At 38.4% G+C, this 72089-nt stretch overlaps 4 protein-coding genes across 7 annotated transcripts in view; 1 reads left to right on the forward strand and 3 right to left on the reverse strand.

Annotated features, from left to right (window-relative positions):
• Positions 1-23769: 23769 nt before the first annotated feature.
• LOC306854948 (macrophage-stimulating protein receptor-like) lies at positions 23770-53469 on the reverse strand (the record flags this gene model as incomplete). Its single annotated transcript, XM_079393264.1, has 21 exons — positions 23770-25791; positions 38306-38429; positions 41150-41286; positions 41374-41539; positions 42314-42423; positions 42665-42846; positions 43262-43342; positions 43991-44203; positions 44317-44409; positions 44539-44692; positions 44810-44956; positions 45070-45288; positions 45642-45741; positions 45828-46007; positions 46879-47015; positions 47129-47267; positions 48293-48453; positions 48744-48914; positions 49088-49210; positions 49284-49460; positions 52267-53469. The coding sequence occupies 21 exons, from the start codon at positions 53467-53469 to the stop codon at positions 25633-25635; spliced, it is 4176 nt and encodes a 1391-aa protein (XP_079249390.1). The 3' UTR covers positions 23770-25632.
• LOC306854950 (uncharacterized protein) lies at positions 25652-34402 on the reverse strand. 2 transcript variants are annotated; one of them, XM_079393266.1, is made up of 3 exons: positions 34285-34390; positions 33644-33985; positions 25652-33297 (listed from the first exon to the last, which is right to left on the reverse strand). In XM_079393266.1, exon 3 carries the CDS (start codon positions 31919-31921, stop codon positions 28121-28123), a length of 3801 nt encoding a protein of 1266 aa, XP_079249392.1. In that variant the 5' UTR covers positions 31922-33297; positions 33644-33985; positions 34285-34390; the 3' UTR covers positions 25652-28120. The 2 variants fall into 2 exon arrangements, with proteins under 2 accessions (XP_079249392.1, XP_079249391.1); XM_079393265.1 differs by having other exon boundaries at positions 25652-33985; positions 34285-34402.
• Positions 53470-64626: 11157 nt separating the features above from the next.
• The window catches only part of LOC306854951 (protein SAND-like), a 13308-nt gene continuing 5845 nt past the window's right edge, over positions 64627-72089 (reverse strand). The window contains exons 1-6 of one of the 2 annotated variants that reach the window (XM_079393267.1): positions 70929-71008; positions 70038-70308; positions 68804-69208; positions 67385-68150; positions 67140-67287; positions 64627-66831 (exon numbers count right to left, since the gene is read on the reverse strand). In XM_079393267.1, the coding sequence (XP_079249393.1) occupies positions 66691-66831; positions 67140-67287; positions 67385-68150; positions 68804-69208; positions 70038-70167 (1590 nt within the window). In that variant the 5' untranslated portion in view covers positions 70168-70308; positions 70929-71008 and the 3' untranslated portion in view covers positions 64627-66690. Of the gene's footprint in view, positions 66832-67139; positions 67288-67384; positions 68151-68803; positions 69209-70037; positions 70309-70928; positions 71009-72089 lie in introns of those variants that run through there. The other variant, XM_079393268.1, reaches the window with a different exon arrangement.
• Positions 71214-72089, forward strand: part of traip (TRAF-interacting protein) — a 4792-nt gene continuing 3916 nt past the window's right edge. Inside the window, exons 1-4 of one of the 2 annotated variants that reach the window (XM_079393269.1) lie at positions 71214-71382; positions 71494-71598; positions 71843-71900; positions 72000-72086. In XM_079393269.1, the coding sequence (XP_079249395.1) occupies positions 71501-71598; positions 71843-71900; positions 72000-72086 (243 nt within the window). In that variant the 5' untranslated portion in view covers positions 71214-71382; positions 71494-71500. The remainder of the gene's footprint in view (positions 71383-71493; positions 71599-71842; positions 71901-71999; positions 72087-72089) is intronic. The other variant, XM_079393270.1, reaches the window with a different exon arrangement.

Below are 72089 nucleotides of genomic sequence, written 5' to 3' on the forward strand. Positions count from 1 at the left end.
GGGGTCGCTCTTCAGCATGAATCATTCACCCGGCCAGGGGAGGGATGAATAATTCACAGGCCTTACTGGGATCCATTGGCTGTATAATCACTAGCATCCAATTCAAATTGCATAACATCCTCAGCCATGTTTATTATTCACTGGAAAATGCACAGGGTCAGTCTTCAACTTGCAGTCTTGCAGGAGACTTATACTTATGATGTTTCAAACTTGATTAAATGGAAATAAACTTACAGGCAGTGAACAAAAGGGATGTTCTTCAGAAAAACAGGCTATTTTCAGTAACCTCACAAGGATGGAAACCTCTACACTGTTCCTTAAAGGGATATGCTGTTCAAAAAATGAAAAAGAAAAAGAAAACTTAATTCCAAACCTGACATTTTACAGTATCATAATCCTTCTAGGTCACTTAGATCAGGCAGCCTTGGATTGCTCTGTTTGTAAATCTAGGTTAAAACATTGTGGAGACCGAGCTTTTGCGACAGTAGGCCCCAAACTCTGAAATAGCCTACCGGTATCGATCCGAATGGTTTCATCACTTTCCTTTCAAATCAAAACTTAAAACTCATTTTCTTAGAGTGGGTTTCTACTTTATTATTCTAGTGTTTTTGTTTGCTGTTTGAGAGACTGTAATTTGTATTTTTATTCGATGACAGCACTTTGGTCAACCCTGGGTTGTTTTTAAATGTGCTTTTAAAAAATGAATGAATGAATGAATGAATGAATGAATGAATGAATGAACAAAGTTAAGTAGTTGAAAAAAAAAAAACTCCTTAATTTGTCCTTCGTGGACAAAAATAGGCACCCATAGGAAATTAATGGGAAATATTCAAATTGAGAGCATTTTATTTTTTATTTGATAAATCAAACACAATGCAGATCATACATAAATGATGGGGTGAGCCTATACCTTAAACGTGAACCCTACTCGAGGGATGCTTAAGGGTCAAACTGAACTGAGCTGGACGATGACATCATTGAATCCAATAATGAAATGCCTTTAACTGAAAATTGAGTGTTTACATTATTGACACTATTTTCCTATTTTGATATTGGAAAGTTGCTTTGACACAATCTGTATTGTTAAAAGCGCTATATAAATAAAGGTGACTTGACTTGACTATACAACATTCTCAATGTTTCAAGCACTCACACATACACACACAGACACTGATGATTGGCTAATAGTTGTGTTTGTTTGACAGCCTACTTTCATCATAGATGGACACTGATATGATTTAGGTCAAAAACACATAAATACTCTCTACATATCAAATGATCAAGTGACCACATAATAAAAAGAGTTACTCACACTTGTGCTGCGACATGACTGTTGGATCTAATATGTGACCCTGGAGCACAAAACCAGTCTTAAGTCGCTGGGGTATATTTGTAGCAGTAGCCAAAAATACATTGTGTGGGTCAAAATTATCGATTTTTATTTTATGCCAAAAACAATTAGTATATTAAGTAAAGATCATGTTCCATGAAGATATTTAGTAAATTTTTTACCGTAAATATATAAAAACTTCCTTTTTAATTAGTAATATGCATTGCTAAGTATTTATTTTGGACAAATTTAAAGGCGATTTTCTCAATATTTCATTTTTTTTTTTTGCACCCTCAGATTCCAGATTTTCAAATAGTTGTATCTCGGCCAAATATTGTCAGATCCTAACAAAACATACATCTACATCATTTTTTTTTTTTTGGTTTTGTGGTCCAGGGTCACATATAGTCAGAACAGCATCATCATCTTTTAGTTTCAATCTTTCTGAAATTCCCATATCAAATTTTTCATTGTTAACAAATCTGTGGTTAAATGAACTGAACAAAGGACCTTTCTTACTGACGCAGTTTGGAACTTCATTAAAAATAAAGTTCATCCACTATTTCCTAATGTTAGGATCAAAAGGAAAGCAATGTAAAGACTGTGTTTTTCAACAACTTGGCACTGCACAGCGTCTTGTTGTCTCCGGAGCCATCTTTATCATTTTGTTTCTGCATAGACCTGTGTTCGCCTCTCTCGTTATTTAAACTACATGCATGAATCGGAAGGCGGAGCTAAACAGGCAGAGATGTAGAAGCAGGTGTTGATTTTCTTCTGCAGAGGTGGTGCTTATCCACACTATTACGCCATAGAGTGGCACAATCCACAATCTGTCGTTTTGGCAGACTGGCTTCAATATAAGCTGTTTTTAGACTAACGAGAAGAGTTCTGAAACTTCTTATAATGTACATCAAAATATCAAGGTAGTTATGTTTTTCAGTTCATGACCCCTTTAAGTCAATAAATAACTGAAAACAAAAGCCTAGATTTTACTTATATAAAACTGTTTGGCTATACTGTATGTTTTTATACCATCCTCCGATAGCAAACCACTTGCAATCAGTTTGGAAACTGTGATTGAGATAATCTAAGAACATTCTTTATATAAAAACTCACTGAAAATGTTTCTGCTGATCTTATACTTCTGGAATATCACAGCAAACCTGTATCCTTGTGTGCGTTTTGCATATTCATCCATCATCCTGTTTGGACTTTGCTGGATCAAGTTCTGAGAGATTTCTCACTTTCTCAAGTTCTCAGACTAGACTAACTGTTTGCCAATGCCTATTATATCGCTCTGACCACACCATTCAGATACACACACACACACACACAACAGCACACAGTCAGGCGAGGCGAAAAATTGCACTATATACGCCTCCTTATATTCCTGAAAAAAAAAGAAAAAAAAAAGGTTAAGCTTCATGACCCAACAAATCTTATATAATATAAACATTTCTGACAAAAAGTCTGAAGTTCAGTTTGTTCAAGTATACATTTTTTTACACATATTTTGCTCTTCATGCTGAATTTAATCCATTATTCGCTACATTTACAGCCTTCAAAGAAGCACAAGCAAGGCCATTTGATGTGGTTTGGAGGTGTTTCGCAAACACCACTCCAGTTGTGAATAATTCCATTTTTAATAAAAGTCAGTCACAAATGCATGTGTAAAGCAAACGCAGACCTGTTAATCTATAAACCGAAATTCTGGCTTTGCCTCTGGCAACCTACACATCCTCATTGTCAAAAAATCTGTTACCTAGGCAACAGGATCACGACAATAAGGCCATGCTAGGGTAGAAACAAACATAGTGATAGCAGAGAGTGGAGGCTGGATCGGTGAGACACATTTACGTAATCACAAACGCTTCTACTGTACTGATCCTCTGTGCCATCTCCACGGAAACACTCTGAAAAGCGCAGCTGCAGTTCCTTCTGTCCACTGCCGTGTACAAATCACAAATGGAACATTTGGAATTTTCTGTTGTCCCTGAGCATGAAACTAGACATTTTGTAGTTCTCAAAATAGACATTGTGGTGAATTGTACGTCAGCTGCTATTTCTGGTAATCAACAAGAGATCTGATGCAGTAAACTGTATTTTTGCATGCTTTCAAACAGTGTTATTATCATTAACTAAAACTAAAACCATGAGAAAACTATTTTCAGTACTGAAAAACTAAATAAAAATTAACTGAAAAAAAAACTACGTTTTATTCATTTTATTTCAGCTAGTATTTCTCAATGTGATTTAGCTGAACTTATTATTTTTTTCTTCAAAAACACACAAAAAAACAAACATAAATTAAAATGTCAAGAGAAAATATAAAATATATTTTTAAATATTAACAAAAACTATAATAATACATAACGATGCTAAAATAACACTGCTTTCAACAAGAGATAGATTTTCATATTCATGTCTGCCTCTAAACTGTACTTTCATGCAAGAAACAAAAGGAAAGCAATCAAAATATGCAATAATGCAGACAAGTAGATACTATTTTAATAATTTATTTATACATAATTTAAATAGTTGGGCATGATCTTTTATAATTACTTCTTAGAAAAAATATCAGTGAAAAAGCTGATCTACCAAATCAAATTCCTGTGGTGTAACCTGGAAATTATATGATAAAGAACTCCAATGTCAATAAATCATGTCAATAAAGTATTGAATAATGCAACCTTTTATGAAGGTTAGTTCAAAATATTTGTACATGACATGATCACATGACATGAGTTATGCTTTACTATTATAGCTCAATAATTACTGTATGTTAATAGTTTTATCTATTTGTTTCACCTAAGGAATTTTATAAGGATCATCTGAGACAAAGCTGATACTTAAATGATGCGTAACTGAGAACTCCATTAAGAGCTTTGAGCCTCTGAGTAATAAAAAAACAAATCTTCCTCTGGGTATAACAATGCCTTTCTAGTGCAACTGTAGTACTGAAGTGTTTAGAGAAGTGTTTATGTAATTAGCAATAGTCAGTCAGTTTTCATAAAAATCTTTTCAGGACCTGCAGTGTCTCTGATTAACCTTCCAATCTCAACACAGTCGAGCTGGAGAGACGGTGTGAACAGGACCGATTCAAATCCTTTGTGGGACTTTTATGGATGACCTACATTTCTCATGCCTAGAGGACAGCTTCCATTCAAAATCCAATTACAAGCAAACACTCCAATCATCCAGAGAGGACAGTGTATCACAAATTTCATGGATCTGAGTCTATCGTGGATGTCATATGCAGATTTGTCTTTTTAAAAATCAAAACGTGGCAAGATTTGAGAGACATGGTCGTGAATTGTAGCAAAGTTAAGTCAGGTGAGGTTAAGTCAGTTCACTCAGTGACCACAATGATAACGCCACATGGGCAGCTGTACAATATGAAAGTGATCCAAGAGTCAAGGTTTAGCTGTTTAGCATGATTCAATAAAACCTCAACGACATATATTCTGAGAAATGTTTGCAAGCTACATTTAAGCTACAAATATTTCACTATATAATACTAGATAAAGCAGCTAAGCAACTGCTAGTGAGATGAATGAGAATACTAACTTTCTCCAGGAACAATTTCTCCAAGAATAATTACATTTGAGTAATTTAAATAAAATCTAAGACCAAAATGTTTACCTATATATATATATATATTAATACAGAAACATATTTACACCAAAACAAATCAATACAAAAACAATTTCCCTGTGTTGTATTGGAAGCACAAGCAAAATAAAGGTTCATAATTCAATAGTTACCTTCAAGTCTTAAAAGCAGCTAAACTAATTTGCTAATTAGTTTCTATTTATGTAACATTTCTGAAACCAGCATGTGTTTTCTTGTATTATTGCCAGCTGGAATCAGATAATGTACAGATTCCAAACTTTATTTTTCTGATAATTTCAACATCACGCCACATCCCTGCATGCACAGAACAAGAGACAAGATATTCTGTGTAAGGCATTTCTAGTGCAAAATACTGCACCACACAGCTGTACATTAAACATAAAATAAGTTCTAGTTGGTTCCATCATTAGAATGTTCAGCATTTTGGTCACAGACTCCTTTAGACTATGAATCTATCCAGTCTGAGGATACCAAACATGGTTGTCGGTAAGTGTATGATGCCTAACGTTTTAAAATCTCTTCAGATTTTAAAAGTTGTGCAGTGTATTGCAGCCTTAAGCTTACTGAAATCTTCAACAATATGCGTCTGTTCCACTGCAGTTTCCTTCTGGAAATGCAAATCTCTCAACATAAATGAAATCTGTTATGCAGTGTCAGAAAAATTGCATATCACAATTTGTTTTCTCACAACAAAACATCCTCTAAAGTGATTTGGGCTCTCGCTGTGGTGAGTGGGGTCGAGGCTTGGAGTCAAGAGGGAGCATTTGTTGGGTTATTTTGGTGTTTATAGTGTATCATAAAGCCCTGGTGTGTAATTATTACCAAGGGCCGTATGAGTTATACATTACAGTTGTGAATTTCAAATTCCTGTTATTGGCTTCTATGTGCACTGTTGTTTTAATGACCTTTTGTGTCTGACTTCACCCTCTCTTTCTCTAACCCTTGTTCACTTTCACCCGGCGCCTCTCCAGATCACTCATCAAATAAAAACTTTTATGTCAGAAACTTTCCATCTCACAGCCAGCTAAAGTTTCCATCAGACAGCCTCAGCACTGTGTGGAATTCAATATTGGATTGAACATTCAGCTCTGAGAAGCAGACCGTATACCTCAAAAATAATGATCACCATTTCATTTTTAATAGTTCTTAGACAATATCTAGACGGGTGAGAAGACTCCATCATTGATTTAAACAAGCACTCTGTCTCTGTATGGGTGTAGATAACTGTAGCTATATATAAAATGGCTTTCTGCACTGCTGGCTAATGGCTTTACAAGCCTAAAATATTGGGCCATGTTTCAAATGGAGAGTAATTTCTGATGTTATTGTGTATAATTGGGAGAGGTGGTGGCTGGAGTCAGCACTAATACATTTGTTCCATCAATAGAAGCATTATGTTGCTGACAGAGAGACCCACACTTTTACAGACGCTTCTTTACACAGTAACTATACTGAAGTTCACAGGTCAACATGGAATTCTATTCTTAACTGCCAGAAAAATTGTACAAGGTTCATGGTACAAGAGCTTGGCACACTTAAAAGGACAACTTTCTCTTTTTCTTAGGGTCTACTTACTCCTAAATGTGCATATTAGTACTGGAATTGAACAAGCTTCATAACTGAACTTTGCAACAATGACACAGTTACTAAATTGCGCTGAAAAATTACACTATTATCTTCTGCAGAGCTGCTTTATAGATGAACATAAGCAATATTATTTGTTTTTAATAAACGTGAAGCTGCTTTGAAATTAATCTGAATCTGTACTTTATCCATATGCTATATGCAAGTATACAAGAACATAATGACATTTTAAAGAAAAATAGGAAGAAACGCAAGGATTTTCTGAAACCTAAAAGTTAATTTGCCTACAACAGCAGTCCTCAGCAGGTCATACATATTTTGTACACTCAAATAAATGCATAGTATTTTTAAGAATTTAAAAGTGTAAAATTGTTAACAAAATTATGAGCTAGTTTTCGTCCAGTGGTAAATGCCTTACTGTAAAGGTCTCTGTACACTGAGTCTGAAATTTTCGTATGCATTTTTTTTTCGTATTCATTATCCTAAAAAATTTGTCACGCACAGAAACCTTGCACACTGAGTCCGATGCGTATTAATTAATCCGTTGCGAAAATATTCGCAAAACAGTAGTCTACTAAACGGAGTCTTCAAGCCTTGAGGATGATTTTGTTGTCCTCTCGCTCCTTAAAAAAAGAAAAAGAAAGCAAATATTGGGTCCATCCAATCCTGAGATATAGAGTGGACGGAGAGTTCCCCCTCCTTAATAAGGAGCAGTGGGATTATCTCTGGCGAATGATCTATCTCTCAGAATGTCAGTGGCTCAGTTTGATGCTTTGCTAGCGATACTAGAGCCACATATTAAAAAGAAGGCCAACAATTTCTGTGAACTCAGTGTGCAAGGATCTTTACAGTGCTTTGTGCTGCGAGACGAAGTGGATGAACTTGACCAAAGCCACTAGAAGGCAAGCCTGCAACCACTAGCCGAAAAAGCAAAATGGCTAAAGCTAACGCTTCCGGTCTTGCAGTACGTGGGAAAGGAGACCAGAGGCCGTTTTTATTGGATGGATGTCAGAGGAGAGGCTTCACTACGCTGAATATCATTTAATGAATCGACAGCCTATCTGCTAATCTTCAGCATAAACAATAAACTTTTGGATTGAACTACTTTTAGAGTTTACCACGGAAAAAATACCATTTTATAAGGGAAGTCACTGACTTTTTGCGACAGGTAGGATTCAATTTACGGCACTTCTCATTCATGGTATCCATAAAGGCCGATTGTCATACAACTCGGACTCAAATTCAATGATGTCAATGCTGTAACATGATTGGTTATTAAGGGACACGAGATCCAAGTTGACTGTTATGCTTTCAAATTACTAATACTAATTACAAATTTGTATTACTTTGTAAGTAATACAGACCCTCTCATCTCCCTATATTAAGACAATCTCTTGTAAGTGATTATTAAGTATTTAGACAATCCGTTCGCTTGCACGGTGGCTCTGAACTGTCAAAACACCTCCCAAAATGCTTGCTACAGATGCGAAAAATGTAAAAAATCAAACCTGATCCAAATTTTTTTATGACGGATGAAAATTTCGGAGACAGTGTGTAAACGTGATTGACATAAAATGAGGTCATATTTATTTTTTAACGTACGAAAATTTCAGACAAAATTTTCGGACTTACTGTGCAATGACCTAAACTATGCTGTTTGCGTTGTTTTAAAAAGGGACAATATTAAATTATGTTCTGTGATTATCAGCATTAATGTATGTTGTCGATAGAGCCTATGCTGTACTGAATAAAAAACACTGATTTGATTTTTCCAATAAGCTTCAAATTTGTGAAGCTGTGCATTTCAGTTTTAACTGGGTACATCATGTACACATCTTGGTCTCTACTCATGTGGTCATTGGTCTCTGTGAACAAAACTACATACTGATGTTGGAGCAGATCCTTCCTTAGACATACAATTTCAATAACATGCCAACAAATGCTATGACCTTGCGACCTTGTTTACAGCACATTCCCGTTTATGGGAGGTGTGCAATCAAATATAGAGAGACAGAAACTGAGCAAAATACAGCATGATGGTGTCTATCTAGAAGACGGGTTGGGTTGATGGGTTACAGCAGCTCTCCATGTGAATGTCACACTGGATTTCTCATGAGTCCATGGCTGCCTTATAGATTTCGACACCAAGCCTCTATTCCGCATAAATTTGGATTCCCATCAGCCACAGCAGGAGTTTGGACTCTGTTCATCATAAATTGTAAACAAAAAGTGTTCCACACATAATGCTCATGAACTTAAGGAACTGGGTCAGATGTGATGAAAAGCTGTTCATCAGCTGTTCGGCCCTGTTTGTGTATAGAATGTCAGCATCATTGTGTTGTATGCATCTACATACTGTGTTGGCAATTTGAGTGCTTCTGGGTTCTCTCTATCCGATTATGCGGATTACACAGGTAGCACACGCATGAGTGTTGGCATCTGCTGGAGGTGCACTGCTTCAATGGCACAGCATGATCACAGCGCCTCCAATACAATATCTGCTATGACAAAAACACAAGCCACCGAATACAAAATACAGCAAAATCTATTACTTTAAATACAGTTAGCAACACATTTTGGTGTGAAATTATTCTAGAAAAAAAAGAATAAAAATTAATAAATGAATTATTTAGGGAAAAACCATCAGTTTACGTTTTATTAATGTGTTTAATTCAGTGTGTTGTGATTTTCTGTAATGATCTGTGACATTTAAAATACATTTTGGAAAGAAAAGTCTGAGTAAAAGTAAAAAAAGTAAATCTTAAATCATTTTTCTGTGCATATTGTAAAATATAACTTGAAAGCAACTTACAACAATAAAAATACATCTTTAATGAATATTAGGCACAATATTAAAATAAAATAATTGTTTTACAAAATTCTAAATCTTCATGCAAAACTTTTTATAAATGTTTCTATAATTAAATATTATTAAGCATATAAAACACAGAAAATAATTATTAAATTAAACTAAATTCAATGGAAAAATATGATGATTAATTATAATTTATAAATAACTCAAACATGGTTATTTGGATATGTAATATAATATAATTGTAGATTTTTAAATAATAAAAATTTAAATCAAAGACCTAAAAAAATATATATTTTTTTGTTGTTTTTTGTTTTTTTTAAGATGTAAAAGTAGCTTTGGAAGACAAAAACTCTAGCACAAACTGTAGCTGATTTATTACTTATTGTGAAAAATGCATGTACCTCTTTCCTTTGATTTCACAGATGCCAAAAGCCTTCATGTCCAGACTTTATGATGATTTATTCATTCTTTAAAAAATGGCTGTGTAAACACAATAGATCATAGTAACAGCAATACATTTTATAAAAAGCTGTCCTTACTAAAAGTACTGCCCAATATGCATATTCATAGACTGGCTTTGTTTATAGACAGATTCCTTTCAGTAAGTGCCATATACCCACCAGCCAGACTCTGAATTGGCAGCATAACAAACCAAATAAATCAGAGGCAATGGGAGATGAGGGAGGGTGACCAAGGGCACTTTGTAATGACTTCAACCAAAGCAAGAGGACTGACGACAGTTAGTGGCATGCTTCCTCACATTTCAGGGGTTTATATATGGGGAGGGTGACAGATACTAGATGGGATTCTCAGAGGGCAAAGGACTATTCAAGCTGGGATGAGATCTGCTGTCGTAATCCCATATGAAAGTTAGAAACAAGATTTATATTTCCAACTCACATCAGTTTATTTTCAGTGATGAAATCTGTATTTTGAAATATCCTTATCCAAAAAACTTTGCAGTCTGGTGACTGACCTACATTTTGAGCATTTCAAACAATGTGCACATAGCTGCAGCTTCTGAAAAAATATCATTTACTGATAACTTTATCACTGCTTTTAACATTTTTTGCTTGCACAAGAAACATTACTTGGCACAAGAAAACAAAACACTCTGCATTTCAATAGTAATACAGACCCATAGGATCTGCCCTGAGATGAACCCTGAATTCAGGCCAAAACTCAACACTTCTACAGCAAGTTCCTCTGATAATTAGTTTCATAACAATGTTAACAGGAGGAGAATGTGTTAAAGTGGATGGCTTGCAAATATGCTCTCTGTTACATGATTAATAGTGTTAAATTAATGAGCATGAAATAAATAAAAGTCAATTAAAATCATTCACATAAAAATCAAAGGGAGTGTTCTGAAATTCACATTGGGTGCTTCTCGATATCCCTCCTCGCTTCTCCATCTTATGACCCGGAAACTGATCGAGCTCAGCCATCTTGATTCTCTAATTGACATCTCAATTCTCTAATTGCACTGCGAGGAGGCGAGGAACAAGGAGTGAGGAGGCTTCCAGAGGAGCTATGAGTGAGGACACACAGGTGTATCCTGTCATAGAGTCACAGTCACTTCAGTCACCACAGTCATCAGCACCCACGTTCACAAGATCACAATCATCTGAGTTTTAATTCCCCGCACCTGCTGCAGCTAATCCTCGTCCGGTCTACTGTTCACATACCTGAACCAAGCCAGACACATATTTAATATCAATATTAAAGGAAAATATGCGAAGTGCTTGATTACAAAAATGTGCCTTAAATGTTTCCTGAGGTGAAACTTTTATGCTTTGGCAGCGCCATGAAAGATATTTAATCCTTATAGCTATTTTCACTGGGAAGAAAGGAGTATATTTTCAATCACGGCAGCAGTAATTCACTGAATGGTAGAAGAAAGTTTTAAAAGAATATTTCACCCAAAAAATGAAAGTTCGAGGACTCATAGTTTAGCTGGAAAAAAAAAAACAGGTTGAAGTTAGAACATCTTAATGATTGATGTTTCATAATCATGCAGCTTTCACAAGATGTTAATTGATGGTCTGGAGTGGTACTGATTATTTGTGGATTATTGTGATGTTTTTATCAGCTGTTTGGACTCTCATTCTGACGGCACCCATTCACTGCAGATGATCCATTGGTGAGCAAGTGATGTAATGCTAAATTTCTCCAAATCTGTCCCGATGAAAAAACAAACTCAGCTATCCATCTTGGATGGTCTGAATATGAGTACATTATCAACTAATTTTCATTTTTTGGGTGAACTATTCCTTTAAAATTAGCCATAAATCCACACACGCTGCCCCTGATTACTGTATGCTAGATTGCAATAGTCAACTGTATCACAACCAAGCATTCAAAACTGGCCTGCAAATTAAATTGTTGGGGTTTTTGCATAATTCCTTTAGTGAATTGTGTGCTAAAATAACACAGACAATGCAGACAATTAGAGATGCTATCATCAGCACAATTCATTCTTAATGAATTCCCCATTTTATGTCTTGCACATTTTAGTATTTCACTTTGTAAACACATTATGTAACATCATTTTGCTCATGTCAGCAAGACATAGAGAGATTATGAGCTACATTACCAAGTTATCGTTCAACAAACCTGCAGGGATTCGGGTACGAAACTCTGATTTGAATGCAAGTGGTTTTTCAGAACATTTCATTATATGCAAGACTCAGCAGACTTCTAATGAGCGACCGGAGTAACCACTGGAACAAAAGGACCCATACCCGCACTGACAGTACTTTATCCCCTTGGCATTATTGTTGAACAGAAGAGGAAGGTAATGTCAGAGCACAGGATGGCATATGAGAAAGCAGCACTTTTATTTGCATGTCATACAGCTAATCAGAACACCATGACATTTTGCTGCTGTCTGCATTCGTTTTTGCATTTTGCCGCAGGATAGGTAAACTGCTCACTTCCAGGACGAGTCCTTTTTAGGGTGTGCAAAATTGCATATTTTCGAAAATCAACTGCCTGAATGACTAGTTGACTACTCGGATTGTCTGTAGATTCTTGTTCACCTGACCTTAATAAAATGCATTTCTTAGGAGCCATTTCAATGGGAATTTGCATGATAGGAGAGTTTTGCACGTATGTGAAAAAACTCCCCATGCAGGTTTCACACAAATTCAGATTCATTGCATTGACCAGTAAAATGTTCAGTAAGTCATTCTGATAGCATGCTAACCACAGGACAAATTTTTTTATGAGTGAGACAAATCAATTAATAACACCACAGACTGCTTCAAATTCATTGCTCATACATGTTTGTGCTGTTGTTTTCCCTCTAAAGTGATGTCACTTCCTGGATGATGATGTCATTGAGGCCTTTAGTTAGGATACAGGAAAAATTGTTTTAAATAAAATAAATAAATAAATAAACCTAAAAATGTAATTTGTGACAATGTGATAAAATATTACTTTTATTGCATGCTTTTATTTTTATTTATTTAGACTCATTCATGAAATAAAAGAATGCAGACTGTTTAAAAATTCATAAGTGATGAGATTGGAGATGAGTGTGAAAGCTGTATAGCCTACTAAAGGCTTTTCACACTTGAAATATTTAACCCTGGGTCATTCTAAACCCAGGGTAAATAGAATGCAGGGTTATTTTGTCTTTTTCACAATGCTCATAATTTACGCGACACGAACTAAGTGCGCAAGACTGTTCCAGGTCTTAAACATGCCAAAGCGCAGTGCCCCTGAAGCACACTAAATCCACTCTTGAATATTGCATCCAGTTCACATCCGTGCTGACCAGCGCTGCTCCTGTCTTGCGGGCAGAAACGCAGTCCTGCTGGCGAACGATGCGATAGAGCGGGTCCCTCCAGCCGATATGAGGTCAGGGTTTTGCAGCCCGTACTTCATTGTACCCAAGAAAGGTGGTGGGTTACAACCAATCTTGGACCTGCGAGTTTTGAACCGGGCCCTTCACAAGCTGCCGTTCAAAATGTTGACTCAGAAATGCATTTTCGAATGCATCTATCCCCAAGATTGGTTTGCAAGGATCGACCTGAAGGACACGTATTTTCATGTCTCGATTCTCCCTCGGCACAGGCCGTTTCTTCGCTTCGCGTTACCAGGATTTGGATTCCGCAGCATCCCTGAAAAGGGCACACTTTCCCAGTGTTATCCAATAATCTTACTGTATGGGTAAAGAGGAGTAACAGTAAACAGTAATAGACTCTCTCCACGTAAGCCCTGTCCTATCTACCGCCCCAGTAGCCGCGGGGGGAATCAGGTGGCTTACTACGGGCACTGGAAGGGGCAGCATCCGTGGTGCATTGGTAGGGTTACGACGTGACTCGGAGTGACTGACTGAAAGGGAATATCTCGGTTACGTATGTAACCCTCTTTCCCTGAAAGGAGGGAACGGAGCCGTGATGTCCCGTTGCCACAGCCGCTGTACCACTGCGGGGCACCGGGTCACTGGCTCGGCTTCTCAGCGAAAACCTGAATATGCATTACACCTGCTGCCTACTTATGCTCTTGCCATGATGAGCAGCAGCTGGATGCAATTATCGCATGGCATTGGATGGTTTAGTTTACACTCGAAGTAGATTGGTCTCTCGAAGCAAGATTCCAATACGTGGCGTCTCCATTCCCTCCTTCAGGGAATGAGGGTAACATAGCCGAGATGTACCTTGGTGTTTAACTGCTGTGCAGTTTTTCTTTTTAATTTGTTAAAAAAAAAATTAAATAAAAATTGTAATAGGAATTATAATAAAAAAGAAACACGAGGAAGTCACATTATTATCATTCTTTTTATTTTTATTTAGAATTATTTTTATGTATGTAGGCTTATTGTGGGGGATTTTTATGTATGTAGGTTTCCGGATTTGGGTGCCCAAATGTTGACAAGTATGTTTGCATACCTACTGCAATAAACAGCTCGAAGTAACATGGCTGAGAACGAGAGAACCGGTGTTCAGTCGCACATATTGGAAGCCAAACAAACCGAAAGTGGTACGAAACAGAGTGATGTTACAGTCATACTGTGACAGCAATCAGTGTGGCTCAATGGACCAAGCCACGCGACCGACTGAACGGCGCCAGCTAATCTCACCAACGCAGCACTGATCAATTAAAATACTTTGATAACATATGCACACAAACACTATTAAAAAGTTAGCCAAGCACTATAATGACATTATATTCACAAAGTAGTCTGGAGTGAAATGGCTATTTGCTCAAAAATCATAAAATAAACAACACTCCCTTCTCCTGGAGGTGAAGCTGGATCACGAACAGTTGTAAAGATCCATCTTTCAGTAACAACTTTTTAGCAAAACCTGCCTTGAATTGTCCTTCATTCAGAAAGAAGTCAAATGATTTGTGCAAACAAACGCATTTAGGTAGATCGGGGGGCGCATTCTGTTCAAAACAAAAGTAATCCACTGCGTCTTTCTAGTGTACCCCTGCTCGGCGTCGAAACAAAGGCAGACTGATGACAGGACAGCTCACTAACCCTGCGTTCCATTCGGAAGGGCTCATCCCTAATCCCTTCAACGTGTTTTCCCTCTGGAGTGAGAGCTTTGAAGGGCTGAAGGGTGTAGGGGACCAAACAACTGTTTCTTGAAGTGCCCTTCTGCGTTATTATGTCATGCCCACACGGAGGTGCCGTCATCGTAGAAAGAATCAGCGCAAAGGATCATGGGGCCCGAAGTGTCCAACAGTTGTACCCTTCGAAATCCTTCATTCCGAAGGGCCAGTTTTGAGCACTTCGGTTTGGAATGACCCTTCAATATGGCGGCCATGATTGTTTTCACTCCAAAGTGCAGATAACCCCTGAAGTAAATATAAAGCATGTTTTCCAACAACTTTGCCCACGCAGGGGCGTAACGTCTGGTATGCAGGGTGGTGCATTTTATGTTTGTTATATTGCAGTTTTTGTTTTTTTAAGGAACGACCAAGCGGCCAGCGGGAGACAGTGAGTTGAGCATTATGTTTGATCAGTTTAGCCTTCTCAAATCAACACAACGACTTACCTAAAATAAAATCTATAGAAATAAAACACTTTGTGCATTTCACAGTATAAATTTAAACATTTAACCTAGATAAATGCGTGCTGTTAGGCGCATATCCAATCGTTTGTGCGGAGAGTGGATGCTGAATCGCACGTTGCAGGACATGGGAGGTGCTAGTGCAAGTACAGGACGTGCCCTGACAGTGTGCCAAATTTCTGGATTGCTTCTGAGAAGAATTGGTATGATGTTGAGGCCCGGTTGTTATTTGCTGCATTCAAGTACGACCTGCAAATACAAAGGAAAAAAAGAATAATGCATCAAAAATAAAATAAATAGATTGGAATTTAATGTATTACAAACTTCTTTTCAATAAACAGGAATCAATTTTCATATACATCATAGTGAATGAACTGATCTTGATGATTAGTAACACTGTAAATCAATTGCAAACATGGCGAAACCTGTAATTTATAGGAACACAGACTAAACAAACCTTCATATATTATGATGTTGTATCTATTTACAAGATTAAAGATAAAACACTTTTATTCCTTTAGCTTTTATATATATATATATATATATATATATATAGGCTATGTGTGTGTGGGGGGTGGGTGTCTGTGTGCATCATTACAGTCTGTTAAAAGTGTTCATATGTGTATCTCTTATTATCACAAGACTGCAATCATTAATCAGAAGACTTCCTGTTAATGAAGTATCTGGAAAAGATCTACTCTATGATCAATGCATTAAATTACATTAAATAAAGACAACAATAAATAAAACAAGCAAATGAAATGATAACTCACATGTATCTGGTCCACTGATGAAGCCATTTGTCAAGTCAAGTGAATTATGAATATAACAGGCGTCCAATACTGACTTCCGGAAAAGGGGAATAACCAATGACATTTGAGGAAACAATTAACACTTTCCACTCTGCGGGCTATTTTGGGGAATTCCGCCTGCATTTGGCCTACCCAAATTAAAAAGCTTCCCATACCCACATGCAGAGGTGTATATACAAAAGTTTGGTATCATTTTAAAGGAAACCTTTTGAAATTACATAAAACACTGTTGAAATTGATTAAAATTATTGTATATATTGTCTGTGTTATAATAAAGACAAAAAAAAAAGAGGGGCTCCTTTTTTTTTTTTTTGTAAACTGAAATTTGAAAGTGTATAACTCAGGCCCTGAGTGCCTCAGCTCCCTGCAAACAATTTTATTTGTTTCCAACACATGTCAGCAAGCACAGGAAAAAGGAAATTTGTTTCGATCATAATCTATGCAAGAGTTATTCTATTCCAACTGTAGGGAAGAATAATACCCTTTTTTATACAATTTCCGCCTACCCAAATTTTAAGTCTCCCCATACCAACATACAGTGGAATAAATGCAATATCTTGGTGTCATTTTAAAGACAACCCTTTGAAATTACATAAAAAACTGCTGTAAGTGATAAAAATTATTATATATGATGACTGTCCTAAGATGAACCATGTCAACACAAGGCGCTTTTAGTTTTTTTTGTTCCTGGCCCTGTGTGCTCTATCAAACTGCAGGTAGTTTTAAATGATACCAGCAGATGGCAGTAAACACTAGCCTAGAGTCTCACCTTTCTAACGATATGCATCTCATCTGGATAGGTCGATCCTTTCATATTTTCCCGAATTTTGGAATGTCATGACCTTCCTTTGTTGTGTTTTGGACAAACATGGCACAGCAAGGTATTACTCATGCACACAACCACTGAAAATGGGCACATTTTGTAGAGGAGAACCTAAGCTAAACGATGATATAGCTTCTTTAGCGATCTGTGCTAACAGCTGCAGCTCACGGAGCAAATATTCAATAATTTCTTTCGTATGTTTACAAAATACTAGTTTATACCTCATGATTCATTCGAAGACTGTTGGATAGGTGATTTTAATTCAATAAAAATAATGGTGGATCCTTATTGCTGGGAATGAGAGCTTTCATTTGATATATGACTTGCACATGTGTGACATATTTGAGCGATATGAAAAATATGACCACCAGGGAATGTACAAAATGGGGGGGTACACAGTGTAATTTACGTGTAAATAACTTTGTTACAGTAACATAAACAAGCTTTCAAATGGTACCACATATGGGGTTATTGGTCCAGACAGACCTTTAAAAATGAAAGGCAAACTTTGATTACGTCATTTTGGACCCGCCCGCGGGTCCGCAGAGTGGAAGAGGTTTTAAACCAGCAAGCCACGCCCCACGACTGACAAAAATAAAAGTGTTTGCAGGAGCAGGTGAGAGATGATTGAGCGTGAGCATGTGGGGAATGATCATGCGCGCGAGGGCTTGTATTGCGCAGCAGAGGACATGTCACGCGCTCGCCAGGGTTTGAAATGAGCTCGCGGGCTCCCGCCTAGGCTACCGGACTGTAATGTGCACAATGTAGACAGCATTCGAATGAAGTTAATCATGAATAAATTACATAAAGTACATAAAATAGAATAGACATACAAGAAAACATATTTATCCATCCCAAATCCATTAACTGATGCTTGATGCTTGACACTGATGCTTGCATACAGAACTACCACAGGCTCAGCACCCTCCTACTTCCACTCACTATTACGAACCTAAGTCTGAGATCTGCTAGTGAGCGATGCCTTGTGGTACCATCACAGAGAGGCTCAAAATCACTCTCCAGAACGTTCTCGTTCACCATTCCTGGCTGGTGGAATAATCTTCCCACCCCTCTCCGGAATGCTGGATCCCTGGCAATCTTCAAGCAACAACTGAAAACTCATCTCTTTCGGCAGTACTTGACTTCATCCTAAACTCAAAAAAAAAAACTCACTCTTTCCCTCTATCTTTCTCTCCCTCCCTTACCAGCTTGTACTTATGTGAACAATGACTGAGACTTGGTGTTACGAGCACTTCCTCTGTCTTATTGCCTCTTCAAGATGAATCGATTTTTGTATTCCCCAATTGTAAGTCACTTTGGATAAAAGTGTCTGCCAAATGACTAAATGTAAATGTAACTGATCGTCTTTTTCCATAACATTTGTTTATTATTATTATTGGTTATAGCCTACAGCCTACTGTAAATGCTGACAAAGCTTTGATTGTGCTATATGACTTGCAGGAATTTTTTACTGGAAGTGCAGTTTAAAGGTTGAATTTTATATATATTTAATTTTATTTCGGCTAATTAAGTGAAGTGACATACTGCCAAGTATGGTGACCCATACTCGGAATTCATGCTCTGCATTTAACCTATCCAACGTGCACACACACCGCAGTGAACACACACACACCGTGAACACACACCCGGAGCAGTGGGCAGCCATTTATGCTGCGGCACCCGGGGAGCAGTTGGGGGTTCGGTGCCTTGCTCAAGGGCACCTCAGTCGTGGTATTGAGGGTGGAGAGAGAGCTGGACATTCACTCCCCCCACCTACAATCCCTGCCGGCCCAAGACTCGAACCCGCAACCTTTGGATTACGAGTCCGACTCCCTAAGCATTAGGCCACAACTTCCCCATTATTAATATAATTATAATAATAGACTATTATAAATATAGCGTTTCGTTGAGGAATTAATCCCTTTCATTTGTAAATGCAAACACAACACGCTCATTGTCACATATGGGTGTAAATACAATCATAAAGTCAAAACTTCATTGGCATAAGCGCTTACAGTATTTGCAAAATATGGTAGCATATTAATAATAATTATACACAACGTTAATTAGGTAAAGCTCTACACAAATTGAAAGGGAAATACGCATATATAACAATAAATATAAAAATATATCCCTAACCAGTTAATATTATAATATTATTATTAGCCTACAGTTTTATAACAATAATATATAAATATTAAATAAAAAGTCACGATCAGTTAACAGATTTACAAGACTATGGGATGGAGATGTTTTATCCATCTCAGATAATTCCAGGTTGCTATGGTCAAGCAGGTTTGTGCAATTTATTTTGCATATGGGCCCGGGGCTGATTTGCTACGCCCCTTTTGCACGTTTGTATGGGGTTAACTATTTCAGGTGTTCAAGGCTTGGGAGAATGCAGCAAAATATCACAAAGCTAAAACTCTCTGTTTATAAGTTCTCTCTTTCATCCACTGCTCATAAGAAACCTCTTCAATCAAACAAAAATATTCTCTCCAGCATCTGATATGTAATTGAATTTCGGTGGTAAAAGATAAACTATGTGAGATGATGTTTTTGAAGGTGCACAGCTTGTTCATTTTACCTATGCTCCTGGAAATAGAAATCTATAAAATATATAAAAAAAAAACAAATAAATAAATTGACATCATTACTGGACTTATGAGAAGCATGCTGACGGGTTTATATAATATAATTCTTGACTGGTACAGAACCAATAGTACCCATGCAACTCCAGCTTCAGTTTGATGCCCACAAGAGCCCTTATCTCCCTCTGCAAACCCACAGGGGTCAGGTGTGTGTGTGTGTGTGTGTGTGTGTGTGTGTGTGAGGGGTACTTGACAGGTGGCAGCGCAGCCAGCTCCCCATATTAAATATGGATGTGAATGTGAAGAGCGAACTTGTTGGTGTGATATTGCAGCAAACTCATCACATAGGCAAGAGTACCACTGTTGTTTTCCCAGCAGTCATAGACTGTGTCAGTGGGGTCGAGAGAGAATATTGGTTATATGGGCTGCCTGTTTGATGGAAGGAACAACTCTGACATATTTTAAGATGATTAGAGCACACGGTAAACATCACACTACACATAATCACATGTTTTTGTGAGATTGTGTAGATTGTATTTGCAAAAGAGTGTGGCTTCTTTAGATCTGTACAAACAAACACCTTTTGGAAGAAAAAGAATAAGCATTTTTAGATATGACATCTGTGTGTTTATTAAGAGAATGGTTCTAACAAAAATGAAATTTGTGAATTATATAGTGTATGAGCTTTATGGAAGCATTTTATGATACTTCTATAGAGCTTTTCCTTTTGTAAAGCTTGAAATCTGTAGTCCCCATCCATTGCATGGAATGTAGACATAGACGTGTATAGAATTTTCTAATTTGTTCTTTTGTGTTCTGTGTTCTTGTGTTCTGGAATTACAGTAAAATCGGTTTGGACTCTCATTCCGACGGCACCCATTCACTGCAGAGGATCCATGGGTGAACAAGTGATGTAATGCTAAATTTCTCCAAATCTGTTGCGATGAAGAAACAAAATCATCTACATGGATGACCTGAGGGTGAGTACATTTTCAGCCAATTTTCTTTTTGGGCCCAACTATTCCTTTAAGTTAGAAATTATCTGCTTGTCTAATATCATTAGTTAAATGATGCGTCTAAACAAAGTGTTTTTGTGTTTAAAACTAAACCTTTAAGACCTGTGTAGGTGTTGACATTTGAAGTTTGGTATTGGTAATGGTCAATAGTCAGTTTGCAGCTATTTATATAGGCTACTGGAATGACGCTTCTGCTTTTAAGAACAGTAAAAACCCAGTTCTTTTAACCTTTCTAAGTTGTTGAATATTGGACAGAATACATAAACCTCAAGCCAGAAAACATCTTTTTGGCCAGGTGGTTCTGCTGTACGCCCTTTCCTTATGTCCTTGTATTTATAACTCGATCCAGTGAATGGCTGCAGAATTAATTTGGCACAAATGATCAAGCCAAGCTGCATCTGCAAATAATTGATGATCGTGCTTTTCTCAGAACTTAACACTAAATAAATAAATAAATACATGGCAAAGAAATTTAGATTTGCTTTCAAATAATTTTTACAATCTTGCCTATATTATCTTAAAGCTTCTGTTAAGAGAACGAACATTTATCCTACTAATATGAATTAGTGTTATTCTCAGGTCATTTGTAGCCTACTTGCAGTGTTGCCATAGATGGTGGTGATTTGGAAATATCTCTCTGCTGGTTTCCTCTGCTCTCCCTTTTGACCTATAAAAATGAGGTATTCCAGGGAACTGATTTAAAAACAGAAATCATACAAACCGTATAATATGCAGAAAATTGATAAGCATCCATAAAATATATTATATAACATTCTCGTGTATGTAAATACAGTATTTATATTTATACAAATGTACGGAACAATGTGCACATTTGTATATCTAAGTCTTCGACTTGTCTACGTATGTGACTAAGTCTTCTGCCTCTATATACTACTTTTTGTCTTTTTTAAATTCTACATTTAATTTTCTTCTTTTTTTTCTTAATTGTATATGTATGTAAGACGGAGGTGTATGTAAGCTACTGTAAACCGTAACAAATTCCTTGTATGTTTGTGCACATTTAGTGAATAAAGTCAATTTAGCATATAATTCTGATTCTGTAGGAAGAAACAAAAAGGAAGAGACTGAATTGTTTGAATGTATGAGTGAATAACAACTTGATTTTATAAATGCATTGAGGCGACATCTCTTGAGATGTTTTAACCAGTGAGCATACTCGTTATATAGCATCACAAAACAATTCTTTCCTTTGTATATTTATTGAAGCCAGATCTGTCAGATTTCAATCTGAAAAGAACCGAACTGCACTGATGACAGTGACAACAACTACAGTACCTGTGATATTTCACATTTCAATGTTATAAACACCCACACAAACACACATTAAAATGAAGTTTCCTCTTCTAAAACAACCCTTAGTAACCTCGAGAGATCTCCTCCTTTCCATCCACTCACACTAAATCCAGCAGACTGACCAAGACAATGATTTCCTGTCACTCCAGCTCTTCATCACACCCTAAGAGAGGTGCTAATGCCCCTCTAGATACTGATAAATCTGAGACTGCGATGAGTTCTAATGTCTTATTTCATCTCCAGCAATGACTGCTAGCCAAAAGCTTAAAGACACAGGATTTACCATATTTAAACTGATGGAAGCAAGTGCCTTATCTGGTGTCCCAAGACATTTTAGGTTTTTCTAATGTCTCTGCATTAAGAATGATATACAGTAGGGTTCAAAAGTCCACCAGATACTAAGAAATACAGAAATTCCTTACATAATATATGAAAATTACATACCCGTGTGAATAAATAATTTCACTACTTGCTACTAAATATTCATTGAGATTGATTTCACAGATTAGATTTTGCTCCATTAATGCATTCATGTAATATTCAGTAGTCATGACAAGCTACATCAGTCATATTGCTGCTTGGTGGTTGTCTACCAAATTCATGAATGTAATGTCAGACTTGGTGTCCAGAATTGTTCAGAAATGCTTGTCAATTGTCTTACTATATTTAGTTTTGGAAAGAAGAATCATTATATGTTGTATAATGATTATTTTAAGATTGAGAATAAGAAGTTTATTTCTGCTATTCAAATGTGTGTAGATTCCAATAAGATTCTCTGTAGATCTGCTTTGGGAGGTGATGCCAATCACTCTCACACAACAGGGCTTGACAATCAGATCGTCTTCTCTATAGTGTCCTCATGCATTGCAAATATAATAACTGCTACCAGTCTGTTTCTGAATCAGTTTTGTAATGTGATTGGCTGATGAATTTGACCATGTATGAGGTATATGTATGTGCTCTAAGTATTAATATTCAAAAAAGCATACTACCATACTATTATTATTTCTGTTTTGTATACTGGTTAAAATAAATATATATTCAATGTGTAGTGTGGAGTATTGTAAACACAGAACTTTAGGTAGTGCTGTGAGACAAAATATGGTTTGGTGATGATTTCCCAAAGGTTTATTCATTCCTAAGATTGTCTTGATTTATATCTAGATCACCATTGTAACATGCTTAAAAACCTGTTTGCAGCTGATTTTCAGGCAGGTCTTTGAAAATGTTTTCTAATTTGTTAGAGGAGGAAACTTCTGACTCATCCTGCAAGCGTGAGTCAAAAATGATGCTGAATCAATCCAAATTCAACATGTTTTTGCAGTCATTTTTGCCTATTGAATTGCTCATGTGACCGTAACTGTACTTGCACAGTTACGGTCACATTTATAGTGTTATATATATATATATATATATATATATATATATATATATATATATATATATATATATATATATATATGTATGTATGTATGTATGTATGTATGTATATATATATATATATACACACACACACACAGTGGGGCAAATAAGTATTTGATACACTGCCGATTTTTCAAGTTTTCCCACTTACAAAGAAAGGAGAGATCTGTAATTTTCATCGTAGATACACCTCAACTGTGAGAGACTGAATATTAAAAAAAATTCCAGAAAATCACATTGTATGATTTTTGAAGAATTAATTTCCATGTTATTGCATGAAATAAGTATTTGATACAATAGAAAAATAGAACTTAATATTTGGTACAGAAACCTTTGCTTACAATTACAGAGGTCAGCCGTTTCCTGTAGTTCTTGACCAGGTTTGCACACACTGCAGCAGGGATTTTGGCCCACTCTTCCATACAGGTCTACTCCAGAACTTTCAGGTTTTGGGGCTGTCGCTGGGCAACACAGAGTTTCAGCTCCCTCCATAAATTTTCTATTGGGTTCAGGTCTAGAGACTGGCTATGCCACTCCAGGACCTTGAACTGCTTCTTACGGTGCCACTCCTTAGTTGCCCTTGCTGTGTGTTTGGGGTCATTGTCATGCTGGAAGACCCAGCCACGACCCATCTTCAATGCTCTTACTGAGGGAAGGAGGTTGTTGCCCAAAATCTCACGATACATGGCCCCATCCATCCTCCCCTCAATACGGTGCAGTCGTCCTGTCCCCTTTGCAGAAAAGCACCCCCAAAGCATGATGTTTCCACCCCCATGCTTCACGGTTGGGATGGTGTTCTTGGGATTGTACTCATCCTTCTTCCGCCAAACACGGCGAGTGGAGTTTATACCAAAAAATTCTATTTTGGTCTCATCTGACCACATGACCTTCTCCCATGCCTCCTCTGGATCATCCAGATGGTCTTTGGCAAACTTCAGACGGGCCTGGACATGTGCTGGCTTGAGCAGGGGGACCTTGCGCACGCTGCAGGATTTTAATCTGTGGTCCCACAAACTGTGGTCCCAGCTCTCTTCAGGTCATTGACCAGGTCCTCCCGTGTAGTTTTAGGCTGATCCCTCACCTTTCTCAGGATCATTGACTCCACGAGGCGAGATCTTGCATGGAGCCCCAGTCCGAGGGAGATTGACAGTCATCTTGAATTTCTTCCATTTTCTAATAATTGCGCCAACAGTTGTTGCCTTCTCACCAATCTGTTTGCCTATTGTCCTGTAGCCCATCCCAGCCTTGTGTAGGTCTACAATTTTGTCCCTAGTGTCCTTAGACAGCTCTTTGGTCTTGCCCATAGTGGAGAGGTTGGAGTCTGATTGATTGAGTGTGTGAACAGGTGTCTTTTATACAGGTAACGAGTTCAAACAGGTGCAATTAATACGTAATTACAGGGTGGTGATGGCGCAGTGGATAAGACACATGCCTTTGGTGTGAGAGACCCGGGTTCGAATCCACTGTGAGACACCAATGTCTCACTTAACCCCCTAGTTGCTCCAGAGGCGTGCGACCTCTGACATATATAGCAATTGTAAGTCGCTTTGGATAAAAGCGTCAGCTAAATGAATAAATGTAAATGTAGGTAATTAATTGGGGATAGGAGGGCTTCTTAAAGACAAACTAACAGGTCTGTGAGAGCCAGAATTCTTGCTGGTTAGTAGGTGATCAAATACTTATTTCATGCAATAAAATGGAAGTTAATTATTTAAAAATCATACAATGTGATTTTCTAGATTTGGTTTTTTTTTTATATTCTGTCTCTCACAGTTGAGGTGTACCTACGATGAAAATTACAGATCTCTCCATCCTTTGTCAAGTCGCCTTTATTTATATAGCGCTTTTTACAATGTATATTGTGACAAAGCAACTGCACAATATCAAACAAGGTAAATAGTGTGTCAATAATGTAAAATGAAAAGATTTAAAAAAAAAAAAAAAAAAAAAAAAAGATTTTCAGTTAAAGGCATTTCATTATTGAATTCAGTGATGTCATCATCCAGCTCAATTCAGTTTAAATAGTGTCTTTGCAATCAGGTCGACGATATCGCTGGAAATGAAGTGTCCCCAACTAAGCAAGCCAGAGGCAACAGTGGCAAGGAACCAAAACTCCATTGGTGACAGAATGAAAAAAATGAATGAAAATGAAATGAAATGAAAAAAACCTTGGGAGAAACCAGGCTCAGTCGGGGGGCCAGTTCTCCTCTGGCCAAACGAACCAGCAGTTCAATTCCAAACTGCAGCAAAGTCAGATTGTAAGGGCTCAACTGGTTCCAGTGGTCTTTTCCGATGGCTGTCTAAGTGGCGGGGTCCTCACTGGGGATCTGTCTCTGGCACTCATCCAGGTGTCCGGCCTCCGCCGACGATCAGGGCCACATACATCATCTCCCGGCGCCGATCCACCATCTGATCCGGACACGGACTGAGAAACAGAATAGAAACAGACAAATATTAGCGTAGATGCCATTCTTCTTATGATGTAACGAGTAAATCATTTGTTATGGGGAGTGTTCCCGGTTCCGGTTGATCTAATTAATGCAGCCTAACAATCCTTTAACGGATTTGAATAATAGAAGTGTATTAGTGTGTTGTGTAAGCCAGGTTAAAGAAATGTGTCTTTAATCTAGATTTAAACTGACAGAGTGTGTCTGCCTCCCGAACAGTGTTAGGTAGATTGTTCCAGAGTTTGGGTGCTAAATAGGAAAAGGATCTGCCGCCCGCAGTCGATTTTAATATTCTAGGTATTATCAAATGACCAGAGTTTTGAGAACGCAGCAGACGTGGAGGACTATAATGTGATAAGAGCTCACTCAAGTACTGAGGAGCTAAGCCATTCAGGGCTTTATAAGTAATTAACAAGATTTTAAAATCTATACGATGTTTGAGCCAATGCAGTGTTGACAGAACCGGGCTAATATGGTCGTACTTCCTGGTTCTAGTAAGGACTCTAGCTGCTGCATTTTGGACCAACTGTAATTTGTTGATCATGCATGCAGAACAACCACCCAATAAAGCATTACAGTAGTCTAACCGTGAGGTCATAAACGCATGAATTAGTATTTCTGCATTTGACGTTGAGAGCATAGGTCGCAATTTAGATATGTTTTTGAGATGGAAATAACGCAGTTTTACAGATGCTAGAAACATGGCTTTCAAATGAAAGATTGCTATCAAACAGCACACCTAGGTTCCTAACAGATGAAGAGAAATTGACAGAGCAGCCGTCGAGTGTTAGATAGTTTTCTAGGTTATTACAGGTGGTGGGGGTTATTATTAGGTGGGGTTTTTAGGTCTGATAATTAACACCTCTGTTTTTTCCGAATTTAGCAGTAAGAAGTTACTCGTCATCCAGTTTTTTATATCGACTATGCATTCCCATTGTAAGTGGGAAAACTTGAAAAATCGGCAGTGTATCAAATACTTATTTGCCCCACTGTATATGAATGTATAGATAGATAGATAGATAGATAGATAGATAGATAGATAGATAGATATTCCCCTTCTATCTCCTCTAAGAAAAAGAAAGTAATTATTGATAGCTTCCATTAAACATGCAGGATGCATCTACAGGAGGGAAAGTTTTTTGGGTTTTTTTTTTTTACTGAGGAGCTGACAGAAGCTCCAGCAGAGTGAGTCTTGGTTTTTTCAGCCTTTACTTCTCCCAGTACCTGTATAACTTTTGTTTTGGAGTTCAGTAATGAGTGAGTCAGAGCAACACTGCTGGAACGGATCCCTATGGATATAACCCAAACCTGGACGCGTTTTCAAGCTCTCACACATGCTGGAACGTCTTTGATTCGCTCCTCCTGCCTCTCTGTCTTTCTCAGTTTGCTCTGGAGCGGTCTTTCTCTCGAACACAACCACCAAAACCAAATTTTTCTCTCTCCTCTTGTTTTTGACTCACTAGCCTCATTGATCTCTCTTTCTAACTCCAGCAACATAAATCTATCACGTCAGCTAATTTAATCAGAGTTGATTTCAAACTTGTACAATTAAAATTCATCATTAGAATGAAGCATGTATCATCACACAAGCAAAGCATGTGACAATGACTCAAATTGTTACCCATAAAATGATAACATTAACTTGGAACTTGATTTTGTCCTTTATTCCACTAGTGCAGAACTCACACTGTACACGTTTTGGTCATTGTTGTTGTTTACTTGTAGTTTAGAATTTGTATACATTTATACATGCATACGTGTATGTGTGTGGTCAAACTGTAAAACACAAAAGAGTTCACAATTAACATTTTGTAATATTTCACATATCACAATTAAGCATTATCACATGTGATATACGGATTTCTAGAACAATCTCTCGTGTCAAAGTGTTATACTTTCATTACTAACTAAATGCAACATATTGCACAAATATTTAAACAGCATAATAAACAACATATGTCTACACAAACAGCAAACACAAGCATATATATTAACCGTTTAGGCGCTAATCGCAAATAGCAATCTACATAGCAATACCTCAGAAACTATCTGTACCTAAAACAACAATTACTCACCACGCTGGGAATATAGTTTAAGTTATGAATTCAATCTGGAATTGTTATAGAAGTTCAGTAAGCTTCAACACGAGAACAACATGACCTTTTTTTTTTCTAACGATCACATGAGCCTACTGAAACAACGTTCTTAAAGGGGCAGCACCCAACATCCCGGCCCCCAATGACCCAAACAGGTCATTCAAACAAAGGAAGGGTGATGTCTGAATTAAGCTAATTTAACTGAGAAGAGTCAACTGGGAAGACTGGTTTCCAGGAGGCAGATTTTGTCTGCAGGACGTTTGAAGACTCCCGTCTGTGTTTTCACTTCCACAGTACGCACCAGTCCATCTGCACCTGGATAGACTTGAGTAATCAGACCTAACGGCCAATGATTGCGTGGTGTATTTTCATGCAGAATGATCACGAGATCTCCTATTTGAAGATTCCGCTTCGGTTGTAGCCATTTTTGGCGTTGTTGCAATGCAGGTAAATACTCCTTGAGCCATCTGCACCAGAAGACATCTGCAAGATATTGTACCTGGCGCCATCTGCGTCGGTAAAGGTCTTGTTTCACGAAGGCTCCTGGGGGTAGAGTTGGACCGGAACGGAGTAACAACAGATGATTTGGGGTGAGTGGTAGAGGATCTGATGGGTCGTCTGAGAGTTTAGTGATTGGTCTACCATTGACAATAGACTCAACACAACAAAACAGTGTGGTCAGACCCTCGTCATCTGGTGCCTGCTGCAATAGGACAGTGTTTAGAATGGAACGAACGGTGCGAATTTGTCGCTCCCAAACACCACCCATGTGGGAGGCGGCAGGTGGATTGAAGATCCATTTTACATTGTTCTGCAGCAGGTAATCGGAAATCTTTTGTTGATTCCATTCACTGATGGCTTTCCGCAACTCTCGTAACCCACCGACGAAATTAGTCCCATTATCCGATCGTATTTCCGCGGGTGGGCCTCTTCTAGCAATAAATCGCTGTAAGGCATTGATGAAGGAGTCTGTATCAAGGGTGTGCGCAACTTCCAAGTGGATGGCTCTCGTAGTGAGACATGTAAACAAACATCCGTACCTCTTGAGCTCACTACGTGCCTTCTTAACCAAGAATGGCCCGAAGTAGTCTATGCCTACACGAGTGAATGGAGGCTCACCTGGAGTCACTCTAGAATCAGGTAAGTCTGCCATTTGCTGGGTTTGTGGCTTAGCTCTTAACTTACGACACTGTAGACATGACTTGAGAGTTCGGTTGATGACAACACGTCCCTTTAGTATCCAGAAACGTTGACGAATTTCTGCAAGTACCCGCTCTGGACCTGCATGACCCAAGCGAAGATGGTAGTGACTGATAATCAGCTGGGTGACGTGATGATTGTTAGGTAGGATCACGGGATGTTTAGCCTCAAAGGGAATTGGGGCATTTGTTAGTCTGCCTCCCACACGGAGTTGGTTGTTTTCATCCTCAAAGGGTTTAAGCTTGAGAAGGGAACTGGGTTTGGCTTGAGAAGATCCAAAAGATGCCATTTGTATGTAGTTGAGAATGGCTAACTCTGCTTGTTGGAGCTCACAAACAGTGATGGGGTCAGAAAGATGCACACATGCTTTCTTACATAACAAAGCCTTGACACGCAACATGATAGCAGTAGCCCTTTTCAATCGATGCCAACTGGAGTATCGTTCCAGTAGTCTGTCCACTGCATTTTTCATCACGTGGTTTGGGTTTATGCTAGCTGCATAGACTTCTTTGGTTCGTTTGATCTCTGCTTCCTGTGGCAAATCATTTATGATAGGTTGAGCAGGCCAGTGTTCCTCCTCAAGTTGTAGAAAGTGCGGACCAGACACCCATTGTTTACTCAACAACATCTCTCCCATATTCATTCCTCGAGAGACATCATCCGCAGGGTTCGAAGCAGAGTCAATGTGTTTCCACTGGCATGGTTCTGAACGCTCATGTATTTTTGAAATACGGTTAGCGACGAACGTCTTGAAACGACAATGCTTGTTGTTGATGTACTGAAGTACGATAGTACTGTCTGTCCAAAAGAAAGTCCTTTCAATTGGAATCTCCAAGTGGCGCTTGATATGCTGATCCAGCTCTGTAGCAACTACTGCTGCTAGTAGCTCCAGTCGTGGTATACTAACTGGCTTGATTGGAGCAAGTCTGGCCTTTGACATCACCAGCCTGCAGGTGTTACCAATCCTGATGTAAGAAACAGCACCATAAGCCAATTCGGAAGCATCGGAAAAGTGATGGAGCTGGGTTGGTAACAAACAACTAGTGGATGTTGGTCTAAGGCATCTTGGAATTGTCAGTGCTGACAACAGAGGCAAGTCGTTCAACCATCTGTGCCATTGTGCTGCTATGTCCACCGGTAACTCCTCGTCCCAGTCGACTTTCATGCGGCACAACTCTTGAAAGATTGCTTTAGCTTTGAGCACGAAAGGGCTTGCGAATCCTAAAGGATCATAGATGGAACTGGTAGTGCTCAATACTCCTCTCTTTGTTACAGGCTTGTCCACTGACTTGACATCAAATGTGAAGCAATCTCGTTCTACATCCCAAAGGACACCCAGTGTTCGTTCAAATGGCAAATCCTCTTGGTCAAGGTTTACCTCATGTAATGATTTTGCCCAGTCATCAGCTGGTATTGATTTCATCACTTCCTTAGAATTGCTTAACCACTTGGTTAATCTAAAGCCTCCACAGATCAGCAGTTCCCGGAGTTCGGAAGCAAGTTTAATGGCGGCCTCTTCCGTTGGTACTGACCTAAGGCAATCGTCGACGTAGAAATTTCGCTTCACCGTTTCCACCGTGTCATCCGAGAAGTTTCCATGATTGTCCTCCGCCACTCGTTGCAAGGCAAAATTGGCAGCACTAGGACTCCAGACACCTCCAAACAGATGAGCCGTCATACGATAATGCTTAGGTGGTTTGTCTGGGTCGTTATCTTCCCACCACAGGAAGCGAAGCACATCTCTTTCATCAGATGGCACTCGGACTTGATAAAACATGCTCTCGATGTCCGCATTCAAAGCAACGGGTTCTTGCCTAAACTTGAGAAGAACTCCTAGTAGCTTGTTGGTAAGGTCTGGGCCTTGGTGAACATGATCATTCAACGAAGTACCTTGGTACCGTGCTGCACAATCGAAGACAATACGAACCTTCTCTGGCTTGCGTGGATGTAGCACTGGATGATGTGGCAGGTACCACACGCAACCATCTTCTCTGTTAATGTCAACGACCTTTTCTGCATATCCTTTCAGCAAAGAGTCTCTTATACCTTCTATATACTTCTGACACAAAGTCAGATCTTTCTTTAGCCTCTTTCCAAGAAGGTCTAATCGATGTTTGGCCATTATGTAGTTATTAGGCAGTCGTGGTGGATGTTCTTTGAAAGGGATTGGTAGTGTGTAATGACCTTCTTCTTTGACTGATTGCTTGTTCCATAGATCCACAACTTGCTCGTCGACTACTGACAATGAGTCATTGTTCACATGCACTGGATCATCCAGTTTCCAAAATCTTTCAACAGCTTGTTGTAGAGAGTGGTCAGCTTGAATGAAATTAGCAGAGATAGATGCTGAACCGTCAGCTACTGGTCCATGGAGTGTCCACCCCAGGCCAGTCAGAATTGCGTAAGGCTCACCTGACTCACCACATCGTGTCTCACGTGGAGCAAGTATATCTGGTTGGTCTAGACCTATCAGCAGGTGAACTTCATCGGCTAGATCAACATCAGGTAAACTGATTTCATCTGCAATTTCCTTCAGATGCGGCCACTGGAACACCTCGTGCTGTGTGACTAGATTGTCTAGACTTATGTTCAGGTGATCCCGACAGAGCACTCCCTTCATCAGGTAAGAGGTCCTTTGTTGGGCATCTTCAACTTGTAGATCCACTGCTAGGGTGACTACATTGAGATTTTTGGTCTCCATAGTGTTCAGTTTAATGTTCCTTTTACGTGACTCTAGCTTAAGAGCGTGAACTAGTTTCTTAGAAGCAAAGGTCCCATTGGAGCCACTGTCAAGCAAAGCAAAGACATTCATAGAGAATCGTTTGTGTCTGTCTGAAACCACTACAGGCAGAATGGGAAGTGCAATCTTCTTTTGACTGACTTCAATGCATTTTCTGGTGGCATGTGCTTAAATGGCTTGTGGCGGGTCGACAGTTGGCTCATCTTCAGTAGCTTGATTAGTAGATTGGCCTTTGTCGTTGTTAGAAGCTACAATGGCAGAATGTAGCCAACTGTTGTGCTTCTTCCCACATCCGGGCACCTTGCATACCCAGCTGCGAGAACAGATTGTGCTGCTATGACCCTTCATAAAGCAGTTCAAGCAGAGTTGCTTTCGCTGAACAAAGGCCAAACGCTCATGAACAGACAAAGCTCTGAAGGCCTGACACTGGTTCAGGAAGTGTCCGTCAGTGCACTTTGGACACTTAAATCTTGATGTTGCCTTTGGTGTGGACGATGTGGTGGATTCATTAGTAGCTGACACTGTTGCAAATGTCTGCCTTTTCTTATTGAAGCTTGACTTAGCATTTGATTTAGAACTCGCTGGAAAATTTCGATTGGCAGGAGTAAGAAGATTCCCAAAGATAGGATCAGCTCTCTTAGCGGCTTCAGATTGAACAAGACTGACTACGTCGTCCAACTTTGGTAAACATCCAGATTTGATAATCTCATAATTTATTGTGAGCCATCTTTTCTTTATGTCTTCAGGCAGCTTTTCCACGATCTGTAGCAAAGTGCGCCCACCATTCAGCTCATCCTCACACTTCATTGCCTTTAAAGTGTCTCGACAGCTACACAGAATGTCTGCAAAACTTTGCAACTGCTTGTTGTCTTTAATGTCTTTGTGATTGAGCACCTTGTCGACCCATGCTTGTGATATTGCATATGGATTGCCAAAACGTCTTTTCAGAATAGCCATGGCTTCTGCATAGCCCAGGCTAGAGTCAGGGTTGTACAAGCAATGTGAGATGGCATCTCTAGCTTGGCCGACAGTGTACTGATGCAGTCGAGTGAGTTTCTCTTGATCTGGCACTGTCTCTTTGTCAATCACTGAGGAGAATAATCTGATGAACTGCCAGTACTTTAAGGGTTCTCCATCGAACTTGATGATGTCAACAGGTGGTAAGTGCATGGAATCAACGTGTGACTGATACTGTTGCCTTGACAGCTCTAGAAGTTGACATAAAGAATTCTCATTTACTGCTGAGAGTGATGGACGAAAGTTAAGGGATGGGTTACCTGAGACAGGAGTTGAGAAATCTTTGTTTATTGTTGTTAACTCAGCCTTCTGTCGATTTTCCTCCATCTCCACATCTTTGAGTTCCAATAAGCCTTTTAGTCCATCCATTTCAAATTTAGCTTGCTGAAGTTGTAGTTTAAACTCTGCACGCAGACGTTCTTCTTGTTGAGCTAAAAGCACAGAGAACTTCTTATTTTCTTTCTGTCTTAAATTCTGTAGCTCTTGCAACTGGGTAGATAATTGGTCTACAGGAGACATTTGCGGTTTATCAGCTTCATCAAGCATTTGCTGTTCCTCTTGGAAGTTTGATGCATCAAACGATTCCATTGATGGCTTAAAGTCTTCAAGCCAGGTTAAGACTGTGTGCTGAAAGTCTTGCACATCCCGCAGGACTGACGTTAAATAGCCATTAGAAGCATCAAGGTCATCATCATCTTCTAATGTTTTATGATACATGTCATGAATCTCGTGAAACCGTATAACTGCCTCATCCAAAGCAGCAAGTTTAATCTCTACCTCTTTGGGCTGATTACAGTTCATATTGGTTGTAATCTGTGTCATCATGCGTGTCACAGCAGCCTTTGCACTTCCACGTTGACGCTTGAGACCCCTTTGTTGTTGATCTGGGGTAGAACTTTCTTCTGTTTCTTGATCCATGTTGTTATTAATTTTCTTTCTTCCTCGTGTTTGACTTTAATGTTACCCATAAAATGATAACATTAACTTGGAACTTGATTTTGTCCTTTATTCCACTAGTGCAGAACTCACACTGTACACGTTTTGGTCATTGTTGTTGTTTACTTGTAGTTTAGAATTTGTATACATTTATACATGCATACGTGTATGTGTGTGGTCAAACTGTAAAACACAAAAGAGTTCACAATTAACATTTTGTAATATTTCACATATCACAATTAAGCATTATCACATGTGATATACGGATTTCTAGAACAATCTCTCGTGTCAAAGTGTTATACTTTCATTACTAACTAAATGCAACATATTGCACAAATATTTAAACAGCATAATAAACAACATATGTCTACACAAACAGCAAACACAAGCATATATATTAACCGTTTAGGCGCTAATCGCAAATAGCAATCTACATAGCAATACCTCAGAAACTATCTGTACCTAAAACAACAATTACTCACCACGCTGGGAATATAGTTTAAATTATGAATTCAATCTGGAATTGTTATAGAAGTTCAGTAAGCTTCAACACGAGAACAACATGACCTTTTTTTTTTCTAACGATCACATGAGCCTACTGAAACAACGTTCTTAAAGGGGCAGCACCCAACACAAATTATGAGCTCGGTTACAAAACCTAGTGAGCTGCCTATCTAGAAAGCATTTTAAGGAGCTCACAACACTGCAAATGAGTGTTTTCACCAAAAATGAAAATTAGCTGAAGATTTACTCACCCTCATGCCGTCTAAGATAGATTTGGAGAAATTTAGCTTTGCATCATTTGCTTACCGTTGGATCCAAACATGAGAATGAGATTCCAAACAGCTGTTAAAAACATCACAATAATCTGCATGACTCCAGTCGATTAATTCAAGTCTTGTAAAGTGAAAAGCTGCATGATTGTAACAAACAAATCCATCATTATGTCATTATTATCATATCTTCAGCTTCCAGATAAAATATGAGTCTGCAGATAAAATATGAGGATAAAATCATCCTATTGGCAATTTTATTAGCTTTTTTTTTTTCAGTGGGCAATGCTAAAAACATTAATTCATTTTAAAAAAATAAAAATAAATAGGCAGCAACATTATCAGACTTTAATGCCATCTTGAAAGGTAAACAGCAATGCAGTTCACTGGTTTTTGGAACACAGCTGAAGTATGTGATTTGTATGTTGTTATCTCAGTAATTGACACTGTCTGTGTGTGTGTGTGTGTGTGTGTGTGTGCATGTTTATGTGGTTTATGAGGACACAAATTTGTATAATGACATGGGTATGACAGAGGTATTACAATATGAAGGTGGTTTATGAGGACACTGCCTATGTCCCCGTAATTCAAAAGGCTTAAAAAACATACTAAATGGTGTTTTTTTGAAAATCTAAAAATGCACAAAGTCTCCTGTGAGGGCTAAGTTTAGGTGTAGGGTTGGTGTAGGGCAATAGCACACACAGTTTGTTCAGTATAAAAACCATTACGCCTATGGAGAGTCCCCATAAACCACAAAAACCAACATGTGTGTGTGTGTTGAGAGCGTGCAGATCTAAATCTGAGCTGTTAGAACATGATGAAAGGGTTCAAGGCTGCAGGTAGTGACTATGCGGCGAGAGCAGCCTGGGTCTACAGCTCACTATTCATCTCTGCTCACCCAGTAGGAAATTATCTTTCTCCCTCCCTCACTCACTCACACACACACACACACACACACACACACACACTTTTGACACTGGTGCAGATATGAGCTCACAATCAAAGGCTGCATCTTCTGGGAATTTACTTTGGTTCTTTTATCTTGTAACAGAGAAAGTGAGCGAGGGACATGGGAGGGAAAAACAACGTTATGATGTTTGTTTCCTCCTGTTTTATTTGTATTGGTTTCTGTTGTTGGAATAAGACTCACTACCTCTGAACTTACAGTATAGTTATTTGTGGCTTTTGTTGACTTGGATCTCTTTCTTTCTCTGCACGTCTCTGTCAGACAGACATTGTCGGCCAACGAGTTTTGTAATTGCATAGTCATTTCAGTATTGCAGGTTTTATAGTCTAAATATTCATAGCAGAATATAATGCATAGTGACTAGGAGTCATTTATTAAAACTGTCATACAGTAATAACACATGAATACAGTAAAAAAAATCATTTTACTTTAAAAACAAATACTGGAATTTAAATGCATAATTACATAAAGGAATCTTTTTTTCCCATTTTGCGGCAAACAGTAAGATAAAGCATCTCATTTAATATTTGCTCAATTCTGAAAGGGCTTTTACTGACCCCTAGTGTTCATCTTCAGCTCAAGCTCAAAGGTACAGTTTGTGTTTTTATAATGTTAAAATACTTATTTCTATCCCAGTTGAACATGCAGGGACAAATATAATGTCAGTCACGTCAGAGTTATATTTTACTTCAAAAAATCCTGCCCAAAAATAATGTACAATTTTAATATTTCAATAAAATGTCATTGAAATGCCACCAAATACTAAAAACTACAGAACTTACATAGATAATATAGGAAAATTACATACCCACGTGAATAAATAATTTCATTACTTGCAACTAAATATTCATTGAGAATGATTTTGCTGATTATAATGTGTTCCATTAATGCATTCATGTATTATTCAGTATGACAAGCTACATTAGTCATATTGCTGGTTGGTGGTATTACCCAAGAATATTCAAGCACACAGTAAAACTAGCACCTTCGGCAAAATCTGATTTTATTTGGGGATGTGCATCACAGATATCAAATTCTCACTAATTTCTACAGGCTCTATAACTGCAGCACAGTGATATATTCAGCTCAACACCTTGCAGCGCTGACTCATCCCAAACATTGTGCACTTTTCTGTACAAGCATCTGATTTAATCCCAATACCAAGTATAGGCTCGCTGATTACAAATATCTTTAAGTGGTGCAAACCAGAACTTTTCTGTATTTGATATTTGTAATATAATCAAATACAGAAAATTATTCACATATAAAGTTAGTCATAAATAAAATATACAACCTCTACAACTGAAATATATTCTAATGAGGGCAGTGCTTAAATGTGAAACATAAATGTGTGTTAACACTCTCAGTGCTGTCACTGTTGACTTTATTTCAAAGTTATGCACAGGTATCTAACAAAACTGAAAACTTCATGAACAGTAGATTTCTACTGGGAGTTTAATGCTTTGCATTGGAAAATACTGCACATACAGTACAAGGCCAGAAGTATAGTAACTAAAAGCACAGCCATGAGACAGTAGTTTATACTGTATTGACTCTATGGCAAGTATTGTGTCTGTATAAATACATAAAATATCTTATGAACTACATATGAGTAACTCAACTCAAAAATTTTATATTTTTATGCGACTATGGACTTTGGAATGGAATACTTGTTGAACATTTGCTTACCCTTAAGACATCCAAGGTGTTGATGAATTTATTTCTTCATCAGAAAAGATTTGGAAAAATTGAGCATCACATGTTCACCAATGGATCCTCTGCAGTGAATGGGTGCCGTCAGAATGAGAGTCCAAATAGCTGATAAAACTCGTGCTCATTTAGCTTCTCTCCTTTTATTGTGCCCATATACGCGCAGAGCACACAAGGCTCCTGTATGAAATACTGATTATATTATAAATATTATACATCGCCTATGCAATACACAACGCATATACGCATGCATTAGCATAGAGGTGACAGTTGACCGTGCAGAGCATCAGGGAGAATTTGGAGCATGGGGAGTTACTAAAAGTTCCCAATGCTTCGGGAAAAGCTGCATTTTAGATCATCCATTCATTTGACGATGATCCTGACTCGCCATCTCCTCATTGGATGCACCTTTAGAGAGAAATGCAGCTTTAGGGATTTTATAATGAAAGATTTTTAGTTTTAGATTCGAATTATTTCATTTTAAAGTAGTAATTCAAAGCTAAGCTAACTTTGTGGAGCTGTTTTATAACTATAGATTTGTCTGCCGCTGGCTGCTTGGTCAGTACTTTAGAAAACAAAAACTTAAAAAAAAAAAAAAATTACTTAATAAAATAATGAAACAAAATACAATCACTTTGCCATTTCATTCAAAACTGAACAATTTTAAAAGCTGAAACAGTGGTATAAGCTGTTTTGGGAGAAGGGGAAAAAAGACGGGTCAGACTCGGGCCAAGAATTCGGATAAGCTGTCAGACACAGGTCGGGCTAGGGGCTAGGTCTCGGGCCAGGATTTTAAGCCTGTGCAGGGCTCTACTAAGGGTGATTAAAGGGTGAACTATTTATTGTAAAATAGTACTGTTGAAATAGCATTCTAGCATTTCAAACCTAGTCACTGTCGTGTCAACAAGGCCCCCCATTTTAGTAAATACTGAAACTGTTGGCCAATCAGCTCGAGACTGAGCCTTCATCAGTGGCATCTGACGAATCATATTCATCGGCAGAGTCTGTTAGGGCGGGGTAGGGGCGGGGCTGGTCCAGATTGACATATGTGACCTTCAGGCTGATGTAGTGCTCCCCCTCCAGGCTGGGCAGAATACTCATCACAGCGGACACCAATGTGGAGAAAGTTGGTCTCCTCTCAGGGTCAGGGTCCCAACACTGTAACATAATGGCGAATCTGCAGATACAGAGGTAATGGTCAGTCAGCTCTCAGTTGGGTAATCTCTATTGAAAAGTGACTGGCCGTGTCATACGGTGTTCATAAATCAGACATCAATCAGACATATGAACTTGAGTCGCACACATTCACAGTTTCCATTGCTGAACCTCACCAACGGTCATCTTTCCACATCCTGTTGCTACACTCTGAGTCACTATGCAACTTTTTTGTTTTTAATGTATTCCAGAGTTTCTTAAGCTTTAAAAAGAAGAAGTGTGGAGGTGTGATGATTTATGTTCAAAACAACAACCTGTGATATCCTGTGATGCATGGTATGAGTTAAAGGGGTGGTTTACTGCCCATTGCCTTATAATTTTACATTTCAAATTCTTAAATCTTACTTACAGGTTGTGGCCCAACAACTGCTGCCTCTGGTTTTAAAGTTGGAACTGCTCCATGTTTTAGTGATAGTTTCTGGTTGAATCCGGCATTGAACTCGTGTAGATTCTGGAAGCTGTCTTCCGTAAAATGCGCAGCACAGAGAGCTAAGTTACGATTGTAATTGTCAGGAACATAATCAAACATAAATTTTAACCATTGTTGACGAACTACAGCGTCCGTAGGAAGCCCGAACAAAGAAGACCTGACAGCTGGGTGAAAATAACACACTTTCGACGGCATGGCTACAGCTCTCCACTATAACACTTCCTCTTCGACAAAGCCGCAGAACATGGCCTTGCCCCCTTTTTGCATGTTCCGGAGGGAGGGTTGATGCAAATTTATGGGTTTGTTACATATAAAACCCAGGAAGTATCTCGTTGTAGTCCCATTTGAGTCGTTTTTGTAGGCATTAAACTTCCTGATTTTAAAAGACCATATCTCTGCTTTCGTTGAACTTTCAGCGCAGCAACTTTGCAGATACTGTTCATGCACCAACAGCAACATTACACACTATTTAAAATTAAAAAAGTTAAATCGCAATCAACCACCCCTTTAATACATTATTATTTGGCAGCGGCTATTTGCACTAAGTGTAAATAGCAGTATTTTTTTTGTCTAATGCTATTTACACAGTGAAAATAGCTACAGATTCTATTTACACTATGATAAAATAGCAGGATTTTCTGCTAATTGTACTACTTATTGCAAATAGTAGCAATTATCTGCACCTTTGTATTGTAGTACATAATAAAACAGTATGCAACAAGTTACTGAGTGTAAATTTAAATTTTTAATTCAAATAATTAAATGGATGCCACCTTATTAGAACAATAAAGCCCTCCCTACACCTACCCTAACCCTACCTGATACATTATTTTCAACTTTTTGATTATTTCCTTCATTTTTATTGAAAATAAATGCTTTTCTGATGTGATGTGAAATTTTAAAAAGGTAGAAAAAAAGTTTGTCAAAATGCGGATTCAAACCTGGGTTGTTCGCGTCAAAAGGACTCTGACATACATTTACCATCATCTCCACTGGAGCTGACAACTGATGAACGTCTTTTTTAATGGTGACTAGCCCAATCACACGTTGGTGGGCGGAGTTAGTTTAATTAGCCTCTGCCAACAAGGCAGGCTATTTGCACTTAGTGTAGACGTTATTATTTTGTATATGACACCTGTCGTTTACACTACTCTGGCGTTTTTGAGACTTTTGTTCCCGTTTTAGTTTGAAAACTCCGGGGTTGTGTTTCAGTGTAAATGGACCGATATGGAGACTTTTGAAAAACATGACATGGCTGCCAACATTCGTTCTGCATATCCTTGACAACCGTATAAACAGTAACATCATGCTCATTGTACATATTTATGGTTGTACTGGCATGAATGGTCATGTGACATGCGTTTTCGGTTGTGTAGTGAGGACGGAGATTATTTCGGAAACGCAGTAAAAACGCCAGTGTAGACAAGGATTGTTTTAATTTTAAAACGCCATTTTAGTGTAAACAGGGCCTAACATACTGATTTGGTGCTCAAGAAACATCCATGTTGTTATCAATGTTGAAAACAGTTGTGCTGCTTAATATTTTTTTTAAACCGTCATATATTTTTTCAGGATTCTTTGATGAACAGAAATTTCAGAAGAACAGCATGTTTGAAATAGAAACGTTGTAACATAAAAGTCTTTACTGTCAGCATTGATCAATTTAATGCAGTCTTATAGAGTAAAAGTAATTTCTTAAAAAAAAAAAGAAACTATAGAAATAAATAAATCACTTTGAAAACATTCCACAACATATTTCTCACAGCAACAACTCTGGCCAAAAGCTAAAGGTTTGGTTAGCGATTGCTGGAAGTTTCTTAAGGTTTACAAACTTTTGCTGTGTCACTATGTTGGTTTTTAAATATTTCCGTCTGTCTGAAAGTGAATGATGACTCTCTAGGCAGTGCTTGAGGTGCTGGATAATTGAAGGGACATTCACACTAACCTTTCAGTTGACCTTTTCCACTGCTCTGAATACTGAGTAAGCTCTAAACCCTCTGAACCTCAAATGGTGGAAAAACACTAAACTTACAGACAGCTACTTAAAACCATTGCATTTTCAAAAGGCCATGTCACTCTCTCTGTTCTGCTGTGGAACAATTTCCAAAAACAAATGAAAGAGAAACCTTCTAAAGAACTGAACTACCCTCTGTAATCCAACCAAATGTTCTACTTTAGGCCAACAATTTTGATTAACTGAGAAGAGCAAGTTGGAGCATACATACATATTGCAAAAAAATGGAAAAACTTACAATGGATCTGGACAATATTGTGGCTGAGGCAGCCGTCGACCCTTTAGAAGGTAATGTGTGACATCATATGGGTCAACTTCAGGATACGGACTGGCTCCTCGTGTGAGCATCTCCCACATTAAAACCCCAAAAGACCACTACAGTAACAGACAACATAAAAGAGTGTTGAGAAGATCATATGAAAAATCCAAAATTTAATCCATTGAAGTAAAAATGTTGCTCACCACATCTGACTTGGTTGTGAACTTCTGCGTCTGCAGGCTCTCAATGGCCATCCATTTGACGGGTAATTTGGCTTTCCTGTGGTCCTGGACACTGTAGTACTCCTTCTCTAGCACATCTCGAGCCATTCCAAAGTCTGCTACCTTTACAGTATAGGATTCATCAAGCCTGAGAGAATATTGGTTCAGTCAGTCCCAAATTCACAGTTGTCTGTTGAGCTTCGGTGCGCATTTACATACATAAGCCAAGAACAGTTGGTAGGTCAATTTAAATAATTATTTATTAATTAATGTTCTGACATTACGGTTTTGGAGCCAAAGGCCCCCGCTATAGATGTAAAAAAAAAGTTTGAAACACCTGAGCAGTGTTATACTATTTTTTCCTCTCAATGACAAAATAATTGCTACAAAAATGACAGCGGTGAAAAAACAGCAGTTAAGAAAGCATCTGATCATAGCAATGTGGATCTGTTGGCATGAGCTCTGCAATTCAGCACTCACCAAAATCAAGTCACATCTCATTTATTTATAGCATTGTATACAACAGATTACTTTAAATAAAGCAGCTTTACAGTATTAAACATGAAAAAACAGTGTCCGTGTAGCTTTCAAATAGAATTGCGACTTTAATTTCTACTATTTACAGCTCTCCAGTATTCACATGTGTACTTACGTCTGACCTTGATGGACTAAACAGAGAATGTTTCCACGTCAAAGAAGCCTAAGTTACAAAAATGTAACTGCCACAGACCAATAGTAGTTTGAAGGTGTTTACCAGCTGAACTTTTCTGGAAAGTTTGCTTTGGCAAGCTGTTTTGAACTGTCTGAAACTAACTCCAAACAAATTTAATTTGGATTGATTTTGTTTGAAATTGTCACTCTAGTTCACTTATACATGTATTTCAGACCCTTAAAGCCAAATCTTTGAGCATGCAACACTCACATGCAATTGCGTGCTGCCAGATCCCGGTGTACAAATTTCTTTTGTGCTAGATACTCCATTCCTTTAGCAACCTGGAGCCCGAAGCCAATCAAATCCTTAACGGTGGGATTCTAGGGTAAGACGACAAAACTACATAAGACTCGTATATAACAGGCACACATTGAGTTTGTGTAATTATTGGAAACATCATTACTGGAGCTTCAGCAAAGGTCATGAAATCGATTCTGAGCTGTGCAGGAGGTTATGTTGTGAAATCCACCCACAAATACAAACCTATTGTGTAAGGCAAAGGTAAAAGGCTAAATACATAACATATTTGATATGTTAAGAGTTTAAGTTCTAGCAACTGACCCTCTTCTCGCAGCGAATGAAGTGACGCAAGTCTCCATGTTTCATGTAAGGTAAGACCACCAAGGGAAGTCCCTCTTCGGGAAGCAGGATACCCAGCAGAGAGAGAACATTACTGTGATGAAATCCCTTCATCAGAATACCCTCTTTCAGAAACTGCTCCACTTCTTCTACATCTGTTATTCCTACAAGACAGACAGAAAGTGAGAAAATACAGTTGCAAGTACACATTTATATTATTTAAGCCATTGAAGTCAATTTACATTTAGAGGTCTTTAAAAAAAAAATAACCCGTCTCAAAATATTGTTTAAAACTTTTGCATAAACCACTGCTACATTTATGCATTTGGCAGACCCTTTTATCTGAAGAAACTTAGATTCCATTCAAGGTACAATACACATTTAATCAGTTCATGCATTCCCTGAGAATTTAACCCATGACCTATTGTTGCTAAAACCACAATCTAACGTTTAAGCAACAGGAACACTACTGCTGCTACAAGGCAGCTCATCGTGAGAAATAACTATATTTTATCACGCAGGTAATCCTTAGAGGGTAGTTCGGTTCTTCACGAGTGTCTTTATGAGTGAGTTTCTTACTGTTAAGAGATTTCACAGCACAATGGATTTCTCTGTTGTTGTGGTCAGTGAGGTAACCATGGTAAACTGTCCCAAAGTGTCCTACAAAAAAAAAAAAACATGTTTATTAATAGTGGCAATAATCTTCATGTTCATAATATGACCTTATTCCCTTTTCCAATAACTCTTTTGTTTTTGTTTTCTGTTTGTTTTTTGGAGAAATTAAGCAATATCTTGTTCTAAACCCTGGAGTTTCAGGTCAGAATTTTTTTTTTTTCTAAGAAATTAATACTTTTATACTGCAAAGATTTTGAATTAATCAAAAGACATTTTAATTGTTATAAAATATTTATATTTTTAAAAAAATCTGTTATTTTGAATGTTCTTTAAATAATTCTGAAGAAAAAAAACGTCATGATTTCCACAAAATATATTAAGCAGCACAACTCTTTTCAACATTGATAATAATAAGAAATGCTTCTTGAGCAGCAAATCAGCATATTAGAATGATTTCTGAAGGATCATGTGACACTGAAGACTGGAGTAATGATGCTGAAAATTCAGCTTAGCATCACAGGAGTAAACAGTTATTTTAAATTTTTACAGTATTACCGTTTTTCCTGTATTTTAATCAAATAAATACAGAAATTGTGAGAGGATACTTTAAAAATCTTACAGACATCCAAACTTTTGAGAGGTAGTGTATTAAACTTATTTTCAGCATACAGCATATTTTATTCATAAGCACACCTTTTCCGATGATCTGGTGTTGGTGAACCTTGAGCATAGAGGCTGGGATCAGCACGTCCTTCACCTCCTCCAGCAGCTCAGGGCGGAAACTGGTGATGGAGATCTTCTCTGGGGACATGAGAGGGGTCAGGGTTGTGTCTAGGGAGCCTGTGTAGGCCAGGACGGGGAACGCTACGGACCCAGTAGGTGCAGGGATGGTTGTGAGGGGCAGTTCTGCAAACACCAAACAACGTAATGTTTCTGAAGTATCTGTAGACTTTAACTTCAAAGTTTCATGAAAAAAACACAAATTAAAATGTGTTGCTGATGGGAAGATGTTGTCTCACCACGTCTATAGTCTCCTAAGGGACATAAATCCACACTATTATTACGTGAACGACTATGGGAAAAGTAAGACAGGCGATTTTCTGCCAGTGAAGCTGTGGGTAAAGAAGGATAAAACTGATTAAACTGCCTTTTTTCATAACATCTGTGCTTGCTAAGATAAGAAATTTAGGAATGACTGCAAAAGATTTGCATTAGTGAGACGTGGCATAATTTGTGCTCACCTTTTTTCTGTTTCCTCAGGTGTTTCAGCACGATAAAGGCCATAACCGCACCCGTGACCAGAGCTGCCAGTATGCCAAGCACAATACCCACCATATAGTGGTTACTGACCAAGATTACGGTCCCAACATTATGCGTGTACCCATTAACTGTTACCTGGTACAGGAAAATACTGACATCAGTGTGAGGTTGTATTATGCAACTAATTTGCTTTGGCTAACGACGAGGTGTTTTACTGCATTTATAGATCTACACACACTTTCAAACACTCACCTTCACAGGTAAACCCTCACTGGGAATGGTGAGATTATTAGGGATCCTGCATGTGATCTCATTATCTAAGACTTTAGCACCACAGTCAACATCTCCAACCGTCATCGTGATTGACATGCAGGAGCTCACAAGGTTCAACTTCTGGTGCTGCGTCATGAGGAAGAAAGATTTTGAAGATATTAAATGTTTTCTCAGAAAGATGATTAAAACTGAAACAGTGCAGCAATGCAATGATTGTACTCCTGGATGTTTCTACATACATGCAAGGACACTTCATCAAACCCGGGGTAGAGTCTCAGTATGTGACCTTCAGTCTCAAATGGGATGGGTCTGCCATAGGGGTGGTAGGAGAAGTCTTGTTTCCACAGGCCGAGCACTCCATCCATGTCAAAGGAGAGCTCGCCCTCTTCGGTCTCATCTCGATGGAAGACAGGGGTGATGCACTCCATACGGGTGGGTTTTGCTTTCCCTCTGCATTCCTTCAGGGAACAACAGTATGAAGTAAATGTGAAAGAAGAAAATGTCATGTGCTCACAAATCTAAGAAGTTGCTCAACATTTGACTATATTGTCTATCCTGCTACCTTCTTATTACATTACCATTTCTGTTAATGTTCTGGAAGATTTTAGAACAAACCATTTTTTCATCTAACTTTAGTTTCAATATATCTATTTGCACTCCGGAAGTTCTGAAACTTAAGAGTGTTACAAAGAACTTTTATTGAAAATATTAAGCAATATTTGATTCCTCAGTGGTGATTTGACCACTTTTAAAAAACCAAACAAAAACAAGGCAATAGATCAGTACGGGAGTGAATGTTTACAGTTCATACAGTGGACACAGGTTTGAGGTGGCTTTCTTTGGGTTTAAAGTAGATGACAGTTCTGTAGACAGAGTCCAGATTTCGGCCTTCAATGATGATTCTTGACCCACTGCAATTTGAAATAAAATATTAGACATTCTATTACTTTTCTGAAAGGCTGTTTTCTTTTCTTAACTTATGACCATCTGAATCTACCTGTCAAAGCTGCAATCAGGCAGCACAGCAAGAATCTCAGGGGTCTTCTTGTAGCGGAAGACTTTAGTGGTCACCACACGGGACTTATCGATGTAGACACGGAGCACCACATCTTTCACCTCCGTCACAGGCTGAGAGAGACATATGATGGAGGACAGGTTTCCTCTTACCATAGATACACTGTAGGTGGAACAACATTCACTTTAGAACATGAAATCCCCAAATAAATGCAACCTGGGCGAGCATAAGAGACTTCTTTCAAAAACATAAACAATCTAGCCAACCCCAAATTTTAAACAATAGTGTGCATAATTTAATTAAATTACATTAAAATGTTTTGATACAATTAGCAGACCCTCTGCAGTTCCATCACAGGCACCCCATTTGAAGAGCCCTGATATAATGAATACACACCGTTACAACCCTTTGTTATGTATTCTCTCGTTTCTTTCTCTTTTGTTTTGAAAGTGTTTGTGTCCAGGTACGGTGCTGATTGGCTCCTGCAGGCTAATGACTGGCTAATCTTGATTGGTGCATTCGATTCCAGGCACACCTTAAAAGCCCTGATGTCACTTCCTTTGAGGGTCACATTGTGTTGTTGTGAGGAGAGGATTGATTTATTGTTTGTGTGTGTGCGTGTTAAGAGTGATCATTGTTTGTTCTCTGAAAAGAATTACAGATTGTAAGTTACTGACACTGATTTGGATTTCTCTTTTAACACTGTTTGCTTGAGCTTGTAAATAGTTTGTATATCATTGTAAATCTTGAGGGCTTGGGAAAGTAAGGAGTTTGACGCCATTATTGTTTATTGTAACCCTTTTTGATCTGTTTTTGGCTAGGAAGTTAGGTAAATATATTGTACTTTTTATTTTATTTTGGTCAGGGTTTAGGAAAGAGGTCTTAAAGTAAGAAAAGTTCCCTATTTATTTATTTGACTATTGTATTTTTGTTTGGTTTCATTCAAACCCTCAAAAAGATTCCCTGCTTCCACCCTCTCATTTCATGTTGCGTCCTTTACCCTTAGACTGGGCATAACAACACACAAACACACCTTTGGATTGGACATGTTTCTCCATCAAGTGTAACTTTCCTGTTCTTCCCAGAGTCCAGATAAGGACCTGTGATAGTGATGAGGGTTCCTCCGTTCACAGGCCCATAGTCAGGCTGGACCTCAGTGATGTTTGGAACCTGGTGTAAAAAAAATGTTGGGGAAAGGTTGTCTACTATCAACAAGCTTACTAATGACTATTGTTAAAAATCAGGTGGAGGATTTTTGTTTGTGTAACGAATAAACTAATTACCACAAAGGTGAATCCAGGCATCTCTGCACTTCCTTCAATGGAATATCGTCCCTCCACTCGGCCCTCATGCACCTTAGCTGTGATGTTCACCATTTTAAAAAGTGGCTCTGTTGCCCCAGAACGGATCTTACACAACAAGCTGAGCATAAAAATGTCCAGACTTAAAGTAAACAGTTTCCTTTGTACAAACATTTAAAAAGTAACCAAAACTGTTATGTTCTGTTAGAAATCTGTTATGCATGATTGTTTAATGAATATAAAGTTCAAAAGAACAGCAATTATTTAAAATAGTATTTTTTTCAAACAATATTTCTAAGAAGTTTTTCACTTTTACTTTTGATCAATTCAAAGCATCCTTGCTGAATATTTGTAGGCTAAAACTAGGGGCTCCACCAACTAATCGACTAGTCGACTTCAATGCTCTGCCATGACGCTTTAAGCTTGACGTCGACTGGTCCTATAGAGGGCGCAACAGGATAAGAAATCTTTGAAGGACTACCACATTTACGCTCCGTTTTCCAAACAGTTATGACAAATAAATGCATACTCTGAAAGAGCTCCACGAGACATGTGTGGTTATATTACAGGATGTTGAAATTGAACGGGAGAATGCACGTTTTAAACAGCTTATTGTACGGGCAAGTTAATCACCGTTCAAATCTAATGCGCTGCTGCACTGTAACGCACACACGTAGGCTACAGACAGTAGCTCATACATCACGCACAGATCACAAGCACACAGAATCATTCAGCACGGAAATGTATTGTCAACACTTCTGTGATTTCTCAATAAAATTGCTTAGAAACTGAAAAGTTCTAGCATATATTTCTTAACTAAATCCCACAGCGTCACTACTAGTACGCTGTCATGTACAGTGGTGTGAAAATGTGTTGGCCCCCTTCCTGATTTTTTTTTTTTTTGCATGTTTGTCACACTTTAATGTTTCAGATCATCAAACAAATTTAAATATTAATCAAAGATAACACAAGTAAATACAACATGCCGTTTTTAAATGAAGAATTTTTTTATGAAGGGAAAACAAAATTCAAACCCACATGGCCCTGTGTGAAAACGTGTTTGCCCCCCCCCCCCCCTTTTTTTCTTTTAGTTTCAGATTTAGTTTTAGTCAACTAATAACCCTGCATGAAATCAGTAATACTTACTGTGTGCTGTTGCTTTTGTGAGGCTGAACCACACAGGCGGTTTCTCCCAGCTTCACCTCATGGGTTCTGGTCGTGATGGCGGGTCGCAGGGGCGACTGAAACTCCCATCCGCACAGAGTCATCTCACTCTGACCATCAGGGGGTGCTGTTTTGGGGAAAAACTACACAGAACATTTCCAATATGCATTTCCTATATGCCTGCTCACACTGTCGGTAAACATAAATTATATATATTTACATATCAATACGAGTACTGGTCTAATATTTAAAATAATATAAATACATTTTTATAAATAAATATCTAATATTTCAAATATTGCCCAGACTATTAAACATATGTCAAAAGTATTTTTATAATCTAGATTCTTGTTGTAGACTGTACAATACATTTTTACAAACGAGTCACTGATGGATAAACCTTGTTAACAAATAATAATGCTAAATATCTCACCTCTGTGATGCCAGGTGGACAGGACTCATTTCTCCAGTGTTTACTGCACTCAGAAGCCCAGGTGCACTGACCCGAGCACCAGCCACATCCCATGAACTTTGGTGCGATCAGACACATGGCGCATGTGAGGAAGTGCCGACAACCTGGACCCCTCTGAGGCACCTGAATCATCTGCCAGTTTTAATTATATAAACATCATTAGCCCAAAAAAGGCTTCTACAATCTTGGCCATATCCAACTAGAATACTAGCATACTTCATACTGCATACCACTTTTTAAAAAAATGTAAGGGAAATCATGATTGGTATTACATCTGATTCATTCCTTTATTTTATGCTACACACCTTATCTCCAACCACAAACAGTAGATGGTGCAGGGAGAGAACCGCTGCAGTAGACGACACTTTCTGGTTCTCTACAAGGGAGTAATTAGCAAAGATGATGGGGCTGGACCTTCTCAGTACAAGCTGTGGCATGAAAAACAACAGAAATTAATGTAATGATTAATGACACTGGCATTGTCTTCTTCGTGATCCATACCTGCAGGAGTCTCCCGTCTGATGTGCCTATATGAGCCACTGTCTTGTTCTCGATGCTGGTGACCAGCAGTGAGGTGAGCAGAACACCTCTCATCTGTCTGTTGAAGAGGTCAACTCTGTAGTATGGCTGAGATACCAGGGTGGGCTGATCTCTGCAGGTCATATTGTGCTCCATGCTCTGATCACACATATTCAATAAAATAATCAACATTGCACTGCTTGATAGACAGACAGACAGACAGACAGATATGGTTTCAGCATGTTGTTTTATAGAGCTAAGAAGAAAATACATTTTAGTGAAATACGTGGACAATGTTTTGGATATTTTGGATATTCCAGTAATCTAGGCCACCAATTTAGATTCTCACCACAAGAATTCCAAACATAGGACAAAAGAACTCAATCTCTTGTTTGGGTACTTCAGTACTGCAGTGATCTGCGGTTCTACACTGATCTGCTGTAAACTATCACATGTCACTCTCTCCAATTTCTGTATTGTCTGGGAGTCTGATATTCCAAACAAAAAAATGAAATTCCCAACATAAGACAAAAGACAACCACACAATCCTTGACTAACCAAATCATGGCCCTAAACAACTGTGAAGTGGCTGTGAACTGTCCTTATAAAGTGGTGCTAGCTAGTCACGACTGACTTCTTAGCCTGAAAATACTTTTTGTTTTTCTTTTTTGAAAAACAAAGACAGTCATAATCATTTTCATAAATGCATTTCCAGTGTGGAAACACTCTAATAATCCGTTTTATTTCTGAATGTACAATAGACTGATTTAACACAAATTAGAGTTGTTCTAGTTTTCAGATTTTTTTTTATAATAATAATAGTAAACAGTAGCACTTCTATCTGTTCAAATGTGTGTAAATCATACTTTTTAACAAGTGCATCCAAAATGAGTGATCTGGTGAGTGTCTCTCATTGGAATCTCAAAAACGACGTCATTTTCTCCTTTTTCCACACATTTCTTATAAACATTGACCTCAATGGAAAACCCTATTCGTTTGACTGCACAAACCCACACTCATACCATCTGTAAACTCTGCTTTTATGACAGCAAACTCGCAATCACACCCTGAGATTTCCGAGACATTCTCCCACACACTGTTTAGATTGTGAAAGTGGTTAATTCTCATCTGAACACTAAAATGATGGACTTCGCAGCTTTTAAGAAATCTGAACCACATTTGTCACTCATTTCAATTGTACATTCGCATTATAGGCAAACAAAAAGTACAGAGCAGGGGAACATTAGATTTAAGCTGTTTAGATCATCTCACAGAACTACTGCAAGCTTGAATATGAAATTCATAACAGAGATGGTTCAGCAAAAGCTTCAAAGCTGTTAAAACACACACAAATAGAACAAAAGCACAGGCTACTTAAGCAACTTGTTTTGAACTTCATGTTAAAATTCAAAATGATGGAAGCACCAAAAACTTCAAAATTTGGGTTTTTAATGTTGGTATGCCAGGGTCAAACATGGGTCATTCTTTTGCAAGTCTGAGTCAAGTTTTAAATCATTTCCTAGTCATGAGTAAAGTCTCAGGCAATCAGACTTAGAACAAGCACAGCCTAAAAGAAAACACTTTCAACAGTGAGTATAAAGCAAAAGCAGCCACATATACCTAAATCTGAATGATAATCATAGACTTATATTAAGCAATTCATATACTTTTAAGGCCTTTTTAAGGGTTTCAAGAACTTAGAACTCCGCATAACCTCTTTTTCGGGTCACAATGGTTAAGTGAAAAGTGAAGTGACATTCAGCCAAGTATGGTGACCCATACTCGGAATTCGTGCTCTGCATTTAACCCATCCAACGTGCACACACACAGCAGTGAACACACACACACCGTGAACACACACCCGGAGCAGTGGGCAGCCATTTTATGCTGCAGCGCCCGGGGAGCAGTTGGGGGTTCGGTGCCTTGCTCAAGGGCACCTCAGTCGTGGTATTGAGGGTGGAGAGAGCGCTGGACATTCACTCCCCCCACCTACAATCCCTGCCGGCCGGAGATTCGAACCCGCAACCTTTGGATCACGAGTCCAACTCTCTAACCATTAGGCCACGACTTCCCCAAGACTTAAGACTTAAGACTTTCCTACAGGGACCAAACTGTTTTGCAACTTTGATTTTCCCAGGTATTCTATTGGACTACAATAGCTGCTCTTATTTCCTGCATAAATGTTTTGACATTTTGTGTGCGTGTGTCACAGGCAAGAACATAAGTAAAAGAAAATAAAACTTACTAAGTTTCTGAAAATGAACAACTTCAGTCTCAGAGTCTCAGTGTTAATGGTTACAAAAGGTTTTTAATTGGTTTCTTCAATCAGACCATACAGTTTTTGATGAAGTGTAGTGCCTTCAGTACCACTGTTACTCTCTATAGGAGTTTTATAATCTATACACAAGGACATGATGAGACAGAATACACAAGGCTTGTTATGACCCACATTGTGGTCACTCAAACCATTTTACAACAAAAGAACAAAAAAGAAAGAAGCAAGCCAATTAAAATACCTTTAAGCTTTTGTTAAGAGGGCATGGCACCACAACGCCCACTAGAAAGCTTGGTAAGTCTCAACATAAAACAATGCCATGCCACATGAGATAGTGAGAAGGGACCAGACAGAAGAGTCAAAAAATAAGGCCAACCTGTAAAGCGATGATGGACGAGAAATGCAATCCACCAGCCATTTCTTTGAAACCACACGTAATGTCATTTGTTAAAGTTAGACATTCTACACAGTGTGGAATTTACATATTTTAAATGTTTATTTGTGGCGTTTAATTGCAGTTTCCCTTTGGAACAAGTCAAGATATTTTTTTGTGGTACACAACAGTAGACTTTCAGTTGTTTTTAACCAGGAAAATAATTTATCTGCAAATAGTTGAAAAGCATACAGAATATGAATAGATGATCGCGAACAAAAAAATAAAAACTAAATAAACTGAGAAAATGCACCAACCTCATGTGGGCAGCTCTCACAGGGCTGAAAATGGCAAAGGCCTCTGGAAAGCTGCTCTGGTCCTGACTTACAACAGTCCTCCACTCCATCATCTATTGCAGTGTTTACCATATCCATCGGAAATGCACAAAGTGCTGAATCGTGTTCAGGAACACCCGAGTCATCAGTTACAGCAAATACGCCATATAAGATATCATCTTCTTCTTCAGCACCCAGCTCATCGGCGAGCTCCCGTCCGGCCTTGCCAAAATGGGCTGCTTGAACCACGTTGTAGACCACATCTTTGAAAGGTTCACTGCCATTGCTTCTCCTTCGCCTTTTGGGCTCAAAGCGACATTCTAAAACAATTTCACGGTAGCGTCGCATCTCCCACTCGTGGCGTGGCAGACGGCCTAGTCTTGTCTGAAAGGGTGACGAGTCCAAGTCAGTTTTCTCTCGTTGGACAGACAAGAAGTAGACAAAGTCCTGCGTATAGAAGCTGTAGATGTACTCAATGCTGTACGTCTGCCGTAGAGTAGGCAACACCGTCAACCCTCTGACATCGGTGTAAAAACCATCCTCAGTCGCAACTGGTCGGCGTACGGAAATGGACATGCGACCGTATTTTTGCGTCACGCTGTTGTTCACCGTTGCTGCAACAAAGAAGTACACCGTTTGGCCCTCTTCCACCAAGGAGACTTTCGTTCCCAAAGGACTGGCAATGCAATCCGGACAGAACTGCGGAGAGTTGAATTTCTTCCGAAATAAACACTTTGAAGGCCCTGGAGGCTTTCCATTGTCATGAAGTTGATGGAAATAGCAAACTCCATACTGGGAGCTTCCACACGAGTACAAGTACATCAAGAACGTATCTAGGAGCAACACCTCATTGTCTGTGTCCTCATGGAAAGGATCTCTTGCGACATCACATAAATCGCATATCTCACACTCCGGACTGCCCACGGGTCCCATACGGAGTTCCCAAAGTTTACCTAGAGTGATGTTCACTGCCTCAATGACGTTCTGAGAGGCCACATAGACCTCTTGGAAAAGGGAGTTGGTAACTATGTTCTGGATGGGATTGCGGGTCTGGAAGTAAGGCATGGGGTACCGCAATGAGAAGTCCACAGTGATGGGAGCCGTTGGGGGACAAGTGTCTAATGCAAAAGACATTAGAGCCTGTATCCAGACACATGTCACCAGATGAGTGGCCCAGTGGACCATGTCCTCTCCAGGGTGAAGAAAATGGCTGTAGAGTGTTGTGGTTACCTCCAGATGGCATCTGTCAGTGAAGACATCCTGAGAACATGAAGCCCTGAAACAACAACCACAAAAGAAGCTTAATTTTAAAATGGTTAATGAATAGACACACACAAAAATGATTTTGATTCTGTCATCATTTAGTCAAAACCCAAAACACACCAGCCCAACTTATTGGAGACAGGCAAGTGTCTATTCTATTACTATTAATAGTAATACTACTATAAAAAAGGGTTTCAAATTTCAAATTATGTGAATCAGTGATGACATGAAGAATGTTTTAATGCAATTGAGGGGGAAAATAATGTTTTGATTTGTTTTAAATGGCAAAAGGACACGTTTCAATCTGTAAACACTAAAAAAGGTTTTGCTTATTATTCATGTCTGTCTGCACATGCAGTTATAAGTCATGTCTCTGCAAGAGAGAAAGTAATTAAAAGGATATTTCACAGAACTCTTGAGTTATTTGCAAGTGTTTTAAGCAAAATATGAGGACAAATATAAAAAAGGCCTTTGGGAAAGAATGGTTGGCTTCCAACCACAATGTTCTATGTAATATTGCTTGGTTCTCTTCCGAGTTATTTATTAACAGAGCTCATCACCATGTTCTGCACTGAGGGCCTCTCAAATTGTCATTCTTGTCACAACCTAGATGTGCTTTTTTGTGCAAAAGTTGCAAACGGACTGTTGTGCTTTTCAGTCAAGAGCTTTTTTTCAACTAACAAGCGAGCTAATTACTGTTCAAAATCATGCCACAGCATCTGCACTGAATGCATGCAGACTACATGCATAAGCATGATTGGGAAACAGTTGAAAGTAGTATGTGTTTCTTTAAAATACATCTTGACTGCTTGGTAGTGACACAAAAAAAAAAAATATCAAAGGTCTCTTCTGATAGAAATTAAAAGCTAAATGCAAATAATTAAATTCACCTGACTAGGCCAAGACTTGTTATGTTATGTTTTATTAGTTTAAAATATTCAGTAACTTGGATTCCAGGCTTGCATACTTGCACTTGTTTTTAGGGAGAGTCTAAGTATGCAAGTATTATGGTAACGTACTAGTCTCAGTCACCTGTTGTTTTGATTCATTTTATTTGAATTGATCATAGTCACAAAGCTTGTAGAATAGGTTAAATATAGGCTGCTTATCCTAAGTAATGGATAAGGATTTAGGCTATTTGTACCATGGATATATAGGGAATGGTTTATTTTGAAATTGTAAGGTTGTTTAGTCTTTGAAAAGAGGATTCGACTTTTGTCTGACACGAGACACCGACTGACCAATCATTTTAATGGTTATTCGATTAGTTAATAATAAATGAAAAAAATATATATATATATTGGAATGCACCTTATCTATTAAACTAAATGATGCCATTTATAACGTTTGTTTATTGTATTTATTAGCTTAATTATTAGTGACAAAATTACAATAAATGATCGAATATGTACAACTGTTTTACAAGAAAAAATGCAATCTGGTAAATATCTAATTTCATATTTTATGAAACAATAGGCAGTAAAGAACACACTCACCTGTTAGTGATGTTAAACCGGTGAAGTACAAATCTCAGGATGGATCAATAACTGCATTTCCAACTCTGAACATGTAGACGTGGTCGTAAAAAACAATGAAAGAAGGAAAACAACTTTCAGTTTATATTACCACAATATATTCAGTTTAATTTATGCATAAAACCAGATACGAAACTTCTGAAACATGATTAAAGAGATGTCTTGGTGTTTCGTTTGAAGCATTGACTGGAGTAGACAGGCCCCGCCCACCAGTTTACGGGAATAATCCCTTCTATGGTGACACCTTCGCTCATAAACATTACTCACGCTATGAAGGCGTCCCTTGGCAGCCTACCAGTCACGGACCCTGATTAATATTCATGAGCCAAGTCTTTGCCACAGTAGGAATCTAATTTTATTCATTTGATGAATGATATAGAACCACAAAAAACGATAAACTCCCTTTAGTCTAATTCAAAGCCTTCAAATGGCTAATAAAGTCATAAAAAATACACAGATAGGCTACACAATGTTCTTATTACAAACTGATTTATTAAAAACAAAATGACCGATTTCTTGTTGGTTTGTCAGAGCAATTTCGAACTTTATTAACACTATTGTAAACGAGTTTAGTGGCTACTTACCCAATACCAAATTTGGTCTTAAATCCTAAATCCACAGTTAAATGTAAGTTTAAGTTGTTTTTGTGTACACTAGGTCACATTGTCAATAAGATAATAAACAGCTGTTTGACAAGAATTAGACAACCCTTATGTGCACAAATCAATTCTGCATTATCCTATGGAAGTGTAGGCCTGTAGAGCTACAGAGCTTGAGAAAACATATGGTATAATGTGGATTAATGTTTGTGGTTGTATTTAAATGCATCTACTTTTATATTTAACATGTAGGCTACAGTAGACAAACATGCAGAGGCAGAGCCTCATTAACACTGTAAGGGGCCCCTTGTGGGGCCCTTCATCCACCAGAATTACAGCCTACAGTCACACAATCTTAATAATCACAAAGTGCAAGTTATCAGCCTTTTATTTTGCTGAAATAAATGCCATAACAAAATATCGAAACCAATAAGTAATCAAGATTCATGTACGATCTACACAAATATCACTGCATGAACTATGCACATAGTCCTACATATTTTGCACAGGCTATTTATAACTCCATTCTACAGCGACTCCTTCTGGCAAACAAATTGGCCCTTTGTTTTTCAGAATTAAATGCAATGAAGGATCTAAACTTTCATATATAAAATTTCACTCTTTCATTTATAATTTCATATAAACAATATACAAAAAAATCTTACTGTCTGAACATGTTCCTTTTAATGCTATAAATCAGAGGTGGCGAACGTCGCTCCTGGAGAGCCAAACATACCTGAACAAGCTAATCAAGGTCTGAAGGGTTACTAGAAAGCTACATGCAGGTGAGTTTTAATTAGGGTTGGAGCTGAACTCTGCAGGGCTGCAGCTCTCCAGTACTGGAGTTCGCCACCCCTGCTATAAATTAATCAGATCATAGGGAGTACATTACAAAGGTTTCCTTTGGCTTTTTCAGGATGAAAAATCCCTTATGACATCAGAAAACTCCCTTAGTATGTCACTTTCGATTGACATGCGTGTCAGATGAGTAAGTCTTTCTTGTGCCATTATCGATCTCAGTCTGTTTTTTTTTTTACCAATGACAACTTTGAATAAGAACGTTCTCCAGTTGCATTTGTTACTGGTATAGTTTTTTTTTTAAAAGCCTCAGGACAATGTCCACATTTGGGAATACGGTGTGAATGTTCCTTTTTCGGATTAGCTGTAAACACTGAATTGCTGATTCTGTATTCCTGATGTATTCCCTAATTGATCTGTATTCCTGATGTATTCCCTAAAATGTTCGAATTCATCAACTAAATCTTCTTGTAAGTCACAAATATATTTCTTTTGAAGCGATGTGGCAGATGAACGAATTTATTGTGGCGAGAGTTCAGTGATGTTGTTCAAAAATCCAAATGTGTTGTCCAGTTCTTTGTAGGCCTCACATCTCTTGCTTACCTCTGCAATAAGTTTATCAATGATGACATTAAAAACATTGACAACAAATTTATGTCTACCTGACATTGCAATGTCACAACCTGGTCCCGACAACTCGTCTGCTTGTTTCTTGCGCCGCCTGGTTCTCGGTGTGTCTGCCTTGTTTTGTGTGACACTTTGTGACATTTTCTTTGCTCTGTCCTCAAACATGTCAAACTTATCACGAAGGCCAGAGATGAAGTCTCTGAGTGATGAAATGAGCTCATGTGCTTGTGAGAGGTCCATTTCCACTTTTTGCAGGTACTCACTGACATGTTGAAACCGCCTTAGAATAGCATCCCACATAGTAGTAAGGAAAGCCACCTCAAGATTGTCCACTTGGTTATGGAGAGTTTCTGCCTCGCTGCGTATAGTCATATTTTGGTTTTCATCTTCTGCGATTGTTTTAAGAGTGCCATGAATGCGTTCATAGTTTATATTCAATGCATGTACTGCCTGGGAATGTGCTGACCATCTTGTCTTTCATTTCATGAGTTCACACTTACATATATTTAGCACGAGTAAGGTAATGCGTATTTGGCGAGTATAGTAATGCGTAGTTGGCGTGCTGTCCTGGGGAAGGGCTCCGGGCTCAGGAATGGCCCGAACCCAGAGTACCCCCCAAAAAGCAATTGTGTTGGACAGCCGCCAGACTAAGAACCCCCCAAATACGCACTGAGATCTGGCGGGAGCTGGTTTTGAGAAGTCGCCTGTATGGCAGGCCGAAAGCTTGTGTGCTCCGTGGGAGTGGCATGGCATATAATGGGTAGGCCCAACCGGCCGATGGTGGACTGCGTGGTTGGGCGCCCGGTCGGGAGGGCTCGAACCAATGCTCAACAATGTGCTTACTGCGTTGGAACGAGTGAGCCCTACCGGCTGATGGAGGAGGAGCAGAGTAATTGTGGACCTGACCAGGGGGGCCCGAGTTGCCTTGAGTGGAGCAGCATCCGATGGGTGATCAAGACTCACTGCATCGAACGGGTAAGCCTCGCCAGGCGGGGGAAAAAGATGTGAGGTTTGGCTGAGAGGTTTAGGACAGCGTTCTGCGGGGGGGACGAGACCCATGGCGTCAGACGGCTGGGCCTCGCTGACCTCCGGATGGAAAGGTAAGGTTTGGGTTATTAGTAGCTGAATAAAAAAGACTGAAAAGTGTGGGCCTGTGTTGCAAGCGGAGGCAGCCTCGTGCTTGCTTCTGCTGCTGTAGGCCACGGGAAAATGGTTTGTGACTATTAGCGGGACATGCTGGAATGTCCAGGTAGCCTGCAGTGTTGCCGACTTAGCCATTTTGCTGCTAGATTAGGCACTTCTCGGACTAACCTAGCAACTTGTTTTTCAAGCAACTAGCAACGAATGTACTGGCCTTTTTTTCTTATTTTTTTTGTGGGGGGCAACTTTGAAATAGTGGTAAGTGATAAAAGGCATGCGTTTTTCTTTTAACCACGCAAAGAAAGGTGTTGAGACAGCTAGCCAGCCAAGCGGCACATTGGCTGGTTACATTAGACACTTTGGTAAGCTGCACTTGTCAAATAATTGTTTATTTATGATGAGCCTTTTTTTTTTTTTTTTTTGCTGCTGCGGTGAGAACTGGGGCCCCAGGTTAATCCCCGGCGACAAGCAGAGAGCAGTGGCCGCGGCGAAGCCTGGAGCTCGGCGGCCGTGTCTGGCGGAGAAAGACCGATCATGGGGCCGGCAGTTTAGCTGGAGGATCCGAAAAATCCTCAGTATAGGTCTCGTTGTTTGGACGGGACGAGTTGAGTCTGTGGTGTAATGGTAAAAGGTGCAAACCGAATGCTGATTAACCGTCAAATGAATAGAGGTATGTCAGCTGTATTTATATCCGTGCGTTGATTAACTATTGATTGTGTTAATTAGGCTAAGTATCTGACATGCTCCTCCCGAACTTTGTTAATAAAACGTCATAAAGATTTAAGTGTGTCTATTCTCCCACTGTCATTGCACTGTAGTCCAGCAGTTAGAATTTGCCAAGGCCATGTAGACTTTGAGAAAAAGTTGAAAAGATTCTGAATAAAAGCAAAAAACCCATTTGTCTCTAGGCAACAGTCTACTGTATTTACTCTGACCAAGTTTAAAGAATGAGCAGCACACAGAACCCATTCTGCCAATGGGTTGATGATCTCCCGTATGCGAGCCTGGACTCCTTTATACAAGCCAGCCATGTTGCTGCCATTGTCTAGCACTGACCTCGACAGTTTTGTATGTCAATGCCCATTTCATTCAAAACGTCAATGACTGAATTAAAAATGGATTCGCCAGTGTGACTTGTTATTGGCAAAAAGGTTACAAACCACTCTTGAACCACACCCTCAGGTGAGATGTAACGCATAATGACAGTCAGTTGATCAGTATGTACTTTATATGGAGTTGAGTCAACACTTACAGCAAAATACTTTTTGATTAGAATACCAGTTTGATTCTGTTAATTATTTCTGAGTAAACCTTTTCTCCCATTAATTTCACAAATTCATCACAAGTAGTGGTTGACAAGTATGACGGTGCTCTACCGGCATTTCCTAAGCAAGCAATGTGATCACTGAGAAATGGATCAAATTGACTAATCAATTTGAGCAATCCTAAATAATTGCCATTGTTTTGCTGACCAAAAACATGCGTCTCCCCTCGAAATGTGAGTCCATGCTCAGCTACTTCACAACAGCCACAACCCTTTGGAGAACACTAACCCAGTAGTGGCATTCTGTCTGAAACTGTTCTTGTAGTTCATTGTCAATCTGTTCTTTCTGTGCAGTTCGACATGCCCAAACATACCTGTGATGTGACTCAGAACTCTCATGCTCAACCACACGCTGTTGCGCATGCTTCCAGTCATTAAAGCCGCAGGAGGAAAATGGGGAATCTTTCCTCTTAGAAAACAAGAGGCACTCAAAACAAAATGCACATCCCTTTAAAGCTTCCATTCACGTGACACAAATTCACCATTTGCAAGCTTGCATGAGAAGAGGCCTTTGGAAAAACTGGTGTTTCTGGTGTTTGTACTGTTTTTCTGACACATAAAAATCTGTATTTCTGTTCTGGCATATTAAAGGTCCTTTCTCAATCCAGTATTCCCTTGCTTCTTCTTTAATGCAGCCCCAGCAACCTGGATCTGTGTTTGTGTAATTTGTTGATTTGAGGGTGAAGTTAGAACTTGTTCACTTGCTGCGTTACTCGCCAAGCTTTCCTCAATGCACTCATTTAAGATGTCAGAGGTGCGTGATTCATCATCCAATGCTGGGGCTGTGTAAGATAAAAAAAATTTAAAAAACACACACACAAAAAGGCTATTTAATATTTTTATTTTTAAATATTTAGGAGCACAGTCAAAAAAAAAATCAGAAGCACCTTCTGATCAATGACACAAATCCCATTCCAAGGTAATATTTGTCTCCTTAGAGTGATTTACTGGAGCATCTTTTCCAACTTTATTAAAAGTATATAATTTTATGTCAAATTCAAAAACTGTATATTTATAATATTTTCCAAACTTTCTAATTAAAACAATAGAATAAGAAGAATAAGTTACCAATTAAAATAAAAAAATCAATAACAAAATTAATTTCCACTAAATGTGGAACAGAAGAACACAAAATAGGCACATAGCTATATTTACAGACATTTAAGACATTGAGGCCGCAGGATGTCTATTCGCGTCTTTGCGTTGACTTAACATGTGAATCACTAGTGTCTGGTGTGAACGCGCAGGAACTGCATTCACGCAAACGCATTCAAAGCAAAACGATAAAGCGTCATTTTAAAGGGACTGTCAACGTCTTAGAAAATGCAGTTCATTTTCCCCCAGCCCGGGGCCCTGGGCTTAAGCCCATGTAAACCCGTGCATTAATGCGGCCATGTGCAGAGGTTGTAGGCTAATTAAATCACACAACTAATGTGATTTAGAAGATTAATAATGCACAATACTAAAGCAGTGAAATGTAGGTTTCACTGCTGGTTATACCCTGTATAATTGTGTATGTGACAAATAAATCTTGAATTTTGTGGACAGAGCAAGAGAGCTTTTGAAATGCAATCCATTTGTAGAATAAATCTATTAATAATACTACTTTTCAAATATACATGGTACACCTAAAGTATATACAGTAGGCTCATGTGACAGTGAAAGTGTGCTGTAATTTAACATTTGTCAATATAAAATTATTATTCAATGTTACTCTTCATGCTTTCTTTTTTTGCACATAAAAACATTGCAGGTGATTTTGGTAACAGAAATGTTAGTGTTTAATAAGACTTCTAATAAAGTCATTTCATTTGTATTTATGATTAGAAATACAAAAGCATATTGTATTACAGACAGGAAGTCTTTTGAAACAAATGAATGAACCTCAATTAATCATAAAAGGCGTTGCTTGAAACTGCTTTACATTTACATTAAAAAAAGAGCATACACATACTAATAAAACCATAACAAACCCCCCTAAAACAGATCTCAGATGGACAAAAGGATGGGAAGTATTGGTAGCAGCAGCAGCACAGCTCCCTGTGTCAGACTCTGGGCACTGTTACACAGGTTTCCATCACAACATAAAGCATTAAACAGCAATCCCTGTTGGTGTACATTATGACTGTCACAGAAGTGTTTGCTTGCACATCCTTTTAAAGTGACACTGGTTGATGCAGCTGCGAGAAAAGAGAAGACATGAGATTTGGTAGAAAGTTAAGCAGAAAAAAACTGTCATTTATTTACATTAGGAAACAAAAATGATGTATAACATTTCATTACTTTAGATTTTAAGAAGCAGTTATCTATGATATACCTGTTGCAGTGATGCACTTGTCCTCAACACCTGTACAATCCAGTGTTTTATGGGTCGAACAGTTTGTGTCATTGCAGGTGTAACACTTTATTCCATTAGATGAGTCTGGACAGGTAAAGAAAAGCACAGACTTGAGGCATACCTCAAAAAAACTTTAGCAATTGTCATCATCTGACACATTATCGGACAATACTAAAGCTTTCAAGCTTCAAAAAGGACACAAAAGACCACAAGTATCATACAAGTGGTCTATATTGTGCATTATTAATCTTCTGAATCTATACAACAGCTTTTCATGAGGAACAGACTAATCATGTAAACAGTTATTCTTTACAAATCGACATATGGCTCATTCATTGAGCAGGTTTTTTTTTTTTCTCATTGAAAAAGCTGTCAGAATGACCTGGTGCTCAGCTTCAAATCTCTGTCTCACCAGAGAGGAAAGTTATCAGTGAATAATGACATAAAAGTTTTATGGGTACATTTTATGGGGCTTTTGGTGTCCTTTTTAAAGCTTGAAACCTCCATTAGCTGTATAGAGAGAGGGAGAAATAAAAATAATCAATTAGTATATTCTGCAAAAGAAGTATTGCAAAACAATGTCTGAATTTTAATTTTGGGGAGAACAAACCCTTTAATTCATGTGCACATCAATTAAAATCATGGTAACAAAAATGTTCACAGTACAGTGGTATGTTAAGACTGTCAATTTAAAATAAAACTGGTCTTTTTTTTTTATTAATGTTTGTTAGTGTAGCATAGTTCTTTGCTCTCACATGTTTGTAGTACCTGCAGTATTGGTGCAGAGATCTGAAGCACAGCATTGGGAGGTATAGCTCATCCATCCAACATTTACGCTCCAGTTAGCACACGAGGCAGTGCAATTCTTAATGCTATTACCAGTGCCACAAACAATCATTTTAAAAAACAATTCAGATTTACAAGCAGAGCGAGTCAGTATCTAACCAATGTTAGTTACTGTTGATGGTGGTGATGGAGCTGCACTGTCCATTCTGAGAAGTACAGTTTGCACGTTCCATGCACGTTCCATATGGAACTGGTGTGATACAGTTGTAACACATCAGTGTCAGACCTGAAAGTCAATGAGAAGATAGTGAAAGACATTCATATTGTGCATATAAAGCCTTGTAAAATCTTTTTTTTTTGTTAAACAAAATTCAAAGTGACAAACTTATTAACTGCCAAAAGCCTCACATTAATCATCCAATAAAAGTGCATTTATCAGCAAGTTAAATGATATGCATATAAAAGCAATGGAGCGATTGAAATTAATCCTGCATGCCATACCTTTGGAGAAAAAGACAGTGAAAAGAACCACAGAGATGATTCTGAGTGCCATGATCCAGCTGAAGGCTGTTAGATGAACAGTGCCAGATCATTATATACCTGATAACGGAGGTGTGGTTTGATATATGCAGCATGAAGCATTCTTTACATAACCCAACATGATTACGTCAAACTCAGAGTAGGTTTTGATGCATTAATCCTAAAGTAATACTGAAATATAAATTATACAGTAATTAATGTAAATCTGCTGAAGGAATGTAAGTCTTTAGCAACGTATTACCTCATAAGAACAATCCAACTTTGTGTACTGTAAGTATTGTTACTGAGAATGGCTGTTCATTCTCTTGAGAATATGTGGTGAAAATATATTCAACATTGAGACAATGATTCAGTAACACTGACCTGTGATTATTGATTCAAAATACTGATTCATGTAATTTTACCTTCTTGACATTAACTATTTCCTATTTATTTTACCTTATTATACCAAAGTCCACAGTGTTTTGCTTTTGTTTTATTGTTGTTGTTTGTTTTTTTTCTCCAAATAAATTAGGAAATATTTTTTTTTAATTTTCCTGCTGAGATTTTGTTATCATAGAACCCAGGGAAGGAACGAAAATCTTTCTCCCAAGTAAGTCAGTGATTTGGAATTGAGGACTGGATCTTTTTAAATGCTTTTATGAATTGTATCAAGTGATTCAATGAAAAGCCCGGTAAATTCAGTGAATTCGCTACTAAAAGTTTACTGTGCTTTGCTTTTGTGTGTTTGCTGCTTTAGTTTTTCCCTATTTAAATCATTTTTTCCCCAAATGTATTTCATTTTAATTTATTTGCATACATTTTATATACACAGTAAATTTCCTGGTGTTAAATCAACACTGCTCGGTGTACATATGGGAACTGTGTACAGTTCTCTATACAGTTGAACGCAAATATAATCCTATACAGTATGTGGACAAAAAAAATAAAATAATTAATCAATTAAATCAATGACCAGAACAAAATGGGAAACTCTGCAAGCATCTCTGACTTCTGTAACCAGTGGCAAAATCCCCTATTCAGTCGGCTGTGAAAAATGATAGGGGCTGGTAAACTATATTTTTTGCATATTTATGTAGGTTGATATTTTCAAAACAAATTTTCCTCTTTTTAAAAACAGACTGTCAGTTGTACAAGGAATGCAGTGGAAAATACTTATTTCCTTTACCCTTTTATGGACATCAACAAGCGTGCTTGAATTTGTCTAATAAAATATTTGTTCTCATTGGGATCCCATTAGTATTCTTTCCTTTTTAGAATGATTATTCAGTGTAAAATGAGTTCTTGACAGCAGAGGAGGCCCTTTGTTCAGCGGTTATCATTTACTCACACTCATGATGCTCCAAACCTATATGACTGATCTGTGATCTGTGAAACACAAAGGCAAACACGACAGGTCAAATGTTTATTTATTGGGGTGAACTATTGCATTAATATTAACTGCAATCATAACATTATTTAAACATCAGCATATTTTCAGCATCTATTATTTCTGCGATTGTCAATGACACTGATTTTTGTCGGTTTTCCTTTTATAATCATGTGTTTATTGTCAAACAGTATAACTACACCAAACGTCTTTATCTAATCATCAGTTTGCATTTCTCTTTAGACACACGCCTGAACAAATGTTTCAAAGTTTGGGGTCATTAAGATTTTTATTTTTTATTAAATTACCTATTTTTGTTTTGAGCAAGGATGAATGAAATTGACCAAAAGTGAGAGTAAATATATATAATAATGTTGCCATTTAAAATAAATGCTGTTCTTTTTAACATTATATTTATTATTATTCAAAAAATCAAGGTTTCCACAAAAATATTAAGAACAACTGTGAATGAGAAAACAAAAATGGTATGTATAAATTCGTATTACAAAATATATATTAGATTATATATTAGAATTATTTCTGAAGCATCATGTGACACTGACGACTGGTGTAATGAGGCTGAAAATTGACAGGAATAAATTACATTGATATATGTCTTCATAAGGGTTTAATTTCTTTTGATAGTTTTTAACATGATGCCCAGTGTCAAAATAGCTTTAGACCGAAAATAAACATAAACATGAGCGCCTCCACCACCACCAATATATTTGAAACATGAGATGTGCAAATTTCCACCTAGTTTCCGCTACGTCATCTATCCTATGATTTCCCATAAGACAATAACAAGACCATAAATGAGCACATTAGAAGTAAAAAAGTAAAAAGTAAAGTCGTGACGTATTGTCAAGTATGGTGACCCATACTCGAAATTGGTGCTCTGCGTTTAACCCATCCAAGTGCACACACACAGCAGTGAGTAGTGAACAAATGCACACACACACGCACACACACACACACACCGTGAACACACACCCGGAGCAGTGGGCAGCCATGCTGCAGCGCCCGGGGAGCAGTTGGGGGTTTGGTGCCTTGCTCAAGGGCACCTCAGTCGTGGTATTGAGGGTGGAGAGAGCGCTGTACATTCACTCCCCCCACCTACAATTCCTGCCGGCCGGGGACTCGAACCCGCAACCTTTCGATTACGAGTCCGACTCTCTAACCATTAGGCCACGACTTCCCCCAGTCACAAAGAAGTCACAAAGTGTCACATATCCTATTCATTCAAATTAAAGCATTAGTAACACATTAACAATAAAGTACATCTATGAAACATACAAGAGAATGCATCTCTGATTGGTCCTTTAGGGATTTGGGGAGGCCCTCAGTAGCAACACATGGTCAGTCATCGAAACATTTGACACAACGACACACTTTATACAGATCAATTAATTTCTGGATTCCTCTTCAAATCAAGCCATGCTTCGGGTATTTTGCACCGTTTGCACCTACTCAGTCACATCTCTAAAATGAATAGCCTGTTATATAAAGTCAGTTTTGTTAGCAAGGAAATACTTTTAGTCCCACCAAACCACACATACAGTATTTGCATGTCAGCAGGCTGAAAACATAAAATTCAAACTATGATATGAATAGTATTATGGAAACAAGGAAATGTGAAGGCCACTGCTCAATAATCTATTTAAGCAATCAATAATATTTGTTATTCATTGTTGGCTCATTTAAAACCACAGATGTTAAGTTGAAACAGTGACTGGTCTAGTAAAAAGCACAGGCCTAGATATTTAGTTTCCAGCAGTGCAAAAACATTGTGAGCATTTATTAGATCGTTAGTGCTAATCTGCTGCGAGTTACAGAGCCACGTTTAAAAGCAATTATCTTGCAATATCATTTTATACTTTGACAACTGCTCATAGGAATGGTTTCAAACCTTCCCAATTACACCGACTGTACTTCACCAGAGTGAGTAGCCCTCAAAATAGCAATCAAGCCCTTAATATCTGACAGCATCCGTTTACATCCTTAATCGGTCACAGATGCTACTCTTTCAGCGGTCTGGGGTCAGATGTTCACTAGTGTTTCTGGTGTACAGAACTGCCTGAACTGGCTCAGTATGTTAACGGACGGAGTATGAACAGACGATCCTCTTCCTTCCTGATCCACTTCAGGAGCTTGTTGACGGCAGACACAGCCAGTCCCTTTGTTCCCAGAGGACTAAAACAGAGGTAGAGCTCGAAACCACTTGTTACCTACAGAGGTGAATGCATTACATTGATCAAAAGTGACAGTAAAGACATTAACTCTGTTATAAACAAATTCTATTTCAAATAAAAACTTTTCTTTTGACCTTCCCTAACCCAAAGCTTTAGTTCAATGGTAGGGCATGAATATATAGCACAAAACTGTTAATCAAGACAACACAGAAATCATAATGCTGTAAATCTATCATATGCAAATGTGATATTAGCGGGATACTTCCTCGAACATGCATACACACAACAAAATCTCTGAATGGAATCTAATATTGCTACTGTAGTGCACTTTACGGCAGCCTCACCAAGGCATAAAGGTTCTCGGTCTCTGTGCAGTGGTAAATGTAGCACAGGGGACGTGTGGGGTGATGCAGGCAGCTGTGTAGGTGTTGGTACAATCCCATCAGCCTCTCATGCTCCTCTTCTGCCTGGTACGTTGCTGGAAAGTCAGGACTGACAGGAAAAAACAGGAAGTTACATAAAAACATGAAGTTTCAATGTATGTCTATCTATCTAAAAGTCATTATTTTCATCACTAAACTTGTCTTACCTTGTATAGAGCCCAGAGCTTTTAGACTTGTACACAAAGTGTCTCAGCTCGGGTATGCCAACCTGTGAGACAGGATAACTTGGTGTACTCAGTGCTTCCTGCAGGGATTGATATGCACTGCGTCTGCGCAAGCGCTCTAGGAACCGCTTCTTACAGTCTGCGAGGTTAAAGAAATCCTCACGATCTGTGGACACCAGGATAAGACACAGATCCGAGGCCGGTTTCAGATAAGAAATATGCGCGTGGAAAAATCCAGCTGGGTTAAACTTGGGCAGACATATGGGCGTCCATCCTTCACCTTCGCGGAAGGAAGACGAAGAGCCGACCAAGTTGAAGAGCAAGTGCAGGTCCATGTGGTGCAGAAACTGGTCTTTTTTGCGCACCAGCGTCACCAGCCTGTTTCCTGCTAGCAGGATGGAGAACACCAGGTTCTTGGCTTTAGCAGCCTGCAAGCTGGAGGAGACCACGTCACGGGCCGAGCTGGCCAGAGGCAGGCACATGACGGCGCTCAGCAGCAGGCCTGGATCTCGGTCGAGGAGCCGCAGGAGGTTGTCAGTGAGGTGCTCTGAGCCGGCCAGCAGGCGGCGCAGGTCGTAGCTCTGCCGGTGCTGGAAGACATGGTTTAGCTGTGTGAGGGTGAGCAGGCTAACGATCTGGTAGTAGACGTACTGAAGCTCTCGTGTCAATTCTCGGTCGGAGCAGGTAGTACGAGAGACTCCCACCAGGATGAGAGGGCTTTTCCGCAGGAACACCACCCTGTAACCGTCTGAAAGATGTGTTTACACACAAAAATGTTTATACTGTTGTCCTACTTTTGTAGAATCAAATGGATTCATTCATTCATTCAGAGATTTATCGCTTGTTTTGTTGTCTCGTTGCATTTAAAGCCAAAAAGCATGACACAAGTCAGCTTTTTTATTACAAAATAAAATTATATTAATAATTATTATTAATAAACAATAGGAATCAATATTATTAATAAATAATCAAAAAATGCACACACTACTAAGACTGCATCTATCAAAAATACAGTAAAATAGTAATATTGTGAAATGTTATTTCAAATATAATATTAATAATATTATTACATTAAAAATAAGATATTGTCTATATATTTTAAAATGTAATTTATGTTAATTTATGATCCTTCAGAAATCATTCTAATATGCTGATTGGCTGCTCAAGAAGCATTTCTAATTATTAATGTTATTGACAGTAGCGCTGCTTCAAAAAATTCCAAAGAACAGCATTTATTCTTTTGCAACATTATAAATATCTTACTGACACTGATCAATTTCATGCATCCTTGCTGAATAAAAGTATTTATTTAAAAACATATTGTACTGACCACAGACTTTTAAAAGGTAGTGTATATATATGCGTATATCAAGATCAGCTATCTTTCTAGATACGCCTTACCTGCATGGATGGAGCGTATGATGTTCTTCTTATCCTCTACGAATGACATGAGTAACATCATGACTCCCATGATGCTAGAGAGCGCTTCCTCTGTTCCATAGCGTGTATAGATGGGCTTCCCTGCCTCACTCAAGACAAACATATGCTTCCTGTGACTCCGCCATGTTTCACTTGTCACATCCTCCTCTTTTGCCTTGTTGCTGTTCCGAACCTTCTCTTTATCTTCTTCCACATGTTCAACCACTAAACCTCCCTCCTCACCTCCTTCCAGACTGTCTTCTTGAGCATTCCCTAAATTCGAGGCACCCACCTCTGCAGCTTTGTCAATGGGGTCAGGCTCACCGTCAGCAGTCAGGTCCTCAAACGACTTAGCGTGAACGAACATGGCGTCCTCCTGTACAGCGCCTGATAAGACGTGATACATTGCTTAGAAAAGTAATAGCCTCTGCTCAACAAACTACATGACTTGAGGTATCATTCATGTAATTATCAGTTACATGAGTGTTACCACACCTTGTGTGAATTAAAAAAATAATAATTAACAATAGCCTTATAACTAATTGATAAGTTGATTAAAGTATTTTCTGTGCATTTGAGATAACTGTTATAAAGAGTTAAATTTCAGCAATTTCATGTGCATCTCTTTTTGCTGTTTTAAAACTGTTTTGTTTAAGAAAGCATAAAGTTTACAGTAAAATGGACAGTAAATGGGTCAAAAATAGCTTATTTAGGATCAAAAATTCCCACAAAAACAAATATACACCTAAATACAATACAGGTACACTCTTTAACTTTCCAGTTTCAGGAAACAGCCCTCACATCCTCCCAAGGGCTTCTGGGAAATCCTCCAGGAGATTCAGTTGAAACTTTCATATCATTATGAAACTGCCTGTTGTGACAAACTTTAACTTCTCTAAAGAATCATTTACGCGGCTAAACTAATTCTGAGATTCTAGTCATCCATCACATACAAACATACGAGTTATTTCACTCAAAACAGGAAATGCAACAGGATATCACGCATGACTGAGAAATAAGGTGTGGCTTGTTTATAGAGACAACCCTGCTAGGCTTAAGAACCATATGGGTCTGTTTAATAACTTTGTTTAAGCATCATAAAAACTTTGGCAGCAAAAAATGTTTTCAAGGAAAATAAAGATTACAATCCCGGAAAAAAGCAGAACATATTTGCATCTAATCATTACAGAGTTAGGTAAAAATTTGTGAAACTAGCCTGGCTCTGTCCCCTCCACCAGCCCTGGGGTCGGACTCTCCGATCGGTCCTGCCGGAGTCGATCTGGTGGCACCAAGTTGCCATTTTTAACCTCCCAGAGTGCACCTTTATTGTGGACGTCTGCCGCCATCCTGGCATCGGACACAAGATAGATCCAGCAGAAGAGAGGATGCAGTGTCCTGATCCACCAGTCAGTGCCAGGAGCGATTCACTGCATGATCCCAATAGCTCTGAAGGTCTGACAGTGCAATGCATAAGTTTCCATCAGCGTCTGGAAGTGAAATTACAGAAAGACGCATTAAAAGAGGAACAAGACTCACGAGTTAATTCTTCTTTTGATGCATTTCATAATATTCTACTCTAATGGATTTAGATACAGTTTTATGCAATTTATGTGATTAAAATGCTGTTAGAATAAAAATGTTCCCATAAAGCGGGCCAAATATCACTGCCTTAATCATTAAAAAAAAATTATAATATTTCCCTACACTGCTGTGTTATTAACAATTATTTACAAAATATTAACAAACACATCGCAAGAATTTAGAGTATTTATATTTATAATGATGATGATGATTATGCAAGCAAAAATCAAACTTAAAATTCAATGCAAATTGTATTAAAACACTTATCTGATTAAAACTTTAGTGTATATTAAAGCCAATCTTGAGATATTCTTGTAATTGAACGCATATGGAAGCTTTATGGATTTTCACATCTGTGTATAAATCCACTGACCGGCTAACGCACTAGCCACGGAGCTAAACCTTTAAAAACTGTTGAATGTCACTAAAAGACATCTTACTCTGCCCCAGCTTGAACTGAATCAAGTCTAACAGATGTTGTTCACATAGTTTAGACTCATAATAACACAATTTATCGTTACTGTACCTTACACAGCTTTTATCCAAATCAGTGTCTGTTGACTTCTCTGGGGTCCAAAATCAACTCGGGCTGTCACAGAGGTCATCACGGAAGCGTTGCACTATGGGAAATGTAGTTTTTAATTTAAGAACCTGTAGTTTGTTTTGTTTGTTTTGTAAATATTGCTACAGCGCTACTGTCCACGCTTTTATGTCAAATTAAATTAAACACTTAGATTTTATAAAATCTCGCTTAACATTTATACCGATACGTTTTACGTAAAATTTCTCAGGCAGCAGGGAGTCGTATGTTGATGACGCGTTCAAAAAGGAGGAGTCATTACGTTTGAATTAAGCGCGCCGCTTCACTGTTTTCACGAGCTCTAAACTAAACCAAAAATAAGCCATATAAACATAATTATGGAGTTTAATTGAACAAATACGTGTGAATAAGACCTCTCTATCGTCTCAACGTTATCTGGGTGAGTAAATATAGCACATTAAGTAATAAACATGTAGCACAGAGTATCACAACAGATCAGTAATGAACAAAACACATGATAGAGATTTTGACATTGTGTTTGATATTTTAGATCAGCAATGCCCATTCGAGCATACTGCACCATCTGCTCAGATTTTTTTGATAATTCCAAAGATGTGGCTGCAATTCACTGTGGTCACACTTTTCATTATGCCTGGTAAGTGTCTCATTTTACCCTACTGCTTGTTTGTTTATGATATTATATGCATTATTATAATATTATACCAATGTTATGCATGTTTATTAACAAAGGGTAGATATTGCACTTTTTATGCAATGTCTATAAAACTATTGTTATTTTAGTTGTTTAAAAAAGGCCTGATAATGAAATGTCAATGTTTGAATGTTAAACAATAAATGTTTTTCAATGACTTTCTATGTTTCCTTTACTTTCAACAAAGTCTTCTCCAGTGGTTTCAATCGGCCCCGAGCAAAACCTGTCCGCAATGCAGGAAACAGGTAAACCATTGGCTTAACCTGTGAACTGACTAATTCTTCTGATTAATAAAATTAATTGAAGGTATGCACTGAAATGAAGCTTCACTCTTTCTGTTTTAGGTCAGTACGCGGCACATTATTAACAAACTGTTCTTCGATGTTGCACCAGAGGATGATGGGACGCCAGTGGATCCTGAAAGTTTACAGGTG

Source organism: Barbus barbus (genome assembly GCF_936440315.1).
Source record: "Barbus barbus genome assembly, chromosome: 35".
Taxonomy (NCBI): Eukaryota; Metazoa; Chordata; class Actinopteri; order Cypriniformes; family Cyprinidae; genus Barbus; species Barbus barbus.

What these genes read in the sequence shown, in the direction of transcription:
- LOC306854950 (XM_079393265.1), bottom strand. Translation starts at nt 31,921, where the DNA reads ATGAATGTCTTTGCTTTGCTTGACAGTGGCTCCAATGGGACCTTTGCT.